Source organism: Eublepharis macularius, chromosome 4, assembly GCF_028583425.1.
Source record: "Eublepharis macularius isolate TG4126 chromosome 4, MPM_Emac_v1.0, whole genome shotgun sequence".
In the NCBI taxonomy this organism is placed as follows: Eukaryota; Metazoa; Chordata; class Lepidosauria; order Squamata; family Eublepharidae; genus Eublepharis; species Eublepharis macularius.
The window spans coordinates 31,300,063-31,372,151 of NC_072793.1; the positions used below are offsets into that span (position 1 = coordinate 31,300,063).

The following is a 72,089-nucleotide window of genomic DNA, read 5'->3' on the forward strand; positions in this document are numbered from 1 at the left end:
CATTCACACTCATGGATAAGAAAAAAATAAAACAAAAATAAAGGAAATTTTTCAGATAACTTCATAGTGCGGAGATCATAAGACCCCAAACAGTGTTTCTCCGTGCATTCACAGTTACATCCTGTATTTGAAAGTCAGGATACTTCCAAAGGCACCACGATACTCAACACTGATAAAAAATTGAGGACTCTCATTACTGACAAATTGAATATGATTGTGTTAGTGGAATTTTTAGAACAAATTGAGTATGATTGTGTTAGGGGAATTTTTTTTATCATTATAAAGTCTTTAACTATAAGCCTCTCTGAGACAAAGCTGAAGTTGGTTCCCAGTTCCCAGTTCCTTATTTGCAGATCAAAACACAAATATTGGGGGGAAATTGAAAAGCTCTGTAACTCAAAATAAAGACTGTAGGAGCACATATCATACATCTGCGTATTCAGCGGACTCTCCCCTCTAAGTGGACATATACTGGGTCCTCCTTACAAAGCCCAGTTCTTGACTTAACAGCTTCAAAGTAGGGTAAGAGATACAAGCTCTCTCTACCAGTCTTTGGATGACCCCAGATCACAGCCCTGCATTCACTAGACTGTCCCCTACAAGAAGACATGAGCTGGTGCCAATCCAAACTCTGGTCTGGAGCTAGGATCTCCTGTTTGGGCTACCTCCCAGAAACTGGTGTTGGGAACAGCTGTGAATAAGGAACTGAAAGCGATACAAGCCCTCTGTATCCTCAATTAATCTTTGGATGACCCCAGATCACACAGCCCTGCACTCACTAAACTGTCTTATTTTAGGGTACAGTGCATTTCCATTTCCCCCAATATTTGTGTTTTGCTCTGCGAATAAGGAACTGGGAATAAGGAACTGGGAACCAACTTCAAATTCGTCTCTCTGAGACTGGTTCTTTTTTCTGACATTGTGTGAATGAGGCTCAGCTGCCTCTTCCCTAAACTGCCCTCTCCCCTACTTTTACTGTTTCTCCCTAGGAATTGCAACGTAGGTAAAAGATAAGTGAAATAAAGAGGTGTTTGGAGTTACAACAGGACATAGCATCCAATAATGTCTGGATGTCATGGTTTTGATGTGCCAGCATTCTCTTATCAAATCACAGATGTGCCCAGCTTAAAGATAACAAGAGATGTTAGATGGGTGCCAAATGGCACCCCCTTAGTTTATATGACCTGCCAACTTTTTAGAAATTACTGACTTAAGCTTGTTTGTCTTTTGTAAACTATCCTGCTCTTATAAACAAATATCTGATGACTTTGTAAGAAAGTATAAGAAAGAGTGATTTCTTTGTGAGATACGCACTTTGTCAGATGTTGTCTGAAGTACATCAGAGTCTTTTCTCTAATAAACTTTCCTTGCTTTTGCCAGTATTTGCTGCTTTGATCTGATTTAAGATCCAATGTCTTGGATACGAATCCCCCCTCTGTTGGGATATTGTGGTCTCCCTTCAGAGATTGAAGGGCAGCTCAAAAAGCTCATGTAACGAAATCCTACTTGCAGGGAAACCCTGCCCATTAAACAACTCAGCTGCTTTCCTTTCAGTAAAAACACTAAGATTTACTTCACAATGAGTAAAAAACACCCATTTTCGCATACACCAAAAGTAACTTGGATCTCTTCATGATTCCACGACGTCTTCTCACTCCTACCCTCTTAACCGCCTCCTAACTAAGGAAGTTTGACTGGGATAGCAGGAAGAGTCAGTTGGGATGCAGTAACGAGCGTCCCCGTCTTACAATTGGCTTTTTCAAGAGCTGGGGCTGGCACACAGGCCAACTTTTCGGTAAAATGGCGCCTCCAGAGTCAGCAGCAGCCTTTCCAGTGCCATCTGTTCCTTGACTGAAGGGCCATTAAAGAAAGAATCATGAAGCCGCGCCGAATAACGGCTGCCGGGCTTGATGATTCATTGCCGCTAATGTCAGAGAACTTTTAAAGCGGGCCGCCGCGCCTCTGCAGACGGGGTAATTTGGGAAATTCATCTAAATTCATTTTTTAACGATTTCATTAAACAAATCACTCCTTTTAAAACGTCTTCCTGCTTCTTCTTCCACTTGCTTTTAAATCACTCCCCCCCCCCCGCCTTCCCTTGGCTCCAAACAGAAACAAGGGGCCTCTTCGCCTCCCTCCTTCGCGGGCAGTAAATAAGCAGGCAACCGGGCAGCCTTGGCCCGCAGGTCGCACAGCGCACACTGCTAGCGGAACCTGACAATTGTTGAGCAGGCAGGAGCCCCAGCCATTTGTTGGGCCGGCTCAGAGCAGCATGTTTACAAACACCATGACAGGCCTTGGCGGCAGCTAATATAACAGGCATCTGCTGAGGAAGGCTGCCGTTTTGGCATCAGGCACTTCGAGGTTTCTGCACGGCGGTCAGGTGTATTTTTCTTCTCGCCCTCCTCCTTTTAAATCCATGTAATGGGGAAATGGGCCGAGCCTGTAGGAAGCAGAGGCAGGGGAAAGATTGTGGAATTTTTCACTATGGTCAGATAAGGGCACTGTTAACAAGGGGTGTGTACATATATCCCTTTTTTCTCTGTTCACAGGGTCTATGAGTAAAAACTGGTATCTGATGAAGTGAGCTGACTCACGAAAGCTCATACCCTACCACAATTTGTCTTATAGGTGCTACTGGACTCTTGCTCTTTTCTATGAGTAAAAACTTTTAAATTTAAGTCGGGTCATTTTTATCCTCTTGTTCCCCCAAGGAACTCAGGATAGCTAGTCTCCCCTCCTCCATTTTACCTTCACAACAGCTCTGTAAGGTTTAATTAGGCTGGGAGAAAGTGATTGGACCAAGGTCACTTGACACTTCATGGCAAAGAGGGGATTTGAACCTGTTTCTCCTCCCAGATCCAGGTCCAATTCTTTACCCACTATACCAAATTGACTCAGCTAGAGGCCGGTGAAAAAAAATGAGTGTTTACATGATAGTGGATGTCTCTATACTGTAAATTCTCCAAGAAGTAATTTGATGTCAAAAACCTGGATTTGCAGACAATCTCACTTATTTAGCACGCGGGGGGTGGGGTGTAGTAATACACTCTCTGAGTTCTAAGATGACGCCTGAAGCCAACTAGACTTTCCAGTCCTCAAAATTGCCAACTCTTACCACAATGTGAGCTTCTATGCTATTATTAATATGCATGAGACCTGGAAATATTTGCGATTCCCCAGCTCAGAAGGTATGACATCTGCTAACATTTCTGCTTTGGTACAGGATGATTAAAAACATAGGAACACCTTTTAGGGGCAGACACTGGCACTTAAGGCAGTTAGGAGCTCCAGCAGGAGAAAGGGGTGAAAGCAAGCTGGTATGAGCCAGTACAGTGAACTGGTAAGATAATAGCCAAAGTGGTACCTCCCATCTTCTGTTTGAACTCCCCTAAAGGAGCGATAGTACCAGTAAGAAATGTAAGTTACTCCCAGGAAAGCTAAACTAGATGCAAGACTGTAAGATCAAAGAACAGATCTTTTCAGGATTTTAAACAAGAAAAATAGCAATCACGTGGGCCACAATCCATATTGGAGACATCGTGCAGGGGAAGAGGTATTCCTGTGCTTGATACCATTAATTGAAACTGACCTTGAGTTATTTGCCCAAGAACTGGGAGAGGGACCCAATTTTAACAAGCACCCTGGATGGCTGCTATTTCGCTTCATGTGGAAGCGCTCCAAGCATCACATCTGAAAAATGCACAAGAGTTCCTGTTTTCATCTATGAAATGCTGTTAACTGTAGGACCTAAGAAAGGCACATATGAAACAGGCTGCAGAGAACCCCTCTGTGAGAAAAGAAGCTTAGCTTACGAGATTCAAGATTCATAAGTGGGCAGAAGCTGGGGGATCTTTTCTCTCATTCGCTTCTACACAACAAAGCTATCAGAGGCTGAAATGTAAGCCAGATGATAAAAGGAGTGAGGGATTAGACACCAGGCTCCTTGTTGGCCTGCTCGAATGTGAAGGAATTGACCCCTGGACTGGGTTTAGTAGGCCACAAGCACCCAATGGGCTCTGATCAACATCTCTAAATTAGAGAGCTAAGTGCAGAGGGAGGAGTTCAGTGCAACTCTCTGTTCATCATTTCAGGCAACTTGGTAGCAAAGATGACAGATGTGGATTTAGATGCTTGCCGTTGCTCTCAAAATGAGCCTGCTTAGGTTGTTTCCAGACCGAAGTTCTTTCAGGTATCCATTGCATTGATTCAGCATGCCCAACACCCATAAATCACTGGTCATTATGCCAGCTCAGGCTTAGCAAAAGCAGAACATTGTTTACAGAAGGGATTCTCTATCAAAAAGTCCTCCCCGCCCATATCTTGGTGCTCCTTTTGTTCAACTACCTTAGTATATTGCAGCAAAACCAAGATGTTTTTGCACACTAGGAAGACTAACAGACTCGTAAGCTTTTGTGAGCTAGATCCGATTTCATCAGGTGCATGAAGTGAACCACTGGAGTTACTGAAACTAGTATAGTGTAGTGTAGTGACTGGGACCAGAGAGACCTGGGTTCAAACCTCCACTCAGCCATAAAACTCATTGGATTACCTTGGGCCAGTCACACTTTCAGCATGATCTACCTTACAGGATTGCTGAGAGGGAACAATCAACAACTTTCCTGGTGGGACAGGTACCACCTCATCAAACCAGAACTACTTTTTCTCTTTTGGGCCTTACCTATGGAAATACCTGCAAAGATACTAAAACAATGGCAAATTACTATCAACAACTTCCTATGGCAGCATAGACACCCAAGAATTGCATTTGCCTCACTTAGGTTAAAGAAAGCTCAAGGAGGATTTTATGTTCCTGACATTAACATCTACGCCAAAACAACTCACGTGGCAAATATCGTGCTGATGTTGCAGGCCAGTGACCAAATTGACTGGATTAAATTACTACAACCTTGACCATTCAAGACCTGCTCTAGAGTAAAGCTAGCTCATGCCCGCCAACGACCATTCACAACCTTCTATTGACTTCCATACTGAAAACTTGGGACATCTACAGAAACAAATTAACTCCCCAAATTTCTCAACTCTCCACCTTAGCGCTGGATGGTTTCCACCGGGCTATATGATTCAACTATTAGAAAAGCCTGGAGACATCACAAAATAACAAGGCTGATAGATATCACAAATGAAAGGGGGCTATTAGAAAAGATAGAACTGGAAAGGAAAATCCAATGCAGTATCCCATGGTATTTCTATCTACAACTCAAACATATGACCTCACGGATACAGATAACTGAAATATTGTTGAAACCTAAAACAGATTTCGAACATCTATTAGATAAATCAGAACCCAACCACAAAGGTGTAATTTCTAAACCATACAACATAATCCTCAGCACTATCAACCATAAACCTCCAACCTACCAAGCAAAATGGCAGCAAGATTGCAAGAATCTTTATCATCTGACCAATGGAAGTCAATATGGTCATCAAACCTCCTCACCTCACCAGTGATCAATACTAAATTACAATCCTACCAAATAATAAATCGCTGGTACTACACCCCCAAGAAACTAGCCATAATTTCTTCATCAAAATCTCCCCTTTGCTGGAAAAAATGTGGAGTCATGCTCGTATCCCCACTGCTAGTAGAAGTGCAAAATGACAGAATTCTGGAAAGAAGTCCTTGACCAGATGTTCCAAATAACCAGCTATATAATCCCTCTAAAACCTGAAATAATCTTCCTGGATCAATGGCAAAACCCAAACATGCCACAAATCAGAAGAGACCTAAGATCCTTCCTAGTGGCAGCCAAAACAGCAATAGCTTCAAAATGGAAATCACGTAAAACACCAACACTAGCAAATTAGTACACAAAGGTATGGGACCACTACATAATAAGGAAAAAATCACAGAAGGCCTTCTCCAAGCTGATACCTACCTCAGATCAACCGACTTTACTGAAAAATGGATCCCCGTCTTTGAACATATAGGCCGTCGTCACACGGGCATCTCTTCCGTTAAATTTACAGCATATAGCGTCCTACCTGTTATCGGCACAGTAACGTTTCTTTGGGTCACCTAACGGCTCTTCGCGCCACCAGCTGTCCACACCGAAGCACTCTGTTCTGTTCTCTCTAACCGCGCAGAAGCAGCTCCTCCCCCCTTTTTTTTATTATTCTGGCATTTAATTCCGCTATAACGGAATAACAGCATATAAACATTCCGTTAGAGCAAAACATTACGACCCTTTTGTTTTTCCAACTTTGAAATTATATAAATAGCCCTTTGCCCACAGAAAACTCCGTTTGACATGATCCCCATCGCTGAAGACTCTGCCATGGCGAATGAGTCATTTTTACTTCAGCAGAAAGTTTGCATTGTGTTATGTCGTTATAAGGACATAATAAAATAAAGGGGAGTCGCAGGAAGAAATGGATTCTGGGATTGAAGGGAGGGCATAGGACGTTGCGAGGCGAAATACATCGATGTGAGGCATTCACACTGAGGTACAAAATAGCGCGACTATCAAGCACAAAGCAAAAGAGAGAAAATCGCTACAGTGTTGGAATAAGGTGGGTGTTTGCCAGGAAATAGCGCCATTTTAGCGCTAAATAAAAGCCCGTGTGACGATGGCCATAAACAAGAATGACATTCAACCACAAAACCAATCATAACTGATGCTTATCCTATAAGTTTTACAAAACTTTGTTCAACGAGACATCTATAATGGAAGTGCACAATATCCATCTGGAAATAATGTGATATTAACCATGACAATAGGGACAATTTTGCTTTTCAACTTCCTGAAAATTCATCAGATACATTGAAGTCCCATGATTTGAGAGTTATATCAACAACCTACACAACCCTCGGAACATGATAAACATCAAAAAATCCATATGATGTTACTAACACTATGAATGTATTTTGAAACAGCTGATTTTACTCCTGTATTTGTATATGATAAAAGCTGAAAAAAATAATTAAAAAAAGGATTGCTGAGAGAATAAAACGGGGAGTGGGTCTCACATCCACAATCCAGTGCAGAAGAAAGTTGGGATGAACAAGTAATAAAACGAAAAGGCCATGAAATACAAGAGGTTCAGTCTGTGCCACTTTTCACTGAGGTTTTACTTCATGCATCTAATGAAATGGGTTCTAGCCCACACGAGCTCGTGCTACTATAAATCTACTAGTCTTTCGGGTGTCACAACTGCAGTGTGTAAAGGGAAGGCATTCACCTAGTCTGAATAACAGGCTTTTCCTTAAAAGGCAGAGCACATCCTAAAGCAGAGACAAAGGCAGCCCAGTATATCTTTAGTATAGGCAGCAGCCTGACATCAGATCCATACCTTGGATAAACTTCAACGATTTTTCACTCCCTGCCAAAAACATTGTTGCTTTTCTGCAGAGGGTGCTTGTAATGGTTACTGGCTTCATAGCACCACCTAACGGGCAGAGCAGACTTGGGCCAAGAAAACTTTGGGAAGTTTGGAAAGGATGGACAAGTTTCTAAGCCAAACTGGGTCTGAGTAACTAGTATGAGGACATCTGTGACTTTATGGAATCTCTACCTAAAGGGCCCTTGTTCACACAAGGTTAAGCCCAAAAGGTAGACTTTCATGGAACTTTGCAAAGGAGGCATTAATTCCAGAGTTCGATCAGAATTCACTGTGAAACCTCCTCTAGTTCTTTCATATCTAGAACACTGCATTGGGCTGGTGACCAAGGCAGCTTTCCGTATCCCTCTCTCCATTTACCAGCAACCCACTTCTTCCCTCTAGGCAAACTCAATGTCCTTGACTGAAGCAAGCCCATTCAAAAATGAAGCAAAGCTGCACACTTCAATTAACTTATTTGATACATGCTGGATGTTTTTTATGGTATTTCTACTTCATGGCTTTTTTGGATCCAGCATTTACATGAGATTTCCTTAACTACCCTTCTCTTTCGTTTGTTAGAGACCATGAACAGCTGCTACTTGTCCACTTGTACCTCCCTAGTGATACTGAATACACAAAGTTCCCCAATCACATAAAGAGTCAGAGATACCATCATACCTAAGCCAAGAGTTTATCCTTGTAGAAGGTGGGACACTCCAAGGAACTTTGGTACCTGAGGCAGAAAATCCAAATGACCCTTTCATTAACACAAAGCATAATTCCAACATGATTTTCTCCCATATAAGCCTCATTTTTGCACAAGAGCATTCATTTCATCAATTTCAATGTTGTTTGCATAGGAGAACCTCTCAACAGTTTGCACCCCTGGATCAGAGCTGCTGTGTTCTCCCTTTATTACTCTTGGCACTTAAAAAAAAATCTGTGAAGAAAAAGCTTCTCTTTATTCTAGAGGCAGGGAAGCAGCCTCTAAGCAGCTAGAGCAAATCAGCCATCCACTGAGATGCAGTTAATCCACCTCTTTTAGGCCAATACTTGCTTGCAGAGTGTATATACACCCAGTGCCACCCAGAGAGATGGTAAGATATCTCAGAGTACAGGAGAGTTTTCACCTGAGATGCAGAAAGCCTTTTTTAAAGGCAACCTCTACAAACAAGGAAAACCTAAGTATAAAGAGCATCCGAGAAAGTAAGCATTATTTGGGGGCCTCTAAAGCATCCCAAAGTACGGGGTGCAGATCAGTTCCAACCCTTCTAAGAACATGCTGCCAAAACCAGCTTAATCACCTTCCTAAATCCAGAGTTGATATAATCCCTAGATCAAAGAAAGTAACACTACAAATGCATCATCCAAAGTGCTTGGATCACGTAAGCAGCTGTTCGACGAGCTTTATTGCTCATTTGCATACAAGTTTCCAGCAGTTGTTGCATTTCCCTAATGAGTCTACAAATGAGATTCCAGTGTACGTATACGCAAATGCATGTGTGTTATCTTCTTCATCCTAGAAACAGGGTCCAAAACACTGGAATTCAAATTGCACCCCTCCAGCAGAAAAATGCTCATAGACTACCAAGAGAACATTATAGGTTGGTTAACAAGTTTTAATTTAACATTAAAAATTTCCGTGGGCTGAGAGAGGCGGTATCATGGTTGTGTGTTCCGCCCTTTGAAGAAAAACAGCAATTCTGTGCAAAGGTAGCAAGGACTGTATGAAATTAAACATATTTGTACATGTCTGCATAATTTATTCTAATCTGCTAAAATGGGGATGGGTCGAGAGCTCAGCAGGCCATTAAAGTCCCACGCTTGCCCAAAGCAAATCCTACTTTGCCTCATTCTGGTACTGGAAATTCCTCTTGGCAATAATGCTTAAAAAAAAACCCTATTTGGTAGCCTTGAGTCTAGAACCTAACATCTTTAGAATAAGCAATGGCTTTGGCTGTAAAGTGGAAAGAACCCCTTAATTTCCCTTGCCTACTGACAATTAGCAATGGATTCGGAAATACCTTTGCTCTGACAGAACAGCAAGTAAGTAAGTAGGCTGTAACAGAAACAAAAGAAAAATTGCAGAAAGCGGTGACATTTTTGCTGAACGAAACTGATGCCAGGATAAATACATAAGTGAGATCTCTCTTATCAGCACAGGTACGGCTGGATTTTTATGGGGAATGCAGCTCCATATTAGTGCTGTGTAGAACCTGAATTTCAATTCCTTTTCAACCATCAGCTACGAATGCAACGACAGAACGGCACAGAAATGTTCTAGTATGGCGGCAATGTTTGTGTTTAACATTTGATTCGTTTTCAGTTGGGCAAAACATATGGCTGCTTGAGGATAAAATTAGATGAGACGGCAGCAGTTCTGCGATGACACAAAAAGAGGCGTAAGTGGGGAGGGATCTTGTCTTAAAACAAAAAGAGGCGCATAGTCGAGGGGACCTGAATGCTCCTATGGCTTTATTCTCTGCTGTTCCTTTCTTTTATTCCAAGCCTCTCCCAGAATCACAGTCCTGGCTGAGAGAAAAGTGCCTAAGGATAAGAGTGAGTGAGAGAGGTAAATTGTAGGGGTGCGTGCCTGCACTCACACACTTCTTTGACCTTAAAAATGAGATTCCCTTTTGCCCAAACCTAAGCAATTCAGGTACTGCCATGTTCAAAACACAGGAGTGCTGACATCTCGTCCATTTGGGGAGGGGCTCAGGTACAGCTGCAAGACCATCCCTTCTGGTGACAAAGAAAAACAAAGACAAATAGCAGAAAGAGAGATACAGAACAGATAGCGCAAATATAATAAAAGAGCAAGAAGAAACACAGATAGCAGGAAAGATCAGAGACACAGTCAAGCTGAAGAATATCTTACTCCTGATAACGGTTATACAAAAGTCTTCATGGAAGGTTAAACCAGAGGCAGCACTGAAGAGAAAATGTCTCCATGCTTTAATCAGCAACTGTGGCTGCTGTGCATACAAATGTGTTCCTGAAATAAACACAAGAAGCACAAAGGCCATTAAAATCTATACACACAGGCCTGGGACCAGCCTCTCTAATGTGAATACATGGGTTTGAAGGACATGTATCAGTTGTTCACCTTTTATAGGTTTGCTACAGGAAACACCAGCATTGCACCCATGTAGTAGCCAAGTCAAGCCACCTGGAGTGGAAAATTCAATCAACGGTCCCTGAATTACCAACAGTTTAGCATTCTATTTGAGCCCTGGTAAGTAAGGAGGAAAGTCAGAGCAATGGCCAAGGTAGGCTTAGCTATCCTTTGCTGAATTCAACCCACTAGAAACTACCTTTTTACATTTTCACTCTCATGGTAGAGTGCCGTCATAATTACAGAAGTCACTAACACGGTCTGTGCTGTCCTGCTGGGTGAGAATAAGGATTACAAATGAGGCTTCATTTAACAGATCGGTCCAAGAGCAATGCTTCATGAACTCAGAGGATTCTAAAATAGACAACCCAAGAATCTACTGATAATGTCAATCAGAGGTTTCTACTGTGGCATACCTCTATAGCAAGCTAATTAATCAGGCATGCATGTTACTTTATCTGCAGCGGTGATCCAACTTCTGTTTGAGATGCCAACAATAAAAGATAACCCATCTGCCATGATTTATTGACAGTGACTGTTCCACTTGAAATTGGTGAGGCTCAGTCAAGTTAGCAAAGAGCTGCCCTGCATTTCCTAGCTCTTTGGATTGCTGTCACAGCAGGTTACCAAACTGGCATTAAGAAAAAGCACACACATACCGGATAAGGTGCTGAATCCAAGGCTGCTTGACCCAAGTCAACCTTCCGTTTGAGGAAGAGCTTTATTTTCAGAAGATTATACAAATGTCTTCCGCTGACATCAAAGTTACAGGAGTCAGGGAGGCGGAAAAATTTTGAGTTTCAGGCTGAAGGAAAAAGACGAGCAACATTCTCTTTGCTGTCTGGCATGTCCCCATGATTATGCATTCCTGTTTAGTTCCTCTCTGAATGTCCTTAACTTTGGTTTTCCTCTCATGTCCACCAAGTCTGAAGCAGGTTAGAAATGGAGTGCTCTGTACATTTGACTGTTCGTTCTATCAACCCAATATAAAAAATTGGAACTAGGCAAAATAACAATAGGAAAAAAACCTGTAGGAGCGATTAAGGCATTGTTTACCTACCCCTGAAAATTAAATTTTTATATACTCAGTGTGCTGCAGAGAAGGAATCTTGTGAATAATTAAAGCAATTATGGAAGAGAGAGAGAAGTGAGGTAACTGCTTGCCTACAATTCTAGAATCTAACTACCATCCACTCAGGCGTAACTTTCGTGGTCAGAGGAGTACAAAGATGGCCAAGACTGTGAACGGGCACTGCTGCCTAGAGAGGTAACAAGCTTTTAACCAATTCACATCATCTAAAAATCCAGAACCAGCCCAGTCTCAGGGCCTTAAGAAGTTCCGTAGGCTCAGGAGTAATACTGTCTTCTGTGGAGACAAAGCATCTTTGAGAGAGGGCCAAGCAGGAACATGGCCAGTTCTGACAGCACAGGTATCCAGCTCAGCGGCCGATCAACTGGAGCATCTCCTGTGGATCCACGATCTTCTCTCGAGGCTTCCCACCTAACTTGCCTCTTGCCATTTCAGCAGCATCAATCTTCTCCCAATCCGAAAAGGAAACTGGACAGATCCCTGTCAGATCATAACAAATGAGAATGGACAGATCAAATCAACCTGCTCCCCAAAGGCACAGAAATTAAATCCCCTCAGGAATCACAAAAGCCCAGCTGCCTTCTACGCAAAGGCCTCTGCAGAATCAAATGCTCAGTCAAAGGTACACTTTGCATGTCAGTTATTAGCCTGACTTAACAGTGTGGCTCAAATGGATTTGGGTTGCATCTTGGAAGACACTTAATGGCACAACTCGAGCTTAGAGGGCGACACTCCTTTAGTTCGCTTAAAAAATGAAGCATTGGTTTAGAGGGAACACCTGCACACAACTCAAGAAAAGCATTTAAATATAATTGCCATAAATTGGGCTCTCTCATGAACACTAGGTAGACTGGAAAAGTATCTCTGTATAAAATGATCCAAACTTTGTCATCTTTCATATACCGACAATTATGCTTCATGCACAAAAAAGCACATAGAGCCAAACTACAAGTGACGCCTGACACAGGTTGGACACTTGTCAGCTTCCCTCAAGTTTTGATGGGAAATGTAGGCAGCCTGGCGGAATGTTGGACAAGTGACAGTTGAAAAGTCCATTGGACAGCAGTTGGAGAGCCAAGCTGCAAGACCAGGATGTCTACATTTCCCTTCAAAACTTAAAGGAAGCTGACAAGTGTCCAACCTGTGCCAGGCGTCACTTGTAGCTTGGCTCATAGTCACACTGTCTTTTCCAGGTTTCATAAACTGAGAAAATACCAAACTCTAGATTCCTCTTAGGATAACATTTTTTTAAAGCTTCAAGTCTCTGGAAAGTGGTAACTAAAACATCACCTCTTCCATAGCTTTACCAACTTGGACCACTTCACCTATGATTAATTTTTACACAGCTATCACTGCCATTTAGCAGTCACGTCACACGTGCAGAAAACACGAGAAGTAGGTCCTGTATCAAATATGGGGGAAGGACCATGACTCAGTGGTCAAGCATCTGGTTTGCATGCAGAAGGTTCCTGGCTGAATCTCTTGTCACCTGCAACTAAAAGCATCAGGTAGTAGATAAACAAGGCTAAGCTAGAGGGACCGATGCTTTGACTCCGTATAACAACCTCACTCTTGCCTGGAAGATTGCTTCTTATCTCGATACGGCCGACCTGGCCACCTGGATCCATGCTATGGTAACATCAAGGCTTGACTATTGTAATGCTCTATACATTGGCCTCCCATCTAAGTTAACTAGGAGGCTCCAATTAGTGCAAAATGCTGCAGCTCGACTGTTATCAGGAGCGAGCAGGAGCAGGAGCATCACTCCCATCCTACAGTCACTCCACTGGCTACCCGTCAATTCCCGTGCTCAATTCAAGGTATTCATTATTACATACAAAGCTCTTCATGGCCTTGGCCCGGCATACCTGCGGGACCGCCTTTCTCCCTATGTTCCTCCACGGCAGCTTCGCTCATCTGAACAAGGTCTTCTGCAGGTGCCAGGCTGCACATGGGTGAAATCAACAGCAGCCCATACATGGGCTTTCTCTGTGGTGGCCCCTACCCTGTGGAATGACCTGCCTGATGAGGTCAGGAGAGCCCCCACTCTCCTGGCTTTCTGCAAATGATGCAAAACTGAATTATTCAAAAAGGCTTTTTACTCAAATGAGAGGGCTGTATTGTAGGGATGGGGGGTCTCAGATGCTTCAGACCTCACCATTATGTTGCCTTACATATTATCTGTTGCTTTAAATATGTTCTCCTATGTAGTACTTGTGCTTTAAGTTGTCTACTGTCAATCCTAGAATGATTATGTTCTGTTTCAGTATTTTCTTCTACTTTGTATTGGATTCTTGCTAAATGCTATGTCTTTTTAAACTTGTATCTATTTACCCTATGGCATTGCTTATGGATACTGTATGGAAATGTACTTGATACGGATTGGACTAATCTCATACTGGGTAATCCACCTTGCATCTCAGTGAGAAAGGTGGACCAAAATAAATAAATAAATATTCAGCTGATTTTCCACCAATAAAAACAGAACAAAGCATGTTGAAGGTGGTGCTGCAAAGCAATTTGCATGTTTAAATAGATGGACAACTGGATTCTATCCATCATCTAGGTAGACTGTGGTTCCTGGGAGAATAGAACTGAGTGCTCATGATGTTTAGGACAAGGAACTCAAGCAAGAACAAAAAAAAACCCAAAAGAAAGTTAATTGTGGATATTCTCAGGGATGCAGAGAGAGATCTGGAGAATGTGACAGGAATTATTATGTGTTGCCTCAATAACACAACATGTAAACTAATTCAGTTAATTAAAAATCACAATCAAGCATCAAAAACAAAGTGACTCACAATCTAACAACGTGTATTTTCAAAGAGCGGTATGAAGACAAATCTAGTTCCCAGGCACCTATAACTGTGTTTTTAAAATTTCAATTTCCAAACCCAAGTTATTTTGGGAGCCTGAATCACGGGGCTGTTTGTTTCTTTCGCCACCTGAGGCTGGCAGTAAGATTGTGCACTTTAGGTAGGCACACTGAACTACAGGACATTTTCTACAGTTTCCAAATTGCACCTATTAAAATACATCAACCAGCCAATTCACTCGGCTCATTACGGGATCAAGATGCGTTTCTTGCACACACTCACCTCGAGACTTAAGTACGCTCCTCACCAGTTCAAAGCCTCCCTTGGCCTTGGAAACATCCAGAGCACCAGACTGCAGGTCTTCCAGCACAGACTGGGCAGTGTCAAAGCTGTCATTCATTGTCGTGATGATTACACCCACAGGCCCCCGTTTGACCCAGCCACTGCAGTAGAGACCTGCAAAGTGTTACAGGCCATCAGGCAATCCAGCCAATGAAATCCCAAGTCTGTGTGTACAGAGGACATCCACTGAACTCATCTCAATACAATCCTTTAGCTTGAACAGAGCCAAGCGACAGCCGGGACCCTACAGTGCTTTCTACAAGACCTTGATAACCTTGGCATGCCTGTTACAGACCTGAGAAAAAGCTTCACTCCATGACAAATATCATAGCGGAATCAGCACTCACACAACTGGCCCCAAACAACTTTAAATTTTAGCAGCAGAGTAACTAGCTTGTGCATCTCTCACGAATCATCCATTTCAGTCTCAATCTTCCCGGCCGTCCATTCTTATTTATCCATTACATTTTTACTCCAACCCTTCTTCCAATGAGCTCAGGACTGGCACACATGATACTGCCCTCCCCATTTCATCCTTGCAAAAACCCTGCCAGGTAGGTTAGACTTGAGCGCACAAGGCCATCCCAAGATCAGCCTGCCAGACTCAGGGCAGGAGGAGATTCGAATTCAGGCTTTCCCAATCCAAGCCCAGCACTCCCGGCCACTACGTAACACTGGATCTCCCTGCAATTTGCTGGAGCGCGCCCTCCTCGCCACATATCACTGTTCCAGAATGTGGCCCTAGCTATACCAACCGGGGGCGCCAAGGACTCTGCCCGAACTGTTTGGAATAATCCCTTGCTTGGAGTCAAAGGGTACAGCAGGGTCAACTGGGAGGCTCCTGTAACCAATGCTGCTGAGGATCAGGCCACACAGCACGTCCTCAACTTCTCCAGTGGGAACTGCCTTGGCTGTTTCTCCTGAACCCTGCGCAGGCCAGGAACACAAAGAAAAGAGAAAGACAAGTTAGGAAAGACGTGTGGTAATTGCCAACACAGTCCGCTGGCACCTCTGCCGAAGAATGGTAGCTCTGTGGACTCTGAACACACATGGATCCTTCATTAGGGCCTGGACGGGAGACCGCACGCCCTGGGAGCCCCGTGCAAGCTGCTCTGAGCGTTCTAAAGGACGAGCGGCTACAACTACGGAAAAGAAATAGTGAAAGATCACAACGGCAGAAGCAGCATCGCCTTCATTTTTAGCTCCTGCATTTTCATGGCAATCCCATCACCAGCACATGCTGGTGTCCCTCTTAGCACAGCTATCAATACCAATAGAAGGCAGGGTTTTTTTCCCCTCACACCATTATGCAGGAAGTGGCTCCTTGGGGAGACATAGTGCTGGCTTGCTGAGAAGCTACCATTTCAGCTCACAGACAGAAGGCACTTACGCCGGTGGTTCTAATTAGACTGGGAGAATAAAGCTGTCTTTAGCTTAATGCCGAAGGGCTCCTGGGGGGGAATCTCCAAAATTGAAAGGTTTAAGAAAGCCAGAAAGAAGAGGAAAGGGGATGGAATAAAAGCCTTTTAGCATGGAGGCAACTTAGGAGCTCCTACTTCCAACCTGGTGACAGCCATTCGGATCGCTCTCGCACGCTTTCCATCGGTGGCAGGCAACACTTCCAGAGGACTGCGCAAGAACTTCAGGCTCCATTCTCTGGATGCTGAAGCCCAACGGCCGGCCACTTCTTCTCCAGGTTCTTCTAAGGCTGTCTTGACCATCAGCTCAGTCAGCCGTCTCCGAGGTCTGGGAACATCTGAAAATGAAAAGAGCGCTGCAGAAGAATGCAATGGCCCCGCCAGATCACAATTCAACAATCTTATTTGGGATGGGAGGTTATAGAGAGGGGAAGAAAGACAACCTAGGCTGACGCGCACCACGAATGCTGAAGAATTTTGTTGGGATTCTGAAACTCATCTGCATATGAGGAATTCTCAGCATATGAGTAATTTAAAAATCAGAAACCAATGGTACTGAAAGCCAGTGAGAAGTCCAGAAGGTAACGATTTTCTCATATGCATGAGTATCTTTTGGCCCTCAACCAATGCATCCCTCCTTGGATTCTGTTTCTGACTTCTGTGAAGCTAGACATTCCTGCCATTCTCAGACACCCTCTACACCAGAGCCTTAGTACATTGTATACATCAGGATGAGTTAGAAGACTCATCTAATCAACACACAGCCATACAACGGTGATACTCCATTGTTTCATGCTCCTCTCCAAGGTTGTTCTTTTCTAGACTCCCTTTGTGGCCTGTCTAGTTATGGGACTGGGCTAGCCCTGTTTCTGTGTGCAAAGGAATCTTCTATGACTTTTATGGTCATATACAACAACTGTTCTATAATTTTAGCTATATCCATGACATGGTGCAGATGTATCCTTTAGCTACCAATTAGAAACTGATCCAATATAGGCTGCTAAGACCCTCTTTATTGGGGGTGCGGCCATGGCACAGTGGCAGAATACCTGGTCTGCATGCAGGAGGTCTCAAGTTCAATCCCCAGCATCTCCAATTAGTAGATCAGGTGGTACATTGTGTGGAAGATCTCTTCCTGAGACCTTGGAGAGTCACTTGGGAGGTCGGATGGTAGTTTTCCACAGGCTGGTTTGGCTAGGGATCCTGGAGGTGCTTCGCTATCTTCTGGGCATGGAACAGGGGTCACTGGGTCAGTTGGCGGGAGTATTTGTGAATTCCCTGCATTGTGCATGGGGGTTGGACTAGATGACCCTAGAGGTCCCTTCCAACTCTATAACTCTATGCCAATCAGCACAGACAATACTGACCTTGACAGACCAATGACTTGAATCAGTATAAGGCAGCTTCTCGTGTTTCCTGAAACTATTCATAATTTTAAGAAGTGGGAAAATCCTGAAAACTTTTATTCTGCTGTCAGTTAAGGCCCTGCACAGTGTGTTTTTTTAAAGTCTGAAATTACCCCAAGTCATGTGAGAGCAGCTGTATCTAAGTTTTTTTTTTTTTAAAAAAAGCTGAGGTTATGGCAGTCTAAACATAGTATTCCTTTATTTCCCCCCCAGAATGGTTAACCTTGCAGTCTCTTCCACTTAACGTCATAAAAACCCACCTCTGAGCACACTGCAACTCGGCTGCCGGAAATGCCTCTGCCGCTCTCTCCTTTTTTTTTGAATTTCCGCACTGTGCAATCAGGATATGCAAACCGCAGCCCCCAGGAAAGGGCACCCACTCTCCTGCTGTCTGGAGCAGCCTCTGCCAGTCTCTGGCCCTCGGCCATCTCAAGGTTGGACAGCTGCTGCTGCAGCTCACTGCCCCGTGGAGCACCACAGTTCGGCCCAACCGCGTGCATCAAGCCAGTCAGGTTATTACCAGAGACTGTCCACCAGAAACGAAGGCGCAGTACGGAGGGATGTTTAGCTGGTTAATAAACACCGTGAACCAAACCTCTTCCCATGCCAGTCCCATCTGCATTAAGGCCAATTCCAGCACCATTTGGCAATTGGGGCGGGGGAGAGGACTGGCACAAGCTCTCTTGGGAATCTCAAAATGCTTTCCATCAGCTTTAATTACAGGCTATCAAAAAAAAAAACCCACCTGGTCAACAAGGTGCTAAGCACCCGACAACGTTAAGTATCAACCAGCCTCTGCCATCGGAAGTCAGGAGGAGAGCCCCCATGATGCAAAACAGAATGATTCAAAAAGGCTTCTTACTCAGATAGGAGGGCTGTATTGTAGGGATGAAGTCTCAGATGCTTTACTAAGGAGTTAGGGACCACAGACTTCACCATGCTGCCTTACATACTATCTGTACATATGTACTCCTATGCACTACCATGCTTCATGCTGTCAAATGTTAGTCCTAGAACTGATTCTGTTCTGTTACAGCTTCATGCTGTCTAATGTCAGTCCTAGAATTCATTCTGTTCTGTTTCAGCATTTCTTCTACTCTGCATTGGATCCCTGCTAATGCTATGTCTTTGTAAACTTGTTTATATTTACCCTTTGGCATTGTTTATGGAAATGTCCTTGACACTGTATGAAAATGTACTTGATATACTGTATGGAAATGTACTTAATACTGATTGTACTAAGCTCATACTGTGTAATCCGCCTTGAGTCTCAGTGAGAAAGGTGGACTATAAATGACATAAATAAATAAATGTAAACCAATGATGTAGCCCTGTATTTTCACTGGGACCAAGTTTCTCCCCATTTCCTGGAATCCAAAACCCTGGTCCCTCTCTTGTGCTAGCTTCTCTGACAACCTGATAGGAGGAAGCAGCTCAAGTCAAGGGAGCACATGCCACCACCAGCCTGAGAAAATACTGCTGTTTATGTTGTTCGGTTTTCTGTATCTTTTTGTTTTAATATTTTAAAATTGTGCACCAAACTTGAGTGCAGTTATGCATCACACAGGAAAAAGTCAATCAATCTGATCCTTTGGCTACTGATCACACATTTATTCTCTCTTATGGCCTACTTGATTAAGCCATCAGTTGCCTGACCAATTTGTCATGCAGCTATCCCACACTCATGCTCCATCTGGCCTCTGATACAAACTGCTCCTGATTTCATGAACACAACGGAGGGAAATGTTTTCTCCAATACACGTTAAGCTGATCCCATGGCCGCAACCCTCGCCTGTCTTCTAGAACATGCCTCTGAGCATACGCAGAGGGTTTTCCAGAGTGCATTCCCCTTATCACTTAGTAAATGCAACCAGCTATCACATTCCTATGAGCAGGAAAAGGGCTTTGAGGTTAGGGCACAGCTTTGCTAAGGGTTGAAACCCAGGAACCTCCCTTTTTAGAAATCAGCCACTGGTTGATCCTCACCTCTGATAGCATCTCCAAGGCCTTTGAAGTCTGCAGGATCTAGGAGAGGTCTGACACTAGGAAGATTGATCATCTCCCGCAGCTCCTGAGGTTTTCAGAAAGGGAGACATTACACTTTCACACACATGTATTTCAGAAATGTACGCAATGCTGGGAGGTTGTTCTTTTAACAGCCAGGGTGAGATATACTGCTTGGGCTAGACTTGGGAGAACCCAGGTACAAATACCCCAAAAGGGTTTTATGAGAATTAAGGGAGATAACCCAACAAATGTCGTTCAGAATTATGGCACATCCAGATATCAGGTTTCCCATGCTCTCCATTTGGCACTGGTCTACAAAACTGAAAGGCAGTCTTTTCTACAAACGCATCGCACAAATGTATCACATCAGCCCCACAGATGAAAGGGCCTAGGGGGAATACTTTCAGTTACAAAGAAGGCTAAGCCTATCAACACACTGCTTTGTACCTTTATGGTGAAAGCCGCTTGGAGGGGACCCCTCCTCCCTATAAGGCGTACCCGCTTCACTTTGCTGCGGGCCAAGACTGCCAGCGAATCCTCAGTGATATCAGTTTTCTAGGGAAAGAAAACGACAATAAGACAAGGGATATGAGCCGGGAAGGGAGACAGAAGTTCGTATCGTAATCATCACTCCTGCTCATATTAACCTTCCTTGACAACAAAGTGCTTTATTTTTATTTATTTATTTCAGATTTCTATTTCACCCTCCCTGCGAGCGGGCTCAGGGCGGATAACAACCTATTAAAAATACAATTAAAAAATTCATGTACATTAAAAACAACACATTTAAAACAGGATGGTGGACAGCCTTCACAGGGAGGGTTAAGATTTTATACACCCTGTTTTTTCAGGCCGGCGGAGGCCCAGCCTCAGCCATATGCCTGGCGGAACAACTCTGTCTTGCAGGCCCGGCGAAAAGATAGGTCCTGCCGAGCCCTAATTTCAGCAGACAGCGTCCCACCAGGTGGGAGCCAGGACCGAAAAGGCCCTGGCTGTAGTCGAGGCTAGTTGGGCCTCCTTGGGGCCAGGGACCACCAACAGCCGTTTGTCCCCTTTACACAGCTAATGCTTTAGCACTGCATTTATTGAAGATTTCTACACATCTTTTGGACAAAGATAACTCATTTTTGTATTGCCATTTCTTGGTTCATTTTTATTCAGTGCAGTCCTATGCAGAAAATAGTGCAAGAAGCTCTGTCTGGAGTTGGAACATAGACTCATCAGTTACATTTTGTACACAGAAACCAAATCCCACAAAAATACCTTTCCATGGCTCTGTGGCATGCCCACATGTAAGCTATGGCTTTTATTTGCAAAGTAATCACAATGCAGAACAGTTCCTTTCCTGATGGCCAACCATAAGCATTTTGCAAGGAAAAAGATCTCCCATTCATACTTGCATGCATAACCCAGAAACAACAACATTTGATTTATATACTGCCCTTCAGGACAACTTAATGCCCACTCAGAGCGGTTTACAAAGTATGTTATTATTATCCCCACAACAACAAACACTCTGTGAGGTGGGTGGGGCTGTGAGAACTCCTAAAAGCTGTGACTGACCCAAGGTCACCCAGCTGGCTTCAAGTGAATGAGTGGGGAATCAAACCCGGTTCTCCAGATTAGAGTCCCGTGCTCTTAACCACTACACCAAACTGGATCTCAATGCTATCCATGTCCCGCGCTGACATTCAATATGTGAAACACGAACTAGCTTTCAGGGGGAAAAAAAGATTTTGTAGTGTCTAAGATTCGTATAGTTCATTACAGATTACCATCCCATTCTCTGAATTCCCTGCACATCGACAACCTGCACGGTATTAAAACCAAGTCCTGTGACTTCTGAAAGTTAGAACTTGACGCGAAGGGGGGGAGGGAAGGAAGGATCCCGGCAGGCAGCACCTCTAGGACTTCCAATTCAGATTATCTCAAGATAATTCTTTCCTTTTATGGCACTGTAAGGCAGTTTCTATGAGACACAGAGCAGGCCTATTGCCAGTCTCTGCCATTTCACTGTTTACCAATCGCAGAATGGATACATAACTGTCTCTTATCCCTGGTTGAACAAACTACATTTTAATCAGTGCCTCATTGCTTGATTTAGTCCAGACCGTTGGTAAGAAAGGCCGACAACTGCAGCTGCTGGGAGTAGCCAAAACTCAAAGCGCCTATTCATTTTCCCAACAAGTATACAGGAAAAAAATAATGGCTACTGCCCCCTTGTGTTTAGAGAACACGCGTCCGTAACAACGTTGAGAGTTGTTCCCACGTCCTACCCAATCTAAATGCCCCCTCTAAAGTGGTCAAGCCACATTTTTTATTCTTCACCTCCTCCAGTGAGCACATTCCCTTTTTTTTGTTTTTTTCCAAATGGGTCTTTCCCCAGTTCCTACAGGAGGGAACACTGATAAGTTCCAGATTCACCAGCAATTTGGTGCTCTATGAGAAGATGCCCAGCTACCCAACAGGGACCAAGTGAGGGAAAGAAAACAGCTCCATAAATGCAGACTGCTCTGCCCTTGCTAAGGGGGAAAAGGAAGTAGAAGAAAAGTCCCTTTCTCTAAGGAGAACCACAGGTTAAGACTTTTATCTTCAGGAGCTGCCGGCTGATAAAAGCAAGAAATTCGAGTATTTTGAGTGTTTAAAACACAGCTGAATGTGAAGCAAAAGTTATCTCTTTTGACAGTGATGATATGTCAGTCCTAGTACTGTGGATTTAAGGAGAATGCTTTGCTTGTAGCAGACAGTCTCAGAAAATGAGAGGAAGGATTTTCTCACATCCCGTTTCTTGCCCCTTCTGTAAAGCAGGAACTCATATTAAACACACTGATATGATGCCCTGATCCTATCTGCTCCTTTAATGACTGTCCGACCCACTCTCAACCCAAACCCTTTAGGAGGCTGACGCTGGATTACAACCTCCCCACAGAGCTAAGCAGCAGGAGAGCTCTTATCTGTGAGGCGAGAAGCTGAGACGTTGGCTGCAGTCATGTAGCTGCTTTAATTAGAGATTCTATCCATCTCTACCTCTGTGTGAGAGTCCATCGTTAATCTAAAGGGGATTTCGGATAGTTTTACATAATACCTCACACGGCCTTCTGTTTTACTGGCAGTTTGTTCTTGACTCACCCTTAGAATTTCAAGAGGCGACAGGAGAATTCGCGCAACGTCCAGGGCCACGTTCCCATGTCCAAGGATCACAGCTGTCTCACTGCTCAGGTCCGGTTTCAGCTACAAAGGTAGAGAGATCCTTCACAACCGCCACTTCAGCTATCCCCCAGCCTACTGTGGAGGATCTTTAATATCAGATTTTTTAAAGAGGTTTTCATGCTCACGGCCACTTTGTGCAAGACTATTTTCCCCACTGCATGTCACTTTAGTACAGGAAAATCAAACGCATGTGATAAATGCAAACACTTGCTCTGTCACACAGACAGGTAGCAAAATGTGGACAGGTCATACTTCACAGGATATGCATGGCTTTCCTATGAAGGAGCAACATCCATGCAGAAGTCATCTCATGTGATGCATCTTTCAGTGATGCTCACGGCCAAGCTCTAATTTAACATACACCATGGGGCCTCAATGTCAAAGATAGAGTGCCATGTGATTTCACATAAAAAGCTCCCATTTTGGAACCACCACTTTTGTAGTGTAGGCAATATATATTACACACCATGAGAAAGTGTTATTTCCCCACACAGCAGCCTCAGAAACTACTTTACATCTTTGCCCTTGTCTACCCACAGCAGTGTGGACACCGGAAGGGGGTGATGATTAGACATGGGCACGAACCCAAAAAATTTAATGAGTCTGAGGTTCGTGGTTCGGTGCCAACAACGATCCTGAAGTCGCGAACTGCAATGAACATTTTGTTGCCGAACTGGTTTGCGGTTCATGGTGCGTAGAACGGCCCCCGTTGCACTTAGACAGCCCATGTTCCCGGGGAGTGTTTTGCAGGCTCTCCTACAGCCATCACCCAAGTTTGGACAAGATTGCAAAAGGGATCTTGGAGTTATACCCTCTCCAATCCAAGGCCCCCAGGAAACTCCCACTCGATACAATTAGAGCCACTGGTTGACATTGGCCCAGTGTACAGAAGGTGGGTGCCGGCAGCAGCCCTGGCACCAGAGGGAGGGAGGGACTAGAGCCCTAGCCCACCACTCCCACAGACCTGAACAGATCAGGCACTGATCAATAATAATCAATGTGAGCCCTCAGCCGAGGTGCCCACTGAGCTTGGCCCCAGAGCTAGGCAGTAGCCCTGGAACCAGAAGAGATAGATGCCTATCCCCAAAATCCAAGCTCAATTAAACTCTCTCTGTCTCTCTCCCAAAAGGCTAGCAAGTAGCAAGCAACAGTTCTGTCCCACTCCACTGCTCGCTGAAAGTGAAACCAGAACTGGGAGCGCAGTGCTTTTCTATAAGCTGAGGTCTCATTGAGCAACGCTGGAGGTCTGTGTTTGGCCATCAGAGCTGCCTATCAGGGTTTGCAGGGATGAGATTGGAGTGCCCATGGCTACAGAACACCCCCTCCCCCTCCCTCCCCCAGGTGTCTTCTCCCAACTTGTAACCGCTTTGCAGTTCCATGGTTGGAAGAAAGACCTGCCAATCAAGGTAAGCTGGGCTTCCATTCCGGTTTCCAGGGCGACAGAAGGAGCGCAGACAGAGTTCAGGCATTCCCCCGGCTCCGTTTCCACGGGAATTGATTGATGGCACCTGACTGTCTGGCTTCCCGAACCGCGGCCAAACGCACCGAGCCAGGCTTCTTCTGAATGCTGGTTCGTTGGCCGTGGACAATCACGAACTGCTAGGTTGCAATCGCGTGCTCGCCAATTTTGTGGGTTTTTGAAGTTCGTAATGCGGTTCGTGCCCATCTCTAGTGATGATATTCCTTCCTTGTTGAAGACAATATGGGGTGGGGCCATGGCTCAGTGGCAGGACATCTGTTTTGCATGCAGAATGTCACAGTTTCTATTCCTGGATCTCCAGCTAAAGGAATCAGGGAATAGGTAATGTGGAAGGTCTCCATCAGAGACCTGGAGAGCTGCTGTCAGTTAGAATAGACTATGCCGATCTTGGTAGATCGGTATACGGAAGCTTCATGTGTATGTGTGTGTGGAAGGAGCTGGTATTTATCAGCCCTGAGGGAAAAACTGGTTCTCAACTGAACCTGGAAACCATCTCTGCCTTCAGAGTGAGGGCAAAAGAGAGTGAATTCTTACTGTCTCTTCCCCAACACCCTCTGTGTGTGTGTGTGCGCGTGCGTGCACGCGCGCACACACGCATACATCCATGCACACAGGCCCAACTGAAGAATAAGCTTCTGTCCAGCTGTAGGCAAATAAGGCCAATAAGGAGCTGAACTTGTTATCTTATGAGAAACTACACCCACTTTGTACAAATATTTTTACTATCATATACAGCAACCCAAGTAATACAGTGTACGCAGATCCCATCCGTCTCACAAGCCAAAGAAGTTTGTGAAATAGCACTCTTCTGCCTCTCATAATCATTCAGAATTTCCTATGCTTCTTGGTGCCTTCTGCTTTCAGGACCAGCCATCTGAAGGCCAGTTTGAATTCTCCCTCAGCAGCCAATCACATGGCAGCCTTAGGAAAAGCACCATATGGACAGCACATGAAGCTGCCTTACAGCGAGTCAGACCATTGGAGCAACTAACCCAGTATTGTCTATGTCAACGGGTGACAGTTTCCGGGGTCTTGAGCACAGAGAGGCGTGTGATTCTTTAACTGGTAATGCCATCTTTTGCATACAAGGCAGGTACTCTACCACTTAGTTACAGCCACCAGGTCCTCTGCTACTCCCTCCACAATACTGGGATACTACTACTTCAGAGGCATTGTAAGAATTATTGAGATGTAAGCAAAATGTGTTGAATATTTTAAAGTCACTATGTAAAAAGTTATTGGTACTTTGCATAGAATTCTTTCTAAAAAATCAACAGAGAAAACTCATATATGAGTCTATTTTAGTTTGTGCACATATATGGAAGCTTTTCCACACGTAACAGATTACTTTAAAAAAAACACCTACATCTCAATGGTAAAATATCATGTGTGAAGCAGCGAGGCCATTCTCTCATCCCCAAAGGCATAAGCGACAGCGTCCATTCCAGTTTTCGTCATGGCACCTCTAAAAGAGGGAGATGGCTAATCCCCTTTTACGGATGTGCAAATTGTTCACATTTGTAAATCTGAGGAGGATTTAATTTGACGTCTGCTAATCTTTTCCAATTGCAGGCCTTTCAGCCAACCACTAATCTGAAGCCGGATGGTTTAGTCTGAACATGTAGAAAGTCTGGTGAGGCGGGGGTGGGGGATGGGAAAAGAGAAGTGACATCCTTACATCTCTGTTTTCAGGTAGGCCATTGTACCAACCCACGAACGCTCTGGCTGTATAAACTCCTGCAAGATCCTCCCCTGGAATTCCAAGAGTACGATTGTCCTCAGCCCCATAGCTCTGTACAAAAAGAACAAAAAAGTCACACACATTTTCCAGGAAGCAAATTCTTTCACATAAATATATAGATAGCTGACATGCCTTCCGTGGCAGCAGAACACATTCTGAAAAGTGTTTCTCTAAAGTTCATAATCGATTAGGTTTTATAGGAAAGCTTGGTGAGCAACAACTGGCGAGCCACATTTCTTCCAGATTTCTTTCTACAAAACCCACGTGGATTTTGTGTTCCCTCATGAAGTTTTTCAAAGGTACTGCTCTGTGAAAAGAAAATTACTTTGTCACAGAGGTTCTGTCCCTGAATCAGTACGTGATGGCATGGATGTGCGTTCTTTATGAAAACTTTTAGCAGCTGCAAAAAAAAGGCATGCACCCCACACACAAACGCTTCCTGCAATCTGGGGAGGGGTGCTGCAAGAGAGGACAAACATGTTTGCTCACTTTCCTGGGGCAGCAACTGCCCTGCAGAGAGTGGTGGGGATGGTAATTGTCCAGTTACTGGCAGCAAAGATATAGGATATAGAGACCCACAGCACAGTAGGCCGGAAAACACCAGCCCAGTTTTTACGCTATGACAGCTGACAAGCAATGGAATGACTACAGAGTGGCAAGACAGGAAGCATCGATCTGGTGGTCCTATTTGTTTAGAGAATTTGTATGCCACCTCTCCAGAACTCTGCTTGAGGCAGCTCACAACTAAAACAAGACAAAAGGCCAACAAAAACCAACAAAACAAGTCAATAAATATGACACAAGCCAATAAAAACAAGCCAGAGAAAAAAAGCAACATAAAACAAATAAATTAAAATGGGTAGCCATGTTAGTCTGTCTGTAGCAGTAGAAAAGAGCAAGAGTCCAGTAGCACCCAGGGCTTTTTTTCAGCTGGAACGTGGTGGAATGGAGTTCCGGAACCTCTTGAAAATGGTCACATGGCTGGTGGCCCCGCCCCCTGATCTCCAGACAGAGGGGAGTGTAGACTGCCCTCTGCACCGCTAGAGTGGCGTGGAGGGCAATCTAAACTCCCCTCTGTTTGGAGATCAGGGGGTGGGGCCACCAGCCATGTGACCATTTTCACTGAGGGTGATTTAAACTTTTAAAAATTCCCCTCTTGTTCCAGCTGACCCAAAGTGACATCATTGGCCCTGGGAGCATGCGTGCACTTTGCGCACACACATGTGGTACCAGGGGCACTACCTCCCACCAAGTGTTGCACCCTGTGCTGGCAACCCACTGAGTTCCACCACCTCTTTTCCCAGAAAAAAAGCCCTGGTAGCACCTATAAAACTGACACAATTTGTGGTATGGTATGAACTTAAATGAGCCGCAGCTCACTTCAGATACCTTATAGGTACCACTGGACTCTTCATAAAACCAACAGAACAGTCTAAAATGATACCGATAAAGCAGTCCTCAAACTCTGGGCAGACAATGAAAAAATGATTACCCAGCTTTTATGTAAGAGACGTTAAGATAAACATTTTGGCTTGATGCCTAAAAGAAGGTAAGGAAAACACCAGGTGGGCCATAAGGGGACAACATTCCAAAGGCAAGTTGCCACCACTAAAAAAGTCCTGTCCTCCGACTGCCACCCACCTCAATTCTGAAAGTGGGTGAAGAGAAAGCAGAGCTTATTAGGCATATTTTATCCATCAGGCTGAACAATATGGGAAGAGACATTCCTTGGTATTAGGTGTAACTTTTCCCTTCTCTCTGGCTGAACCTTTATCTAGTAGACCAGGTAACTGCATCCCCGCCTCCATCTCCCCAGCACCCACTCCGTCTAAGCAATACAATGACGGCTTCATTCTCAATCAGCTCAATTTTACCTCAGTGACACAGTCATGTAGGCAAATCTGCCTGGCTGTGGAGCCTTGGGAGATATATGTTTCGAGTTCTTAAAAATGCCACCAAAACAGCAACCAAGAGGGACAGTAAACTGAGACAGGTAGGCACCAAAAAAGTAAACATTTGGGGCAAACGGGAAAATCCCCTCTGAAAGGCCTAAAACCAAAATGGGCTATCATTCTGCACAGCTTTGATCATCAATACAAATTTCCAGACGTGATTCTCCCTTTTGTATTTGTTATGTACGTTACAGCAAAGGAGTTTAATTCAAACAGAAGCCAATGAAAATGTTTAGGGATGAGAGAGCATTTCCCAATATATTATCAAATTATTCATACCCAAATGAGTTGGGATGGTGTAATTAGTTCTTTTTAAATTGCAAAGTTGAGAACAAAAAAGGGCTGTTACTACAGCATTCAATTAGTCTTCCATGCCCTCATGTCTGTTTTCTGATTCAGAGAATAGGGTTATGAGGGGTGGGGGGAGGCATCCAGACCCCAACAGTCAGAACTATTTGAAAGCAAACTAACACTCAATGTTGCCAGGTGTATATTTTAATCTCCTACTCCAAGTGTGCCCTGACCTGGATAGCCCAGGTGAGCCTGATCTCGTCAGATCTCAGAAGCTAAACAGAGTCAGCCTTGGTTAGTAACTGGATGGGAGACCTCCAATGAAGACCAGGGTTGCAGAGGCAGGCAATGGCAAACCATCTCTGTTTGTCTTGCCATGAAAATCCCGCCAGGAGCTGCCATAAGTCAGCTATGACTTGAGGGCACTCTCTACCACCACTCCATTGCCTTCATGGGCCCTGTTGCACACAGAAGAGTTGCAACACGGTACTGGATGCTGTGCATGGCATGCGTGATTCGACAAGCTTCATTTACATATATCGTATGGATGGACTAAATGTTTGATTGGACTTGACATCTCCCCCATTTTTTCTTTCTCTTCCACATGACAAAACATAGACAAGTGAACTCACCAAGATCACAGCATGATAAGCTTTCTGCAGTTCCTTCACAGTGATATCCTTCCCCACAGTCACGTTCCCATAATAGGAACAACGATCAGAGCGTGCGGTCTGAGTAAACGTGTTGATCACATTCTGTTGGGAGAGGCCAAAAGAAGCCCCATCTGAAAAGCAATTTGTCTCTTCCCACAGTACCCAGCGAGGAAGCAAGCGACGGCTGCAAGGTCTGAATATGATAAAAGAGCCTCAATGACCTTGTGGCATCTAAGCCAGCCTCTCACTCTCTGATTCATGCTGCTGCTTCCAAGACTCTTATCTGCCAACTAATAAGAACATCTCATTTTAAAGTAACATTGTTATCCATGACCTGGCTCCAGGCCAGTCTAAACAAAATGTATACTTCCATTTTTCCCCCCACACACAAGGCAGGGGGAGGGAGAATCTACTGCCAGTAGCATTTCAATCGCTTTACGACGTCAGATTTACCTCATGGAAAAAAAGTCTGGCGTTACCCCCATTCATGAAGGGACTTTTGTCCACAAGATACAGTGACGGCCTTGTTCAGATACTAGACTTACCCCTCCAAAATCTAGCAACACATATTATTGGTTAGTTACCTTTGAAAAGTTATAAAGTCCTTTTGAAATCAAAAGGCCAGGTGTGAAGAAAAAACTAAGCCTATAAAAATAAACTAAGTGCTGTGCTTGTGAAGGCACAGGTGTGTTCACAATACAGTTTCTAGCTAACGCTTCCTCAGAACTTCAGGTGTTTTTTCCCTTTTCCACACACAATGGCCTTTGTTACTTCCTCTGGGACAGAGGAAGAGGGGGAAGCTGTGGTATTGGTATATTCTGCTGATTCTTAGGGAGGACCCAGATAATGAGAGACTGCTCAGGAAGGAGAACTATGTTACTATCACCCAAGGGCTTCAAGCGCCGAAGCCAGGCCTAAATGGCTTAACAAGGGGACTGCTTTCCTTGGCTTCATTTAAAAATACCCCTCAAGGCAAGACCACTTATCCTGTTTCAGCAATGAATTGCTCCTGCTGTGTGCTACCTACTCATTTATTTTCTTTGTATTCATTCTTCCTTTGAGGAGCACAGAGCTGCATTTTGGCCTGACCACAACTCTGTATGGTAAAAAAGGCTGAGATCGGGACCTGGCCAATGTCGCCCACCCACAGCCAAGCAAGGATCTGGTTCCTGACAAGCAAACCCTCAAGTTCTAGCCCATGTGCAACACTGGCTCATATGCCAAGGCTTAAACGTTCCCCTTATGTATTGTTTCACAGTAGAATGGAACAAAAATTCTGGTGGCCGTAAGAAGCATTTCCAAATCTCTGGTCTCCTTATGCTGGGCCCTATCCTTCACTGACCTGAATTCAGTACTGACCTTGACTTCTGGATGGTCTGGAGCCACTCCGAAACGTACAAGGCCAAAGGGAACTGGCAACTTCTCATAAATATCCACCTCAGCCAGTCTGTGGTGCTGGGGAAGAAGAAGTTCACATTCATTAGAGCATACAACAGATACGATGACAAGACACAAACAAAAGCCAAATTGGTGCTCAAGGAGGTTATTATACATTTATGTGTTGGTTTGACGCAACTCCTATTTCCCTTTTCAATCTGACAATTTGGAAGCCGAACGGCACATCAACTTTTGCCAACACCAGTCATGCAAATATACACAGGTTGTTATGACTATGCACTGTATCTTTAAGAAAAAAACCACATCCTCTAGTAGATTACATCTGAACCTGAATGGTTCCCAAGATGGTCAAAGCATCCAGATTTAAAGTCAGCACAAACACAATTCTGGAATCCCAAAGATCAGTAACATTACTTGATGTGGAGTTCAAATAAACCCAGCGTCCAAAGATAGTGGCCTGTATCTAGTCACGTAATGAAAACTTAAATGGCACATGGGATTTCTGAAGGGGGGACACAGCGATTTCCAACTCCTCTCCTACTACGGACATTTTTCTCCTATGCTGTTCTTGCGAAGATCTACTGATTGACATGAACAAAACTCCTGAGGGCTCATTGGGCAGCAACAGGAGAGGTAAATTGACAGAAACAACCATTCACTCTTCGGAAAACAGAAGTGTCCTTAAGGCTTTGGATACAGGATACAAGCTTGGATACAGGGTGTAAAATATATGGAATTCATACACTGCTTACCCAAACACATTCCAGAAAACTGTGTTGCAGCCACAGGTGATATCCGAACTAGACTACCTGCTGAACAAGTAAGCAGAGCAGAAAACTAGAGGACAGAGATCATGTTTAGTTGCAAAGAGAGAGGTATTGCCAGGTCTAATAACATAACAACAACAATAGCAGCAGCAGCAACAATAGATTTATATACCACCCTTCAGGGCAACTTAACACCTACTCAGAGCAGTTTACAAAGCATATTATTATCCCCACAATAATAATCATCCTGTGAGGTGGGTGGGACTGAGAGAGCTCTGAGAGAGCTGTGACTGACCCAAGGTCACCCAGCTGGCTTCAAGTGGAGGAGTGGGGAATCAGACCTAGTTCTCCAGATTAGAGTCTCACTGCTCTTAACCACTACACCAAACTGGGTCTCCAGTTTTGATACCTCTAGACCCCTGCCTCTAGAACTGTCCCATATAATACAACACAATGTGAGATTTGGAAAGTATATAATACTTCCTCTTCCATTACCAAGGTATGCCTGATCTAGCATTTCCAGTTGATGGAAAGATCCCTTTGAATAACCCTTTATACTCTGCCTTTCTTCCCATCAGGGACCCAAAGCGACTTGCATTGTTCGCCTCTCCTCCATTTTATAGCAGCCAATTCCCAAGCAACAGAAATGCCAATCAGCCCTCGGACAAGGTGACTGTCTATATGACCCTCTCGCCGAGCCAAACGGACTCTTCTGAGCATAGGCAATTTAATCCAGGGAAGTATTTCCTCATCACATTCCAGTGATCCTTAAGAAGAATATGAACCAGAAAGACACCCATATTACCTACAGACTCCGTCCGCAGCCACAGCATATATACAAGAACTCACCTTTGAATTGTAATTGATTTTACTGTTGAGAAAAGCAAGTGGGGCAGGCGTACAATAGGGACAAGGGATTGTTATCCAAGAACGCCCCCCCCCCCACGTTAAACTACTTTGTTCTCCTAGATAATCATCTTAATAAAAGCAAGGTGACACTTTCAGTAACGGGAAAACAGAATGGCATTGGGGCACCAAGCTAGAAGGTTGATTCTAGCATGATTAGAGAGGCAAAGAAAAATCAAAAAGTGGAAGGAAGTATTCCAGATTCAGCAAACGTTGAGAGAAAAAAGGCAACTACAATAAATCCTAATTAACTGCCAGGTTCCTGTGAACCTGCTAAATAGGCCACAGATGGGGGAGCTTTAACACGGTGCTGATAAATATTTACTATGTTGAAAGGCTGATCGTAGTGGCGAGATTCTAATCTGGAAAAAAACAAGGTCGCCTATTAAGGGGGACACAGACTAGTGCAGGGACAAGACTTTAACTCAAATATAAAGGCAAATAAGGTTCTAATAGGTGTGACTTTATTTTTTCCCCAGGGAGACTTCCCTTATAAGAATTTATTAGCTGCCCATCTACCTTCATCCAGACAACAAAGTGTGTGTGTTAGCTTAAAGCACAAGCAAGCAAAAAGCTTTACATTTCATTTAACCCGGTTTTGGGTCCAGTAGCACCTTTAGAGACCAACTAGATTTCCAGGGTATGAGCTTTCGAGAGTCAAAGCTCCCATCTAATTGGTCTCTAAGGTGCTACTGGACCCAAATCTTGCTCTTTTACTGCAGATCAACACAGCTATCCACCTAAAATTAACTCAGTTTGAAACACAGGTGATACTTCCAACTGAGAAAATCCCGGGAAAGGAAAGGATTAAGACTAGGGATGGCTAACCAACAAGTTGCAGATTCCCACAAAACATAATTTTCATTATTTCAGGCAAAAGCCACAACACTTAAACAGGCTTCACATCACTTTACATTTGTAATATGTGTATCTGTGAAAAATAATGAAAAATGAAAAAGCAAATGGAAGAACTGACATTACTTAATATTTGTTACACTGGTTCCAGACTGTCCTGTTTAGACAGTTCAGACTCCTGGTGAAGGACAGTCAACAGGGAATAAAATGACAGCTACTCTTTCGAATGAGCAGGTTAAAAAGACCCTGCCACAGAAGAGATTTTTCCTGAGTGGTGGGAGCGCTGTGGAAAGAATGGCCAATCACTGATGGTTTGAGGAGGTCTTTCTATACAAGCAGCAGCTCTTCTCAGTTACTCTACCTGTGTTAGTACCATTCTCACAAACATGATGTGTTCATAAGATCTTACGCTTTACAGATTGTAAAGCTATTATACAACTGACCTGTGCATGAGAGAAAATGTCATTGATTTACTCTTTTTTCTAGTGTATGGTTTTCTTTCATTTGCTTTCTTTTCAGTTTTATCTCTAGCACAAGTCTGTGAATTCTGTACTCTGCCTGCGGATATGTTACAGTGCAATCCTACAAACAGTAACTCCTCTCTAAACCCACGGATCTTCCATAGGGTCATTGTCTTGTGTGTTGCACCGATTATATGCTGTAAGTACAAATATTCAGTCCTTATGCATTATTTGTACTATAATAACATAACAATAACAGTGTGCTTATATACTGGCTTGCTGAACAGATTTGTGCTCACTCAGAGTGGTGAACAAAGTCGGTGCTGTTATTATCCCCACAATGCCGCTGGGCTGAGAGGAGTGGCTTGCCCAAGGCCACCTCCTGAGCCCATGACCGTAGTGGGATTCGAACCAGCTGAGTGCTGACTCGCGGCACTTAACCACTACGCTACAGCACATATTAATGGTTCTGTTTGTCTGTCTACATGTGGATCACTCATTGCAGTGCATGCACATTAAAGCAATTTCCACCAAGCATTGTGATTCCTATGTCTGTTCCCCTGCCAGCATTCACATTTACTTCCAGAACAATGCAGGCCCCGTTCCCACTGTTACTTGACTTACTTGAAGTGCCAAGTGCCTTCCTCTACCTTCTCTGTGCCAAGTGCAAGCCTCTGTGCCTGCTGTACAACCATGTCTGCCTTGTTTTGGGCACCAAATGCCTCTCCGTGCCTGCAATGTAACACTGCCCACTTTCTGGGGGTACTGAATGTTTCTCTGCTCTCTCCGTAAGTAATAATTTTAATTGCCTACCAAACTGGTACCCTTACTCCAGTCCACCTGATATTTGGAAGGAAGGGTCCTTTGGATATGGGTGTGTGTGTGTGTGTGTGTGTTAAGTGCTGTCAAGTCGCCTCCGATCTATGACGACTCTATGAAGGAAAGACCTCCAAAACATCCTATCATTAACAGACTTGCTCAGATCCTGCAAATTGGAGGATGTGGCTTCTTTTATTGAGTTAAGCCATCTTGTTTTAGGTCTTCCTCTTTTCCTACTGCCTTCCACTTTTCCCAGCATTATTGACTTTTCCAGAAGGATCCCCAAGAACTTGATCCCTATTTAATGAAAAACAAAGAAGTTACAGCTAGAAACGTATCTCCTGCTGAAACCAATAGAATAATAATCTTTTGAAATGAAACTGAACGAAAATTAAAACAAGAATTTTTGTACACCCCTAGGCATGTCCTCAGCTTGCAAGAATTTAACCTGTCCCTTCTACAAACTACATCTGATCTATAAGTCCTTTGCAAGCCTTTACCCATGCTACCCAAATGGTGACTAGTTCCAGCACTGGAAAACTGAACAAAGGAGCTTTACGAAAGCTAGAGGTGCCATTGGACGGGCCCACACAGTTCTACCGGTGTTTACAACAATGTCATGACAATGACTTGCCACCGGCAGATAGTGATGCCCTTGAACATCTGTAGGAGGATGACAACATTCATTTCCTTCCTCCATATCAGTTGATTATGCCCTTCAGGGTTACCCTTCACAGTAAACTGCAGAGCAGCAGCGACGGTAATATCATTTCTCCCCATTTACAACCAACAAAGAGCTCTGAAGAACAAAAAGATCAGAAAAAAAGGAGATTCCAATTTAACAGCATCCTATCCACTAGAAAACGCAAGCAGTGATACGTTTTATTCTCAATTACATTATCTTCCAAATTTGATCTTCAACTTTCTTGCTCGAGATTTCCATTCCTCCAAACCCTCTGATGTGCTAGTTAACCGACTTGACCCAGCTATTTGCAAGCACAGACCCCTCCCATTTTGTTCAAACCATTCTCTCTTGAAGAAGAGCTTGCTTTGTCTTTAAAAGTTTATTTATTTATTAATTATATTTTTAACCCGCCCTCCCCACAAGCGGGCTCAGGACAAGATACAACATTGGTTAAAATACAACGTAACATCCATAATCACAGCAAGTAATAAAAACCATCCCAAGACAGGCAATCCTGCACTCCTGCCTGTCAACATACAAAAAAGGGAGTCGCAGCGGACAGATAGAATACTGTACCCCTTTACGAGACAGCCAGCAGTGGACTCTCCATAACCCCTCTCAGAGGGAGACCGGTAGAAGGCTCGGCAATGATGGACTAAAATTAGCCTCGACCATATGCCTGGTGGAACATCTCTGTCTTACAGGCCGGCATAAAAGATAGAAGATCCTGGCGGGCCCGAGTGTCCTAAGACAGAGAGTTCCACCAAGTTGGGGCCAGGACCAAAAAGGCCCTGGCCCTGCTAAGAGGCCAGCCGAGCCTCCCTAGGGCCAGGGACCACCAGCAGATGTTTTCCAGTCGAACGATGCGTTCTCTAGGGCACATACGGGGAGAGACAGTCCCTTAGGTATGTTGGTCCCAGTCCATTTAGGGCTTTGTAGGTCAAAACCAGCAAGAACAAACTGGTTCGCCCATAAAAACTTTAAACTCTTCCGAGGATTAAGATTAATCTCTGCTAAGAAACCCAGGCTACTGCTAGGAACATTCTTCTCCTGCTCAACTGCTCTGACACTGACCTCACCAGAGAAAGGACTTCACACCGCAAGCATTGAGGTAGACTGTTTGTATTCTGAGCCCTTCTTTCTTTGCAGAGATTAGCAATGTGATTCATCATCAGTATATTAATGTATAAAGCAGTGTTGTGGGTTTCCCAGGACAAGATGAATTGGAAATGTTTCCTATTCAAATGTAAATAAATAATATAAATAAAGTCAGCAAAAGGAGGCAAATACACTGTGCGCATGCCCTGGGATTTGTCCATACTTCAAGTACAAGTTTCATACCCTTCATTCAGCCCACTCTAACATGATTGATTTGCAGCACAACAACCTCGACAACTATAGTTGAAAATACTATATTTACATATGCAGGATGGAAAATTTTCCATGTTAAAAATACACTAGCAAAAATTTTCCACCCCACATCACTGATACATAGTATTAAAGGTTCCACTAGGGCCTGCTGAAGAACCTCATGTTAGCAGTTAGCGCTTGTAAGGTGCTCCACTTGACCAGTTAACTATCGATTCTTGTATTATTATACACATGGGTCCACACTCACGTACAAGGACAAATCTCTTTTGTAACATGGGAATGGCCATTTCAGTTTACTTTCATTCAGAAATGTGGATGTTTCAGGAAGACATTTCTTGCCACTGCTCCACACACAAGTATCAAATGTTTCAATATATAAATATCAAAACAAGAAAAGGACATTGGTGCCATGAGAATGGGAGAGAGGGAAGACAAGCTAAGCCCTAATCGCCAGTGATATCACAGGCACTATTCAATACGTGCCCAGGAATAGCAGCTGCAGAAAGAGGTAGAGGAAGAAAGCTTTAGTTATCACTGTTCCTGGAATGTCTCCATGCTCCTGTTAAAGGAAAGAACTGGTGAGATCTAGAGCTGCGGGTCAACAGCCTGGTCTGGGCGAGTAAGCCTTCCCACCTTCTGAGGGGTGATAACAGAACAGCTTCTGCAGTCAGGCTGAGGAGTGGATTCCAATGGAATGGAATGGAAAAAGAAGAAAGGGAGAATCCTGCTATTATATTCTGCTCCCTGCTTCTAACACATCCACCATAGATGAACGTCATCTCTCTAGAATGGACAAAGAGTCTCTCTCTCTCTCTCTCTCTCTCTCTCTCATACACATATTACTTCAATGGCAAACACTGCTGCCGTTATTTATATTGTTATGGATTTGAATAGTAAGTCAATCCAGCTGAAAAGCTGAGTATAAATAAACTTATTACACTGAATTGATTGTGCAACCAAAGAGTAAAGCCTGCAAATCTGTTTAGATCAGGAAACAATAAACATGGCCGATGACAGCTCTACAATATTACCTCCAAGTTTCTGCAAAGTTATCGTCTGTTTACCACTGTCTGGTTACTAGTTTGCTTTTTAGAAAATGGTGCCTTGCAGCTGTAGGTTAAAAAGGATAGGTACTAGGGGTGTGAACCCAAAAAAGCTTCGGGTTTACCCAAAGCGGGAAAAAGCTTCGGAAAAACCCAAAATACGGGTTTCTAAGTCACTTCAGTATGCTCTGTAAAGATTTGGAGCACACTGAAGTGCCAGGGGAGGGGGGAGATCCCCCCACCCTTTAACCCCATCCTCCATCTCCCACCCCACTTACCTGGTCAGGTGGAAGGCTGGAAGCAACGCCGTGCTGGCCAGCTGGCCGGCAGAGAGGGGCTTCCCTGCCGCCGCCACTGCGCAACTGTGGCCGGCGCAGATGGCCAGCAGACAGGCCTTCCCTGTTGCCATCGCGCAGCCACGAAATACTGAAGCTTTCCAAATCGGGCCCGATTCGGGTATTTTACCCGAATCTGATACCCGAAGCGCACACCCCTAATAGGTACCCATGAGGTTTTTCCAGAGGCATGAAGGAACTGGTTCAGGATTAAGTGGGATCAAGATGAAAAAAGGTAGAGGCATTTGATTACCACTGACTTCTTTACAACAGGGCTACTGAACTGCCAAAGCTACCCAAGAACAGGCTGCAAGTGTCTCCCCTCTCGCCATTCCCTCTCCCAATTGCAATCAAGCTTTGTTGATTGACTTTCCTGGGAGTAGGGCATATCCGAGGGCTGAGCTCGGCAGTGTTCAGACCTGGAACTTATTCTGAATGCCAGTGCTCAAGATAGCAAATAAGAGCAAAATAGCCACTACTGACATATGCAGTGTATTCATGGTTAGCAGGCACGCTGCTGGGACTAAGGATATGTCCAAAGCCATGGTTTCCAGATAGGTGACAACCATGTTATTGTATCTCACTAGAGAAACATCACTGGTTACACTTGGGAGTGGGAATGGTGGGAGGGGAGACGTTTTATTTATTTTATTCGATTTATATTCCGCCTTCCCCGCATCAGCAGGCTCAGGGCAGATTACAACTTATACAATAATATAAAATACATGTACCTTTAAGAACCAATAAAACTAATTAAATATTTAAAAACACACAAGCAATACAGCAGCAGATTTTAAAAAGACATATAGCAGCAGATTTCTCCAGCAACCTCCGGCTTCCAGTTCTCAGGTGGTTTTGACAGTTCAGTCAGTAGCCCAGCTGTAAAGTGTTCAATGGTAACCAGATGCCTGTACCTTTTTTTTTAAGCCATCATCTCTCACTTGAGAAACATTTCTACACTAGAAGGAAAGGCAAAACCAGAATACACCAAGAGCAACAGTCTTCCTCTGGCTAGAGCACTCAGGTTTCTGGGTCTTAGATCCAGAAAATTTGGCAAAATGTGGACAAAATAATTGCTCTTATTGCTCTGTGCTTATGTACATGTGTACATGCGCTTATGAACATGTGTGCATGCACTTCTGGCTGCTGCCAGAAGGAAAAATCAGTTGGCACCCCTAACATACACACACACAGAGCCCCAGAGCCCCACTCCAATTGCAATTCTGTACATTTCAGTGGAAATCCTGGAGGTCTTTTCCCCCATTAAATCCCCGTGCAGAAGTTTGTGAGGCATGTATTAAATGACTTCTATCTTTCAGACCTCCTCAAAGCCCCCAAATACCTCCAGCAGCTGTACAGTTCCATACTTTTGATTGTTACCTTCAGGAGATGCTGGGCCGTGTAAAACCCAGCAGGACCACTGCCGACAATACATATGCGAGGACCGAGTTCATCTGTGGAAAGAAGCCTCTTGATGCCTGAGAACAAAACCACACCAATCAGCCGTGTTAGTCTGTAGCTGCAACATAGTAAAGAGTCCAGTGGCACCTTAAAGACTGACCAACTTGATTGTAGCGTAAGCTTTCGAGAACCAAAACTCACATGCATCTGACAAAGAGAGCTGTGGTTCTCAAAAGCTTACGCTACCATCAAGTTGGTTAGTCTTAAAGAGGCTACTGGACTCTTTGCTATTTTACATCAAAACGGAGAAGTCACATAGGAGAAGCAGTGCTGTTCTCTGGTGGTCTTCATGCCAGATTCAGCAGCAGATTTCTGCAACTTTCCCATGATGTGCCAAGTAAGGAAGTGGCATACACACACTTTCTTTCCCCACGCCCCATGCCAATCTCTGTTGGCAACACTGAGATAAGAGCTTATCTGATGTCTGGCAATAAGACTCAGACTCCTGACTGCCAAGCAACCAAAGATTTGATGCCCAAGTGTGAAACATTTGACAGAATGGTTTCCTAAGAATTTGAATCTGATGCCTAGGGATTGTTTTGCAGCTCTGTTTGATAGAAGAGCCTATCAGCCGTCTTTTTCCCATCCTCAAGCATTAATGAAATGATAGCATTGGCACCAGCATTCCTATTAGTATGTATGTAGTACAGCCTGGAAACTGGAATACCATGCAAGGGAGCCGGAAAAGATCCCACCTCTTTTGTTTATATTTAACACAGAATCTTAATGCATAAGGTTAAATTTATTTTTGAGGGTTACATGATTTTAGAGGGGGAAGTAACATTCCTAAACTTAAATTAATGTTAACTAGTGAACAGTATCGCCACCCAACATTTGGGTTCACAAACTCTATCCTGATGTTGGTCATATCACTGTACAGCTTTGCGTGGTTATCGAGCACAGCTGTCCTTGGTAACTTGCTATTTATGTCAGCGACTACGTCTGTAATCTTGGTCCCATTTGCTTCACAGCGACCCTTGCAGCAACGCGAGTTTGAAATCTTTCATTCCTGACAGCACTAAGAGGCAGAGGCCAGAGATCACTGATAGTCTCAGTTAACACGGCTGAGTTAATCAAAGGAGTGAAGGTCTAGAGGTGACTGCCAAGGCCTTGTTGATCTGAAAACAGGCTGTCATTGAGAAGTTTTACACTTCAAAGTACAAAATGAGCGACAAGCTGGGGAATGACAAGATGACATGCTGAAGCCTAAGGTTTTACTCAACTATCTCTGATCACAAGCAGCGCTTGACTTGATTAGATCAATGGCCTGTCTAGCCTGGTACCCTATTTCCAGAATGGCCAATAATAGATGCCTTAGAAAAGAATGCCAAACGGCAGAAGAGCAATGGGAAGAATCCATCCATCAGACACTCTCAGCTTCTAGCATTAAAAAGTTTTTAGACTCCGGGCATTTTTGAATCCTTTTCTGTTCTTTTCTTTTTGAAGCCAATTAAACTGAGGATTCTAGTATCCAGTTGCAATCCGCTAACTCTACACAGTCTGAAAAAGATACTATATGCTAAGGACCGGCAGCCTGGAAATTCAATCCAGCAGTGGTTTTTTTTTTGTCTTGCTGTAGAATTTCCTCCCCTTATATACCCCCGGCCACTTTTTTTCCCCAACCAAGGTTCTTTAATCCTCTCCCTCTTTGGCATAGTTCCCTCAGCAACCCTGTTTGACTTAACGACCAAAAGGAAACAGCACTTGGGTGATAAAGAGGGAATAACAGCTCATCAAGCACGGAAGAGGGGGTCAAACAGCTTTCGGGCAATGGGCCTATCCATATTACAGTTTTAAACCGCTTTCATCACCATTCTGCTTCTTGTGGAAACTTGGGAGTCGCAGGTTTGTGATGAGAGGTATAGGGATCTCTAACAGAATTTTCAGCACCTCGTTTGGAAATCAGAATAGATAAAAGTGGCACAAAACCTCGTTAAAATGGTAGGGTAAATGGAGAAAATTGAGTAGGAGTGCATAAGTGCAAGATGTTAAGCTTTTAAAATTCTTTTTATTGTTGATATTTTAGTAAGATCAATATGCTTTTTACCAATAAATAATTGTACATTATGTTTCAAATACATAAAATCAACATATAGTTTATCTGTCTGATACAGATTCCCCTGATGAAGAGCGGTCTTATCTGTCTTATCTGTGTTCTTGAATAAATCTGTGCACCTCTCTACAGGTTGTTCTTGTACTGTACGCACTGGGCATATTGAAATGGATGACACAGAATGGCCACTGAAATGAATTGGCTATTTCTCCATGGCCACAGGAATACATGATTTCCAAGTGGCCACTGGAATTCATTCAGGCAAGGCAAGTGGTTCCTTACAGAATGCTCCTTAGGGGCTATTCCTAAATGGTTAAACAAAAGAAGTACTGCCCTTTCAATAGGCCACTGAGAAGGGTGAAGGAGACGGAACTGTATGAAACATCCAAAGTCCTGCAGTCACTCACGGATATACAAAAGAGTATGAAGTGCTTCAGTGCTACAGCCTACATCCACCCTCTCTAGAGAGAGAGAGAGAGACTGTCTTTCTCAATCATCTTTATTGAAATCCATTCAAATAGATTATGGGAACACCAGGAAATCTAGTAAGAGTCACAGGTACGCACACAGATGACCTCCCAAGAACTCTGAGATGTTTATAAACCCTTCTCCCCTTTCTTTTGTCACAATATAGGTATCACTTAGCATTCAGGCAGTGGCCTACCCAGGCATTCTCTCAAAAGCGTCATATGGCTTTATTCTATGTTCTGTAGAGCAGCATACAGTGTCACAATATACTCCGGTGAATTCTCTCCGAGACTAGTTCTTGCATGGACTTATGCTGAGAAAGCGATTCCTACGACGCACAGTAGGCATGGCCTATGGTATGCAAACCACAAGAGTGTGAATGCAAAGTAGAATCTTGCTACTTACTACAATAACATCTGAGGGTCTTTAGAGGTGACCTTTGACTGAGAGAAGGCTCCTGAGGTTTCACACAGGTCGTCCAGATGCACTGCAGTGGCCTTTTGGAAATCCAGCGAATTTACATGGCAGATACCAGAGCCTGTAGGCAATTTAGTAGGATCCTATCTATGGTAATGCATTGTAATGGCCACTGAAAAGGGCAATATTTTTCTGTTCGGGACACATCCACAAGACCAAGAAGTGCAATTTGAAAAATCCTCTGTATTCTAATGGACTTTCAAAAGGAACCAATGATGCACCCTAAAGGCCACTTGGTGTCATAACTTGGCTACATCTAATTAAACTATGCATTACCCAATTCTTGGATTTTTCCTTCTACACATTAAAAAGCATGCCTCTATTTGTGCTCCAGTTATGCAGGAGATATATGTGCAGCACAAAAATTTCACCTGTTTAAACAGGCTTAAGAGAATAGGGTACCTGACCTACTTCAGCAGCACTATGCACAATTATGACAACTCTAAGCCAAACTCCAGACTACAGGTCAAGCATTACTAAAAGAACACAATGCGCATACCAAACTGTATAAATGTACAAGGTGCAAACCTATATAGTTCATCTGCATGGAAACTTCCTGTATTTCTACGTCAGCACTTTAACGCTAAAGTAGAAGAAATGGGGAGGAGATTGGCCTCTCCTCCCCCTAACCAGCATGAAGCACCTTTTTCAGACTACACAGGCCCTACCGGACTCCCTACAGAAGTGGTTCTCAGACTTTTTAAAGGTAGGGCTTGAGTAAGATGGGTAGCTGTGTTAGTCTGTCTGTAGCAGTAGAAAAGAGCAAGAATCCAGTAGCACCTATAAGACTAACAACATTTGTGGTAGGGCATGAGCTTTCGTGAGTCACAGCTCACTTCTTCAGATACTGCTAGAAACAGATACAGGGGGAGGGGATTGACCTCTCTTACCCCTGCCCGGCATGAAGCACTCTTTTCAGATACATCTTTTCTAAAAGTAGGGTTCAACTCTAAACTTTGGGGGATCCACTTGCAAAGTAACACCATACGACTTTCACTCTCTCCCATATAAAGCACACAATAATAATCCTGAACAAGTTCACATCAGTTTTTTTTTTTTCATTTTTAGCATGGTACATAGAAGTAGACTGGGGTGTTTTTTTAAAAAAAAGTTGGATCTTTCTTTAAACTGGCCTCTGCTTCACAACATCTCCCCTGCCGTCTCTCTGCTGCGAACCTATAAGCATTAATCTACGACTGATCATCAGCGAGCTCTGACTCCTGAAAGCCAACGAGAGAATACTTTCTGGTGCCACTGGACTCTTGTTTTGTTCTGCTGCAACAGATGAACGCGGACAGTGACATATCTAGAATTATATGCGGCTTGTGCGATTGGTATATCCTCTTCTACCCACGGGCTTCTTCCCGCACAGCCTGCAAACCTTCACTCTCCCGTCTCAAATTTGCCTATTCACCCCAATATCTGTCTACCCAACTGCCTGTGCCCCCCAAGCCCGCCTCTCCCACCCACCGATAAGAGACCTCCCGTCAGTCAAACCAGCCCATCTCCTCCCAGTCTCTCGGTTTTCCTGGAGCTGCCACAGGCCCCCACCCCCGCCGGGTCGCTTCTTAACTCGGCCCGCGAGCAGAAGGAGAGACCCGCGCTTACCGGTGGGGGAACCACTGGACACCAAGAAGCGGAAGGCAGAGGCGCGTTTCCAGCACAGGATTCCCCCACCGCGACCCATCCTGAGAGCGGCGCAAGAAAAGCGAAATCCAGAGACCATGCCGCTTTACTCGCTTTGCGCCAGAACGCGACATGTCCAATCACAGAACGAGTGGCGTCTTTTATTAGCATAGGCCCGCCCACGCGCCGCCGGTGGACTCGCTTCCCAAACTTGCCCCACGGTTGTGCATGGATTTGTTCGGCCTTTGCCCAACCCGGAAGCCAGGCTGTGGAGGAGGGGGGAGGAAACACGTGACGGATTGCCTCTCGTAGCCCCGGCGTGGTTTTGAACTCTATGGTATATCCTCCACTGATTTAAAGCGAGAAGACAGTGCTAATCTTGCCAAGTATTGATTTAGAGCTGAACTGTTCTAGAAGCAGTAATGAAGAAAGGGCACCTCAGTTAGCTTGTAGATCCAGAGGAGTTAGCCATGTTAGTCTGTAGTAGCAAAATAGTAAAGAGTCCAGTAGCACCTTTAAGACTAACCAACTTTACTGTATCATAAGCTTTCGAGAATTACAGTTCTCTTCGTCAGATGCATGGAGAACTGTGGTTCTGGAAAGCTTATGCTGCAGTAAAGTTGGTTTGTCTTAAAGGTGCTACTGGACTCTTTACTATTCAGTTAGGTGGGTGCTGGTCATTTTCAAGATCCCAGATTTCCTCTGTATTTCATCCTACTAGGGACAATAAATAAATCCTGAGTGCCTACGAACAGCTGTAAGGCTTCACTGTCCCAGGTTTAGCCTTCTATACAGATTGTAATACATTTGTACAAAGAGCCAGGGGATTTGCAAACAAAATGCATATCTTCATTATACAGGAACAAAACAGGCTTGTTTTAAATAATTAATGTATTTAATATTCATGCCCTTCCTCCAAAGAGTTCAGGGTGATGTCTGTGGGTCCTTCTCATTTTTATCCTCATGCAGCCCTGTGAGGTTGGCAAGCAGCATGAGGATTTAAATTTGAACCCGAGTCTCCTGTCCTTTTCTGACACTCTTAATCCTACCAGTTCTCAATATAGTAAGAAAGGGTCCCCATCCTCCAGGTGGTGGCTAGAGATCTCTTGGAATTACAACTGATCTCCAGGCCAGAGGGGACAGTTCCCATGGAGAAAATGGCTGCCTTGGAAGGTAGACTTTATGGCATTATACCCTGTTGGGGTCCCTCCCCTCTCAAATCCTGCCCTTCCCAGGCTCCATCTCCCAAATCTCCAGGGATTTCCCAGCCTGCAGCTGGCAACCGTAAATATTGGGTGTATATAATTAGATAGAAGAGCAAGATTCAGGTCCAGTAGCACCTTAAAGACCAACTAAATTTCCAGGATATGCGTTTTCGAGAGTCAAAGCTCTCTTTGTCAGAAATCTAGTTGGTCTTTAAGGTGCTATTGGACCTGAATCTTGCTCTTCTATCTAATTATATACACCCAATATTTACGGTTGCCATACCAACATGGCTTCCCACCTGAACTATCTAATTGGATAGAGTATGATATGTAAATATGGGGTGCTGCCGTGCAAGCCTGCTTTCTTGGTGTCCTTGTTACACTGGTGAGCTGAGGGTGAAGAAACAAGCAGAAATACCACAAGGCATGCTCATGACCATCTGACCAAATGCAAGTGAGGGAATGTTGTTGAGTTTACATGGTGCTGGCAGTGAAATGTTCCTACTTGTCCAGATAAACCCTCCAGCCCAACTGTTCTGAGTCCTGACTCCTGAGGAAGTTTTTGATATTGACCTCTGATGTTTCTTTGGAATCTCCACTATCTCACTGTGATAAATTTGCCACAGAGAATGTTCACAGAGAACATGGCTCATAGCTGACTTAGATTCTGCTGTTGTGATAGCTCAGTCTCAGGAGGTTTCTGGAACACAACATGGTCAAGTTTTACCAGAGCCTTTTAGGCGGTGAAATTGCTGAGGCTACAGACATGGACAAGGTTTTATGGTTCAGTGGTCGATGATTAGCTTGATCCTTCAAGGCAGTATAGCCCTAAGATCATAGAGTTATATCAGTATTTTGGACTTTCTCCCCTCGCCCTCGCACAACTCCATTTACTGGACCACTGACCTCAATGTACAATGGTCCTGTTCGACTTGCAAATTTAGTCAACATATGACTGTGGAGACCTGGGTCGAATCCACATTACTCATTCTAAGTCGCATGTTCCCCACATTCCCCACGCAATCCCGAGTGCCGGTCACATTACCTCATTAAACAGACGCATTTCATTCGCATTTCTCCCGAATATGTGGTCACAGGTTTTCAACGGGAGTTTCACGGTGGCCATGAACGGGCCAATGCGCAATTTACGTGGTTTTTTTAAAAACCACCCCCTTCCTGTCTCTCTGGCCGTTCCAAGAGTTCCTATTGGCTGATTCAACTTGCAAGTGCTCCGTAGTCTGCAAAAGACTGTTTTTGACTTCATAGCATTGGATTTATTGTTTATGCTGTTTCTGAATCAAATCTGGTAGTTTGAAAAATCATTTTGGGGTGAATCCATCCTCAGAACGGACTCGTGAAACTTCCTTTTTAACTGTTTTTTATTTTTTTTATTTTATATTACTGTAATATCGAAATTACGAAATATCGAAATAATGACACTCCAAGGAAGTGAAACTTCAGTAAAACTCAGGCACTGAACTGTCCTGCATAGGAAATGCCCACGAAAGCTTCCCACATGCTTCCAAATTTCCAAAAAAGAAACGGGAGAGAGCCATCAGTGCTGTCAGTGGGGGAAAGAGAGGCATCATTATCTTCAGTGATGTTTCTTTATAAAGCAAGATTGAAATAACGGAAAAGTGCGCTAAAAAAAATAAAATAAAATGGGCGGGGAAAAAAGGTCCCGCCCAAAAAAGCGGTTTTCGAGCGGCCATGTGACTGGAGGGACGCGCAAGAAAGACGGATTAGAAGCAGGAATGTGAACGAAGAGGAAAAAATCGCGGATTGGAGGCAAACGGAAGATATCCGATAAACATGCGGGTAATGGGTGAATGTGGATTCGACCCTGGCTTCAAATCCTTACTTTATGGCCTTACCAGAATTATGCCCTTCTAGCGTCGTTGGTCAATGGGTTTGGAAAGGTGTTACTTTGCTTAGGATGGCATTCTTTTTCAACCTAGCTTATTCCAGAGGATGGTTTTGAGAACAAAATGGAGGAATGAAGAACCATGTACACTGCCCCAAGCTACCTAGGAATGGAGGATAAGATGTAATAAAAATAATTTAAAAATAGCAAACAGCAGTCTGTTGAACTGTGTGCAAAATGTCAAGGCTGGGTGAGTCCATAAGCTGCTGAAGGATTTTAAACATCATAGCTCTGTGTGGGGAGAGTAGGGAATATAATGTGTCGGCTCCAGTCGTGCTCATCATATAATTCTCAGGATGGAGGATACCGAGGTGGGACTGGGAAAGAAAAGGCATTTACTCACCATTCGTTTCAGCTGCTATTGCTTTAGATTTGTCTTTACCAGTCTCAGGAGCCTCTTCAAGCAGAAGTCCCATTGATGTTGCTTTTAGGCAAAACATTTAGAACTGCAGCTAATGTTGCCAGGTTCAGGCTGGGAAATTCCTGGAGATTTGGGGGGCAGAGCCTGAAGAGGGTGGGGTTTGGGGAGGGGCCTCAGTGGGATATAATCCATCGAGTTCACCCTTCAAAGCAGCCATTTTCTCCAAGGGAACTGATCTCTGTCACCTGGAGATCAGTTGTAATATCGGGAGATCGCCAGCTATCACCTGGAGGCTGGCAAGCCTAACGGCAGCTCTGTGTCAGAAATTAGTTACAAAGTCATGTGTCTGCTCGAGTCTGTACATGTTTACTTGGAAAAAAATTCCTGTGGTTATTCTGCAAGACTTTACAAAAATGTACAGGATTGCCGCTTGACTTTTGAATGCGCGTAGGATCATAGCCTTAAGTTTATTCTTTCTGAAGACTGTGAATATTCCATTTGGCATAGTTTCTACATTTCTTGGCTTGTTCATTGGTAAATGTTTCTTAAGAATATAGGGGACGGGGAGGCTCTTCTCACGCCTTCATCTGCTTTCTGGACATGCCTTCAGAAGTCTATTTTTATTAAAGACCTTGAGGCTAAGAATACATACTTCCTAAAAGGTCTGCTAGATAAGACCCACAAAGAGAAATATAAAGCAAGGCCAGAAACTTTATCTGATTGTAATATATTGTGTATTTGGCCTTCTGTGGTAGGCTTTTGTTGACCCAAGTGTTGCCAGTATTCAGGATTTCAGCATGCAAAATGTGCCGCAGCACAAGAGATCCTGACATTGTCAAGTTTCAATTAATTGAGTAGCAGAGAAAACTATGATTTTTTAAAAATTAAAAGTCAAAGGCAGTACTAAGTCCCTTAATGGTGGTGATCTGAGGCTTTATCTAGCCTGCCTAATGAGCTTAAATTCTTTCTGCCCAACAAGGATTATGAAACACTCCGGTGCTGATTTGTACAGACAGACTGGCATGTTGAAAATACGGGTTGAAGGAATCTAGCAGACTGTTGGTACTTTGGGGTTCTTAGTGGTATACCCACCACCACATAACTCAATCCATATTTACTACACATCATTTTAAAGTTAACACTTCTGCCAGTTTTGTACAGGCTATGTTTTGCAGCAGGCTCTTTAAATCAGAATACTTAGTATAAAGTATTCTGATTTAAAGCCTGCTAACTTTTAGCAGCATTTACAGCTCTGTGATTCAACAATATATTCACTGCTTTCAGGCAGAAGCTGTTGTTGATACAACTCAAGGATTCAATAATTATCTAGGTCCAAAGTCAACTGAAACATGTTTGATTGTACTAATCTAAGTTTTTCTCTGGATTTTCTAGATAGTTTTGTACATTCCTAGTTAAGCCTAGGGCTTATTTTCAGATTATTTTCTGTTGTTCCCCTAATGCAATAATAGCGGTCTGCCATGGACTTAACAAATCTTAAGTACCACTTTCTTAAGGGGCTGTGATTTCCACCAGTTCCTCCCTTCTGTGGTATCCCCTTGGATACCACAGGAACAACATATTGGTGATCTGTAGAACAAAAATCTCTGTCCGTTTTAAAGAAAACGTAAGCTTAAATTTTGAAATATCATTGGATACAGGTCAATAAGTGTGGGTAAACTGGGTGCATAGTGGTACAGTCACACATCAACATCTATTTTACTGTTTGCTGAAGTGTTAGTACCAATTTTAGTAATTTGAACTGCACAAATTGGAGTAAGTATGCCTGTCCTAATATCTGTGGGTTTTGTCAGGCTGAAATCCAATTTAACACAGTATGCATGTGGAAGACCAACTGTAATTTCAATCTGGTTTAGCTTTCCTGTTTAGGAACACAAGAACTGCTCTGTCAGATCAGAGCAAGGTAGGGTTGCCAACTCCACATTGGGAAATTTCTAGAGATTTGGGGGGTGGAGCCTAGAGAGGGTGGAGTTTGGGGAGGGGAAGGACCGCAGCAGAGTATCATGCCATACAGTCCAACCTCCAAAGCAGCCATTTTCTCCAGGGAAATGTGGAAATTGTCGCTCTGCAACCAGGGATCAGTCCCCTAGTTGCTGTTGGTTCGCTGCTTGGGTTTGCCTCTTACCATAGGCATGTAAAGAGTGCAACCTCACTTGATCTTTCCCTAGTACTAAATTGATGTCTCTGCTGAGAATAATGTGTCAGCAGTGAGAAGGTCTTATGCGAGACTGGAAGTTCTTTATTTGTAAAGACATAATAATAATAATAAAAAAAAACAGTTGGGCAAGGCACCAGACTTGGGCCTAGCCTACTGACTACTAAAGCACTATGAAGATAGATACAGAATACAAGTTAGCATGCACAATACAACAACATCATAAGATAACTACAGAAAAGAAAACTTCCCTCCCCCCATTCCAGAGCTCTGGGACCCCTCCGTTGCACAACCACAAGCTCAAGCTGGCCTTTGTGTGTTGGCAAGTGAGGGGTACCGAGCTCTTGTTTTGTCCCTCTTTTATAGGGAAATATCAAAGACTTGCTTCATTACCATCTTAATCAATCACATTGTTTTCCTTCTTGAAAGACAGTTCCGTTGAGAGTCTTTCAGATAAACACAAGTCCACACATCCTTTACCTCTGTGATAGACTGCATCCTTGATATGCATTTGTAATTTGCAAGGGAATGTTCACACCACACCAGTGGTGTTAGGATATCCTGTTCTTCCTAGAGATAATCTGTTTGTTGTTTACCCTAGCCCTCATTACCTCTGATCTTTTGGTGATTTATACCAAAGGACTAAAAAAAAGGTCTCACACAATTAACTTTTATAGCCTTACCTATTCTCTGGTGAGATCTTCCCAGGGAATGCAACTTTATTCTGCAGGGACGGAGAGAGTTTTTGGAAGATTTCTTTTTCCCAACCTATAGCTGGTTTTCTATTTCTAACATAGGCCAAAAAGGCCTGGTTCCGACCCACTAACAAAATTCTGACGACAGGAAACTGATCTCTATGGCCTGGAGATCAGTTGAAATTCCAGGAGATCTCCAGCCACCACCTGGAGGCTGGCAACTCTAGAGCAAGGTCTGTCTAAGTCCAACAGCAGTCAATAAATGGAGGTCACTACTATGCCATGACGATTGTGGCACCTCCAAAGCATAGTGGTGGTTAAATGGTTGGGCTGCAGATCAGCACTTTGCAGGTTCAAATCCCACTATTGCCATGAGCTCAGCAGGTGGCCTTAGGTAAGCCACTCCTCTCAGCCCCAGCTCTCCAGCTGTATTGAGGGGTTATAACACTGCCTTTGTTCACCGTTCTAAGTGGGGCATTAATCTGTCTTGAAGACTGGTATATAAGCTTAGTTGTTGTTATTTTGGTCCCTGTACCTACTGTTCAAAGGTATACTGGCTCTGAAAATGGCTATTCACCACTGAGACATCTATCAGATTCATATATCTAATAGCCAAGTGGCCCTGACATGCAGATACTTTGAGGATTCTTGGTCACAAATCTGAAACCCTGGAAAAATACACTGAGGGGGTTCACCACCACCACCACCACCCCCCAAAACAAGAGAGCACGGTCTGTCCTTGCTCGGATTATGCACTCACCTCCTCCTCTGTCAGACAGATCACTGAGGTGGAGGGGCCATGGGATGGCCAGCAGGCCAAGCATGTTGCTGCTGTCCCTGAAAAGCTGCAAACAGGCTGGGGAAGTTGTTGGTAGCTGGGAGAGTGTGGCCCAGGGCAGCTTCCTACCTTGCCACCGGATAGAGTTAAAGGGCTTGGAGGGAGGCAGGTGGGCAGAGTGCCAGGGATGGGGGGAGGGAAGGCAACTAGGCCACAACCACCTTGTTCTACATCTCTGGCAGCCCAAATGACGGGGGCAACTGGGAGCGACTATGGCTTACTTAGTGGCAGTGGTGGTGGCCTGGGGTTGCCTGGGCACCCTTCCTGTGGCATTTCCCAAGACCACTGGGCCTGGAAGACACCTTGCCTTGGAGTCCACTGGAGTGTAGTGGCATTGTTACAGACTGGGCTGGGGCAGCACAGGCCACACCACCACAGCATGCGACCAGTACGGCCCAGGCACCAACTCAAGCAGCGTAGTCAAGGTCAAAGCACAGAGGCAAGAGCCATCAGTCATCTAGACCCAGGAGCAGGCTGCATAGCGAGGTCTGGAGATCCAAGAGTCATCCATGGGCAGGTTCAGGGCCAGCACAAAGGCAGAGTCAAGGAATGGTCTGGAGAGTCACAGGAACAAGGTAGGCTCCAATGCAATAGTAACAGCATCAAAGAGATTCCAGCTGGTTGCTTCCACACCTAACAGTCTCCCTTGGCTGGTTTTTATAGCCATGTGCAGTTTGGGAGTTATCTTGCAGCTACTCATCCTTGCTATCAGCAAGCAGTTGGCATCGGGCCAGAAGGCGTTCACTCTGTCTTCTCTCCTTATAGCTCCATTCTTAGCCTCCGCAGGCCAGCACTCCAAGTAAGGATCCAGTTCCCATGGTGGGGGTGGGGGTGGGCATGCCCTGTTCCCACCTTTTGGCCCCCGCCATTGCTTACCTGGCCAGTGGGGGGAAAGGTGGGGAACAGAGGTGCACTCCCAGGACTGGTGCAACAACATCACTGACGTCATTGTGCTGTCCCGAGAGCATGCCTGGGTCAATTTGGGTCCCTAATGGGCCGAATTGGCCCAGAAGTGATGTCATCATGCCGGTGTGGTGCTGCACGTGTGCAAAGGAGCCAGCACGATGACATCACTGACGTCATCGTGCTGTTCTGAGAGTGCACCCGCACTTTGCAGTGGCTTGCTGTGAAGCGTGCATGCACTCCCCAGCCTTGCACGATGATGTCACTTCCCTAAAGTGACATCATCGCACTGGTGCAGGGCTTTGCACACAAGGTAAGCACTGGGTCCTCCCCAGGAGGGTAAGGGGACCTGGCAACCTTAGCTCCAAGGGTGTGAGTGACATTGGAGGGCTGGAAACAACTGACTGGGTTTCACCTGTTGCATTGGGCTGGAGGGTGTCTGTGGCTCTGCATCAGCTCCTGTCTGTGAACCCTGACAAGCCTGCAGCTCATCTTCCTGCTTGCTGGCTTCTGATTCAGAGGTGGCTACACAGGGCTCCTCATGCCAATCATGGGTGGATTGGAGAGGGTGGACTGGGGCGGAGCCACCACTGCGACGAAGCCCGGGGAAGAATGGGAGGCAGAAAAGTGGGACAGGGCAGAAAAGCCGGTGGGGAGGAAGTAGGGTTGCCACCTCCAGTTTGGGAAATTCCTGGAGAGGTGGAGCCTGGAGAGACTGGGGTCTGGGGAGGGAAGGGACCTCAGCAGGGTATAATGCCATAGAGACCACCCTCCAAAACAGCCATTTTCTCCAGGTGAACTGATCTCTCGGGTCTGGAGATTCGTTGAAATTCCAGGAGCTCGCCAGCCACAACCTGGAGATTGGCAAGCCTAGGAGGAAGCCCGGCATGGCTCTGTACAAACCCTGCCCCTCCCCATGATTCTTGCAGGGCTCTCCCTAGTCCTTTATAAGTTTTTAAATCACATTTAATCTGGATGCCATCCTCACGTGTTATAGAAGTAAATCCCATAAGTGATTTATGCATTGTGTGAAGAACTATGTCCTTTTGGTGAGCTGTGGATTTATTGCTGTCAGCTTTATTGCATGACCTCAAATTCTAATGCTGTAGAGGAGAACCTTTTTATATGTATCCACTTTCTCCACCCTGTCAATAATTTTGTAAATCATCCTGTGCTGGTAGGTCAGCACCGTAAGCAAGCCTCTCATTTCAGTCCCGGAGCGTCAATTTCATTCAACCTGCAGACATATATGGAGTACTGTAGATATAGGCCCTTTTCACACTGCTTACCTGCTCCCAGGACTTTGCGAAATATTGTGCAAAAAACATGGAAGATAGTGTCTTCTCACGAGAGTTTTGTGCGACATCGTGCAAAACTCTTGCAAGAAGACACTATCTTCTGCGGTTTTTGCGCGTTATTTCGCAACGTCCCGGGAGCAGGTAAGCAGTGTGAAAAGGGCCATTGGCACCAATTTCAAGTCCTAACTGCACCTGAAACTGAGCCTGTTTCCGGGGAGGGCAGGTTAAAAATTGAATTAATTAAATCAATTTAAAAAAATGTAATGTGCTGCAAATATGATATTACTGTAGCTTTTATTCTGCATAGAAGAAACATTTTTTCAACATACTCATTTCCAAATGAAGCTGTAGTTTTATCAGCAGCATTTAGCACTGGGATCAACCTCTTCACACAATCTGAAATGGTATCTGAAGCTCAGAGCCAAGCTACAAGTGACGCCTGACACAGTTTGGACACTTGTCAGCTTCCCTCAAGTTTTGATGGGAAATATAGGCATCCTGGTCTTACAGCTTGGCACTCCATTTAATTGAAGTTTACAGAACCCCCCCCCCCCACAAACACACACAGCGGAGGGGAAGGGGGGTGCCCAGCAAGAGCCCAATGCCTGCACTCCCCTCCCAACTGCATGTTCTCCATCCCATAAACTGCTGCTCTGTAAACTTCAATTAAATGGAGAGCCAAGCTGCAACACCAGGACGCCTACATTTCCCTTCAAAACTTGAGGGAAGCTGACAAGTGTCCAACCTGTGTCAGGCGTCACTTGTAGCTTGGCTCTCAGTTAAATCCCCCCACCCGCCAATGCCTTGCTTTGGCTGCCACCGGATTGGGTAACACCGCTTTGTAAATCACAGAAGAAATTCATCATCATGATTAAATCAAGCTTTTTGAAAGAATTCATTGTCTAGGATTATTTCGTATGCAGCATGTATTTCCAATCAGAAATTATAAACTCATAATTTTAGCGAATGGTTATCAAATCGGAAATGGAAATAAAATATGCTTGTTTAAGCTTGTGAACAAGAGTTTCCCAAAAATGTATATGAAATGGCGTTGTTGGTGTATACTGTTTCATTTACCTTGATTCATTTGCTGGTTGACAGTGATAAATCTCACCAGGTTTAAATCAGACATCGTACCGAACCACTGCTTGTGTTGGCCAAAGTTTATTGTCCTTGTGCCCCTCTGTGGTTGTTTGCGGGCAACACCACCGAGGTCAGGATGGACCACATCACATTCACACTGCAGAGCCGACCATGTGCTGAATTTACAACACTACTAACAGCGGCAGTGGCCAATGTGCGCTTAGCAGTTCTGCTGCGAGGTTGCCACCATCTCTATAGTTCTAACCCGGTTCCTACAGCATTGCAAGCTGCTTAACAGAGTTAACAGAGAGTTGTCTTTTCTCATAGGCATGCAGGGATAGGGACAACTGTACCTGTGAGTCTACCGTCTGCCAGCTCTGGTCTGTAAGATTCAGGTCCAGTTGCACTTCCAAAAACTCAAGAAGAAAATTGGCAGCCCCATTCATCTACCTTGCATGGGTGGTTTTCCCCAGGGAGTTACTGAGAAGATGAAAGGGATGCCTTCCGTGAATGTGCACTTGTGTCCTCTTGGATGCTTTCCTAACATTTATGTCTTCTTTGCTATGCCAAAAAAACCCAAAACAACCCTGCTCCTTTGAGCAGTTTTCCTGCCCTGGGATCTGAGAGCCAAGCTACAAGTGATGCCTTACACAGGTTGGACACTTGTCAGCTTCCCTCAAGTTTTGATGGGAAATGTAGGCATCCTGGTTTTACAGCTTGGCTCTCCATTACAGCTGCAAGACCAGGATGCCTACATTTCCCATCAAAACTTGAGGGAAGCTGACAAGTGTCCAACCTGTGTCAGGCGTCACTTGTAGCTTAGCTCTGAGTGAGCTGCGGAGGTGTCTGGGTAGATATAGTTGGGAGTGGCCCTACTCCCGTCACTGGCCACCTGTCAAAGGACAATAAGTTGGTAGGAGGGAATTTGAACCCCACTCTCTGAAGCTCCCAAGAATTACAGAAATCCTGCTAGGCAGGGCTTTTTTCAGCTGGAATGTGGTGGAATGGAGTTCCAGAACCTCTTGAAAATGGCAACCCCCACTGAGTTCCAGCACCTCTTTTCCCAGAAAAAAGCCCTGCTGCTGGGTATGCCACAGGCCTCCCTACGATGAAGGGCCTAGCTACAAGTGACGAATGACACTTGAACGGCAAGTGAACAGACTCAGGGCCAAGCTACAAGTGATGAATGACACTTGAATGGCAAGTGAACAGACTCACGTGTATTCCTCCCTGTTCACTTGCCCTCCTCATAGTGATCAAGTGGAGGGCAAGTGAACAGACTCCCATGTATTCCTCCCTGTTGCACTCCTCCTTGATCACTATGTGATCAAGTGGAGTGCAAGTGGAGCACAAGTGAACAGGGAGGAATACATGGGAGTCTGTTCACTTGCTGTTCAAGTGTCATTCGTCACTTGTAGCTTGGCCCAAAGAGTGCGGTGCTTCCTTTATTCCTTCTCTTGTTACATTCTATATGTGGATGAGGGTGGGAGGATATCAGAGAAGCAGGCCAGCAGAGCTGTGCGTTAGTTGGCTGCTTTCATGTATTACTGATATGGGGACATTGTCAGCATGTCACTCTGTCATTGGTGGATATGGGCTGGGTCACTCTGGATTCCATTGCTAAGAGAGCATAGGTTCTGACTACTTATCACTGGCAGCAATGTGTTGGCATCTGGGGCTGAAGATTGCTGCCCACTGTGGTCTGATTTATCCATCTCCCTTCTCTTCCTAGCTTTAAATACGATTTCAAGGTCACTGGTTTCTGTCCCAGCATCAACCATGATTTTGTGTTATATGCACACCAATGCAAACCATGGTTGACACACCTATGATTTCAATCCCTGGTCTATTAGGGAAGCGTTTTAGCCATGGTTTGTGTTAATGCACATATAATGGTTAACGTCACAAAGGAGGGCAAGAGGAAATTGTTCTGGAGCGGGAAGGCAGAGGAGGGCGCATGAGAGCCCACTTTCTCTGCTTACTCATGGTTAAGAAACCAGCAACACGATGCATTGATTGACTCCCTTTCTTTGTTAACCTAACGACAATAAGAATCTCAAAGGGAAACAAAAAACACACTTGTTTGTGTCGTCTTTTGTTATTTCAGGTCGGGGACTGATGTTGTCAAGAAAAATGGCTACGATTATACATCGTTTCTGAACAATAAGGCACCGTGTCATAATATTTTTGCACAATTTAGAGAGCAAGGTAAGAGATGTGATTCTTACGTGCAGACAAATTTAGGACTTCGATACAAGATTTTATACTCCAGAAAATGAATTTAGATTACAGGTCAGTCCATCCACTCTGAGCCTTTATTTACTTACCACCACAAACCGGAGTTAGAATTACATTTCCAGTCTTCACTGGCAACTGCTCTGTTGGTGGCCTCGTTGACCCAGTGGCAGAGCAGGTCACAAAGGGCCATTGATGCCCTGGCTCAAAAGCATCCTCTCCTGGTTTACGGAGGAGTTGAAGCAGAAGGAGGAGGCAAGCGGATTACTGTGGTTCAAGTGGTTTTGTATTTGTACAGAAGCCGATAGATTGTGCCCCAGCAGTGAGAGCAGCAAAGATGCATTTCTTTTCTAGAGTATGAGAGCTCTAGAGATTTCCCCCCCTCTGCTATGGATTCTCACATTAGTAAGCCATAGCCTTCCCTACTGATGCGCGGAGGGAAGAAAAACCACCAAGCCCCACATAGTTCTTTATATGTTTTACACTGTACAAGTGTTTTCCTATGTGAAAAAATACCCCATATGAAACAGCCCTTATAATTTCCTCCCCATGATTGCAAAGTAGCAGAACAGAAGGAACACATCGAGTGTGTTGTTGTGCAAAGTTAAAACAGAGCAGTGAAAATATACAAGCGGTTGAAATTCTCTTTTGATGCTATTGTATTGGAGCTACCAATTTGCCCTTCAAACCGTCATGGAGCAGTTGGAGTTTCTTATCATTGGGTTGTTTCTAGATTCATATTTCCGCTTGTTCAACTGGAAGACATTCAAGGCATGCTGGTTTTCTCCTTAATTGCTGGATCGAGTCCTAAATTGGGTTCTAAATTCCTTGATCCTGGGACGACAAGGGCTTGCCTTGTGGCTATTCTTGTTTTGCACCCCAAAGTTGCCCTCACTGAATCCCAACAAGTTCGGTAATAGGTGGTGCGTGGACCATTAGTTCTTCATATTTGTTGACAAACAGCTTAAAACGGGACAGATAAGAATCTTCATTATACGGCAGTTCCTTTTCTTTTAAGTACTGAGAAACAACTGGCTTGATCTAGAAAGGAAAAGCAACAGTAGCATATTATAGTATGTAATCACTAACATTTACTGCTACAATTTTGGTCAGCCCCTGGATCTGTTTTAGCCTGGCTCCCTGTAAGCTAACTGCAGAGGCAAAAGAGGATAAGCCGCATTGGGACAACAGGAGGAACTTGCCAGCCAGCCACTAGAGGGGGGCGATATCAATGGCTTTGGCTAAGTCCCTGTATCTCTCTGAAAGCAGTCTCAGCTCCAAAATTATAATACTTTTCCGCTGTATGGATATGATTCTCTTGACTTCACACGAATGTGCATCGTTGTTAATCCAGCATGTATCCTTCTCCCTAAGTGTACATGAATGTCCCCCCAATCCCCTTTCTAAAGAGCCACATCGCCAGTCAGCCTCGCACCTTCAGGCACATGTTATCAGAAAGTGTTGGGAAGAGGTGATGTTCCACATGGCAGCTGATGAGCGAGTGGCCAAAGGTCCAGTCCAAGAGGGCATTTCGAGGCAAGTTCAGAACGCCATAGCTCATCATGTGAATCCGTTTTGGCTTCTTCTCGGGAGCAAACATTGGGAGGCCAATATGCTGCAAGCAAAAAAACCACCAAAACCTGACAAAGTTGCTGCTTTGAATCTTTGTTAGAAAGTCATAGGGCAGAATTCCAGGATAGGAAGAATAGCAGTCAAGAAGGAAGCAGGAAATACCATCAGACTGCCCAGTTCCCGAATCCTTTGCAGGTACTGATCATACTCTTCAAGGTGAAAACAGTGATCTACACAAACAAAACAGGCTAAACCATTGCGGAAAATGCTCCTAATTATTCACTGTTTACTTCAAGGATCAGAAATCTGATTCAATTCATTCAAACGTATGCCGATATATCATCATGTGCCCTGGGTGTGTGTGTGGGGGGGGGGACGGACGCTACCCTTGCAACTCTGTCCCTCCTACCTCAGCAGGCTTTTAAAACATTATTTCAAGTGTCTGACATTGATCCATTTAAATGATCAATGCCTTTGTTGTTGTTTTTCAAAGCAAATATATTTCTTTTTTTAAAAAAAACCTAAAACACCGTTCTGGGATGTGGGTATGGAATTGCTCAACTGTAATTGTAACTGTAATTGTAATTGCTCAAAGGTCCAGCCAATCAGGACTATTCACAGCTAGCTGGGAACAGAAAGGGGGTGGGGAATGGCTTCATGATTGTCACAAAAGCCAACCAATCAACAATTCTAGCAGCTGGAAACAGGAAGAATTGTATGCAGCCTTACCTGGAAGATGTTAACATGGATGTAAGGATGGGCAAGGAGAGATCGAGTGACCAGCATACAGCTGAGAGCAGACCACACAGACTGGAACCCTGAGACATTGAGCAGCAGCCAGTAATGGGAGTAGAGGCCAAGGAAGATGCAGCAGAGGGTTCTGATGGCTGTTTTCAATTCAACTTCTTTAAGCAAACCTATGGAAACAACAGGTGCAGAATTATAACTTTGCTGGTGTCAAGGCCAGGATTGAGCCAGTAGACCAAAACAGCTGGGGACAGAAATACGAGCCACACACCATCATGTGTACCATGTGAAGAACAAGCTATGGGTCAGATTCATCTCGACTACTGAGGGGTCTTGCCATCCTTCTACGCCTTTCAGCATGTGTGCAAGGAGCAGCAGGAAGTTTGGTGCACTTGCTGTCTACGCATGCACACTACTAGCCTCAGGTTTTGCCCAAACCCAACAAAAATGGTGGCTGTGTAAGCATTTGTGGCCCAGCAGGGTGGAGTTTTGTGGCCAACCTGAGAGTGCCAACTCGGGAATTGAAGGACACTGCCTTAGAAGATAACATTTTGAAAAAGTTTCCATTGACCAATAAGGATAGAAACTTATTTTACAGCAAATGTCAAGGTTATTCATATTTACTTTAGACGAAAGGATGATGTTGTGAACCTGAAAATCTGAAAGCTAAAGAAAGCTGTGAATTTTTTTTTAAAAAAACCTTAATTTAAACCCTAATACAAAATGGTCATTAAAATGTTTTGCTTGAAAATCAGAAGATAATAGCATTAAGTTATTTTGCAATAAAACTGCCTTAGGTAGGGTGCAAGGAACAAGTTTTGCTTTGCATGACTCCTGAAAGATCATCGTATTTAAATTCGGGAAGGAATTTTCCCACAGGTGGGATTGGCTAGCAATCCCATGTGCTTTTCCTCTGCTCTCGTGTTATGGATAGGTCTAGAGCTATGCTTTGGGAGTACCTCTGTTTTTTACACACAGCTGCCTGATTTGAGTAAGTGGGAGGGATTGATGGGTGGATGAATCTTGCCTTGTGACAGTTGGATTAGATAACCTTTGGTTATCTCTGAGCTAAACTACAAGAGACGGATGCACACGTGAAGGGAGTTGCAATGTTAGCCAGGAAGCCGAGTTTTAAAAGACAGATTGGAGGGCTTTGTCAATTTCTCCTCTCTACAGAGCCAGCAAAGATTGCCCCTCAGAGGGTTTGTTAATTTCCTCTTCAATTCTCAAAGGCTCTGTCAGTTTCACCTCCCCTTCTAGGAGGCAAAGAAGAAATAAACTCTCTGAGGAGCCATCTTTGTGGCTGTGTAGAGAGGGGAAACTGACAGAGCCTTCCGATCTGTCTTCTAAAACTTCCCGGATAACACTGCGATGCCTTTCACGCAAGTGTCCTCGTGTAATTCGTCTCTTGTAGTTTAGCTCGTTTCATTTTTCCAAACAAAAAAACAAAGAATGGTGTACACAATGAATTATGATGACGAAACATAAACTTAATGAATTAAGAAAATAATAGTCTTCTGCATTTAGGTTCTTAGCATTGCTCAGGACCTAGTCGGTTTGCAAAAGTTATATCAATATATAATAGACGTCAGAGGAAAGCAACATACCAATTGCCACTAAAGGGGTGATAACAGGTACTGATAAGGGTGCAATGAACATGTAGACATAACGATTCAGGAAAGGAAGCTTCCATGTACTAGAATCCCCCAAACCAATGACATTTGTGTAACCATGGTGCATCTTCACATGGTTGTAGGACCCCTGTTCTGCTGTGAATGCTGAGCAAACCTGGGACAGAGAAAAAGGTAAAATAAAGAGACAGTGCCAGGACATTTATACAGAATATGTATGCAGGATTCACAGAAATGAAAATAATACAGACAGTGATTGGAAGTACTCTGAATACTCTTTGAGCTCTCTTGTTAGTATACATGTGGCTGTAGCTCATCAATGAATATGATGCCGGTATCTCCTGCAGTTGCTGGCCACCCTCACCATTGTGCCCACCCTCCTGTTGGGGAGTGAAGCACCTTGCGGCGACTGCCTGCAATGGCCTCTTCCATCTCAGGCTCTTGGCTGCAAAGCACTTTGAGCCAAGCTACACGTGACGCCTGACACAGGTTGGACGCTTGTCAGCTTCCCTCAAGTTCTGATGGGAAATGTAGGCGTCCTGGCCTTGCAGCTGTAATGGAGAGCCAAGCTGTAAAACCAGGACGCCTACGTTTCCCATCAAAACTTGAGGGAAGCTGACAAGTGTCCAACCTGTGTCAGGCGCCACTTGTAGCTTGGCTCTTTCTCTCCCAGTAGCAGCAGGCGAAGAAGGCAACAGGAGAGTGAATGAAAGGGCAAGCAAGCAAGCAGAGAAAGGGAGGACCCCGCAGACAAGCACTTTCTTTCCCCGCATGCTTGCCTGCCAGGAACACAAGCATCCCACAGCCAAGTGCTTTCATTCTCTGCCAGCTCCCTTGTTCCCTTGGTACTGCAATTACTGCCGCCGTCTCCCGGGAAAGAAAGCTCTTGGCTGAGGGCCTGAAATGCAAGTGGTGCAGTCTTCTTCCCTCTCAAGTAACCAGCTGTCACACATTTCATTTTCCAACAAAAGGAGGAGGAAGAAGGAGGTGGCAATGACGGAGTGGCTAGCCTGTGGTTGTAGCGTACGCTAATGTTTGATTTGCTGATAGATTACAAACATACATACATTTTTTTTTTAAAGCTCAAAATGTGTACAGCAAGCCTCTTTTAAAACTCTGCTTGTTTCTTCCTCTCGGGACTTCCCCCATGACAGTGACCCTAAATATATTTACTTGGGAGTAAATGCAACTGAAAAAAAATGAGGCTGGTTATGAGGTAGGTCTAGAATAGTGCCCTCGACTGTAAAGCCTCAATTTGTTTAATCCAGAGCAGTCTCTCTGACCCAGATGGGACTATGGGCCAAGCTAGAAGTGACGAATGACACTTGAATGGCGAGTGAAAAGACTCACGTGTATTCCTCCCTGTTCACCTGTGCTCTGCTTGCACTTCACTTGATCACTATGTGATTGAGTGGAGTGCAAGTGGAGCGCAAGTGAGCAGGGAGGAATACACGCGAGTCTGTTCACTCGCCATTCAAGTGTCATTCGTCACTTCTAGCTCGGCCCTGTGTTAACGTGAGTATTTGGACAACTGTCACTTGAGAAGCACCATAACATACCAAGGGAGATGTTTTGTTAGTTTGTACCACTTAAAAGTCAGACAATACTTTACATGCAAGTAACCATAGCCTCCGTTCTTTTGAAACCTGGGAGGAGAGGTGCAGCAGGAAGGAGTGCCTAACCCTTACTTTATCTACATTCCCTACTCCAAGTTGTCCTGCAGGTTGGTTTATGTGGTAAGTCCTGAATCAGATCGCTCTGGTGCTAATAACAGCCTTAACATTGCATCCACACATAACTTAGTAGTTTTGGAAATAAATCATGAACGCTCAGATTAATCTTGGCATGTGCTTGTACTGTTTTGACTGGAAACATCTGCTTCAGATCTGATATAAAGAAGCACTCCAGAGCTCTCAATGGATGACTGAGGGCCAAGCTAGAAGTGACGAATGACACTTGAATGGCAAGTGAACAGACTAACGTGTATTCCTCCCTGTTCGCTTGCACTCCACTTGCGCTCCACTCGAGCGCAAGTGGAGCACAAGTGAACAGGGAGGAATACACGTTAGTCTGTTCACTTGCCATTCAAGTGTCATTCATCACTTCTAGCTCGGCCCTTAGCCATATGAATGTTCAGACAGGCCTACATTCATCACCTCGCAATATACGAATTACAAAGGAAGTTTTACTCCCATGCCGCTCTCCTGACCAGTAATAGTCCTGGGGTTGTTCTAGTTTTCCCATTTGGGGAAAGCCATGGCCCTGTGGACCATTTCAGATCAGGGAAATAGTGCAGGGAAGAAGGTTGAAGCCTGTTCTCTGGGCATGCCATAGTTGTGGTCTGAAGAATCCTCCACTATGGGGGGGACGGGACGGGACTGAAGAATCTGCAACTAGTGTGATTGTTACAGAGACCACAGGGGGACTCTGGTTTTTTTCCCCTTTAAGTTATCTGATCTAAAGAATAGATCAAATTATTGAAGAGGGGGGCAGCACTATGAATAGGGGTCCCAGACCCCCAGTGGGGGCAGGGGATCTCCCACCCCTGTTCCACACCCCCACCCCCACTTACCTGAGCAGTGGGGGGCGCACACCTTTCTTGCGCACTCCCCTGCCATGCGGCGTGCTCCCGTGCGCCACAGCCACCGGGATCGGGCCCTGATTGGCGCCACTGCGGAACGCAGGAGCGCTCCTGTGCTCCGCAACGCTCAAAATGGGCCCGATCCACAGCAAATTGGGCCTGTTTTCAGCAGCTGCGGGGTGCTCCGCAGCACAAAAACCAGGCCTGTTCTGCCGCGGATCAGGCCTGTTTTTGAGGCGCTGTGGAGCGCAGGAACACTCCTGTACTCCGCAGCGTGCAAAACAAGCCTGTTCTGCCACGGATCAGGCCCATTTTGAGGCGCTGCGGAGCACAGGAACACTCCTGTGCTCCGCAGCGCCTCAAAACTGGGCCCGATCCGCGGCAGAATGGCCCGTTTCGGGCGCATTCTGCAGTGACCCGCTGCGCGATGACGTCACCCCAAAGTGACGTCATCGTGCCTGTGGGGGCACGTGTGCACTCTGCATGCGTGCACCCCCCTCTCCCAAAAGGTAAGTGCCAAGCCCCTGTCCCCCCGCCGGGAGATTGAGGGGGCCTGGCAACCCTAACTATGAACAGGAAATGTATAAAAGGAGCAGAGGATCACAACGGCCGCCCATTCATCAAGGTGAAACCAAAGCAAAATTAAATTTGTGAAGATCAAAAGAATGGCAATGAAGGGTCAGTGCTCCAAACACACCAATGGATTCACATGTATAGGAAAACAGTAAAGAGTCCAGTAGCACCTTTAAGACTAACCAACTTTATAACAGCATAAGCTTTAGAGAACCACAGTACAGGAAAGAAGTTCAGCACAGGGTGCTATTTTGCTGATGAAGCAACAGGACACCCCCACCAGCCATGTGCTATAAGCAGGAAGGAGAAGAGGCGTGAAATAAACATGCGGCCAAACTCAAGATTGAAACTGATTTTTGTACCAGATTTTGTGCTTCTGGCAAAATGGATTTCGGCTCAGGTTCTGTGTAATCTGAAATGGGTCCAGACTGGTGCTCTTCAGAGGCTGTAGACCCTGACCCATAGGAACTATGCTAGTACTGGGCACCAGGGCCTACCATTCTAAAGTGTATCACACAGTATGCATTAGGCCTACCTGCCCCCTCCCCCAATTCCTGTAACTTATCAAAGTTGGAAGAGACAGCTGCAAGGAACCAACAGACACCATAAAAGTTTTAGGATTTGTGGAAATCCTTCATGCTCCTTTGTGTGTGGGCGTGCACAGATGTGCATGTGCACATGTGCATGTGCACATGCATGTTCCCCAGCTCCCCTGGATACATCACACAAGTGTGGGAACATTGAAAACTTCTTTGAATCCTGTGGCATCCATATCCAAAACTGGATTAATCCATGAGTTTTCAACCTTTCCAGACCTGGGAACCACCTTTAACTCCATATGTAGTTGCCACTTAGCTGCTGCCAGCGGGAGATCTCCTCCTCCTTCCCCTGCCATCACTTGATGAAGCAGCTGGGGGGAAATGGGAAGAAGATGTCACGATGCACATCACTTCCAGAGGAAGACCGGAGATTTATGGGATTCCTAGAGTGGCGTCATCATGACACGGTGTTGGCACTTCTGGGTCTTTGCACAAAAGTGACATTAGGTGATCATGTCCCACCCCCCAAAACCCCTGAGGGTTGCTGGCAAAGGCCCAGTAACCCTAACCTCAGAAACAAGCATGGACCAGTGGCGCTGCAAGCCCATAGCTAAAAGTCACATGTCACCTCAGTCATGTGACAGATAGGTAGCGATGCAAGTATCTGAACCTGCCTGTGCATAAAAGTAATCCTTTTGCAACCAAGGCAAAGCCTCACTGTTCTGCTCCTCCTCTCAGCAAGGCTAAGGGTTCCCAGGTGCCTGCCAGTGACAGGTAAACTTCCGGGGATTTGCCCCCTCGCCCACCAATTGCCCAGCGATTGGCAGGAGGTAGCAAGCCCCCTGGAGGTTGCCCGCCACTGGCAGGCACCCAGAGAACATGTGCCATGCATGCATTCCTTGGGGGAGCGGCGACATCACTTTCAGAAATGATGTCATTATGCCGGCTCCAGGAGCGTTCCCGTGCTTCATTTGGGACCAATTTGGGCCCCAAACAGGCCAAATCGGCCCCATGCAGAGTGCAGGAGAGCTCACACGGCCGGCACAGTGACATGTCACCACATCAGCTCTGGGGTACACATGAAGAATACCCGACACGAGGTAAGTGCCAGGTTCCCAAGGGACCTGGCAACTCTAGCAGGGCTGCACGGAGAGGCAGGAGGTAGCATCCTTCACCTCTATGTATGTGCACCAGAAGCAGGTACTTACCAGGCACAGAAAAACAGTAATTCAAACATTAATGAAGGCAAGAAGATTTGATCTCTGTATTGTGACTGCACAGTGTTTATGTTCTCAACAAACGGTAGCTTTTATACATTGCAATGCACCTGGCATCATCCTTTACTACAGTCCTATTGCAAAATCCCTGACAAGATTATCAGGATGGGCTGTATAAGATTTGGGAACTTATGACAGTGGATTTCTAAGCAACAAAATGTCTGACGTTCCACAGCCTGGGGTAGAGTTTGTCAAATTTCTGTTTTACACATGCCTGTTGGATCCTGTGCATAACAAACTCTGTCTCTTACTTTAGGTCTCACAGATGTGGATTTCTGAAACTCACCTCTACAAAGAATATGGTCAATACCTTCCCCCACGACTTGGACTCCACCAGACAATTGTGGCTGGCCAGGTGGCTCCCCTTCACGGTTATCGTGTAATTTGCCATACCCAAGACAGTGATGCCCAACAGGAAAGAAAAAACACTGTCTGAACGCAGAAGCAAGAACCCTGGAAAAGGAGAGTAAACTTTATCTTATTCTACAGAACCTTTATCTTTTTGTCCACAACCAAAAACATTCAAAGAACACAGCAGATGCAGAACTATAATTTTCTATTCTGTTCTGCTAACAAAACCCTCAGATTTATTTGGTTTCAGTCAAAGCTAGAAAGGAGACTGATCTTAAATAGAATAAGAGCACAGTGGCACTAGGTTGTGTTTCCTTTTGGAATCTAATTAAGCTTTCCTAATTTGCATTTTTTACATTGAGTAGACTGGAAGTCTTTAAGGATCTAGCTAGACAGTGCAATGGGATACATGGATTGCCATTTAGGGTCTTTTTTTGTGGCTTCTAGTTTGAACACTTGATATGCTGTGCTCATGCCATGAATTACTCCACCACATATTGTTAGCTGTTAGTGGCAGGAGAGGAGCAACAAAGAGAATGATAAGGAGACCACCTACTCCTATATGAAAACACCCAACCACTACGGTCATCTTTTAGGTACTCCTGACATTGGAGGACAGACAGGGCCAGCGCACCCATTGAGGCCGAGCTGGCAACCACTTCCAGCGCTAAGGCGCCAAGGGGGGTGCCGGAGGGGGCGCCGGGGATGGGGGCATGCTCCAGGGAGCTCAATTGCCCTGTGCTGCTGTGCCCGGCCAGGAGCTCTGTGCTGCTGCCACTGCCGCCACTGCTGCCACCAGTGGCACACAGCTGCGGGCCAGGCATGGCAGGTGGCCAGGGCGGCGCGCAGAGCAACTGAGCTGGAGGGAGGATGTGCGTGCGCCGCCCCGGCCACCTGCCGTGCCTGGCCCGCAGCTGCTGCACCTGGCCAGAAGCGTGTGCTGGCAGTGGCAGCATGGGGCAGCTGAGCGGGCAGCCTCCCAGCCCTCTTGCTCAGTTGCTCTGTGCTGCTGCCACCACTGCCAGCACACAGCTGTGGGCCAGGCGCAGAAGGCGGCCACTGTGGCGTGGGGCAACTGAACAGGAGGGCTGGGAGGCCGCCCATGCACCGCCCTGACCCGCATGATGACGTCACATGCAGTGACGTCATCACGCAGTACGAGTGCGTGCGCAAAGCACGCATGCACCAACACCCCTGAAGCTGCCTCAGGCGTCAGAAATGCTGGCACCAGCCCTGAGGATAGATGAGTGGTAACCCAGGAAACAGCCTTCTCAGACGTGGCATCATAATTATGGGATTTCTTCCCCAAAGTTCTTAACATATGTATAGGACAACATTTTACCTGCTTTGGGCCCCAATCTTTAGGAAGTGAAATGCAATGTTTTTGACCTAATCTGTCGAAACACCAAAATAGGTTCAGGGATAAGTTCATAACCATGGACATCTCCCTCCTTCAAGGTTTATCACCTGAAACAAACAAACCCAACCTGGCCACAATACAATTGCATTATGATGCCAAAAGGCATCAGGCGACACAATATGTTTGTATGTTTGAGTGCCAGTTTGGTGTAGTGGTTAATAGCATGGGACTCTAATCTAGAGAACCGGGTTTGATTCCCCACTCCTCCACTTGAAGCCAGCTGGGTGACCTTGGGTCAGTCACAGCTCTCTGGAGCGCTCTCAGCCCCACCCACCTCACAGGGTGTTTTGTTGTGGGGATAATAATGACATACTTTGTAAACTGCTCTGAGTAGGTGTTAAGTCATCCTGAAGGGCGGTATATAAATTTAATGTTGTTGTTGTTGTTGTATCACAGTTATCTTGCCATTACAATGTTGTTCAAGTATAGTATTGCCAGGCAATATCCCAATTACACCCCAACTGTTTTTAGGCCATCAGTACAGATGTCATAATGTGTGGGATTGGATAAGTCTAATATGACAGGAGGAATCCATAAATAGGATGAGCAAAGACTCACAGTCTATAGGGCACTGTCTGCAACTTTATACATTCTGGATAAAAGATACTACGGAGGACATGACAGGACATGGCATAGTATTATCATATCCACAGGTAAGCATTTGCTTATATATACACACAGTGTTGTTGAGTGATCTTATGCATCACACATGAAGAACCAGTTCTGCTCCACACCTTAAAGGATTTGATGAAACATGTAATATACTTTGCCATGGTGATATCTCTAATTCCATAGATGGGTATCTCGCTGTTTAAATAATATTTATTATACTCCATCATTTCATTCACGAAGAAAATTAAGTTGTATTTTTAAAGTGTTGTAACAGGTGTATTTTGTGCTTTAAATACCACACCTTGGTTTTGTTCATAAGCAGTGAGGAAACCAATGAATTCTATATACAAACTGTATTGGTGTTTCATGCATATGGATGGAAAGCAAAAACCACAGTGACTATTTGCCTCTGGAGGAAAATGTTCAGACAGCGTTTTTATCCCTTACAGTGCAATTCTAAGCAGAGTTACTCCAGTCTAAGCCCATTGACTTCAATGGGCTTAGACTGGAGTAACTCTGTTTAGTATTGCACTCTAACAGTGCAATCCTAAGAACAGTTACTCCAGTCTAAACCCACTGAAATCAATGGCCTTAGACTGGAGTAATTCTTCTTTGGATTGCACTGTTAGTGTCTCACTCCTCCATGGATGCCCTGGTACATGAATTAATTTGTATTATAAAGCCTGACTATCCGTGAGAAGATCAGATTTTGCAGCGCAGTAAACTTCACTGCTGTCTGAAGAACAAAGTGGCTCCTTAAAATACAGGTGCTGACCACCCCCATCTTACCTAAAACTCACCTAACTGAAGGAAGACGCTCCAAAGCACTGCATTCCTTTAATGTCAATGCTGGTGCGTTTTTTTAAATTATTAAAATGCAACAATACATAATCAGAAGCAGTATTCAGAGCAAACAACACATCAGGTTCACAAATTAAAAACAATAAAAGAAGAGAGTGTACACAGTTATAGTTATTCCTTTCTTATCCATTCATTTCTTAAGGTTTTTTTTAAAAAATCTAATTGCTAATTGATAGCAACGCTGTTCTTTTTTTAACCATTGCAGTAAGGTTTGCCCAAGACAAACTGCTCAGTGCGGTTTACCACATACCCATTGCAGCTAAACTTGACTACCCTTAGAGACTTTTTTTAGAGTTGCCAACCTCCACCTGGTGGATGGAGAGCTCCCAGAATTACAACTCATCTCCAGGCCGTAGAAATCAGTTCCCCTGGAGAAAATGGCTGCTTCAGAGGGTACACTCTATGGTGTTATACTCCGCTGAGGTTCCTCCCCTTCCCAAACCCACCCTTTCCAGGCTTCATCCCCCAAATCTCCAGGAATTTCCCAACCTGGAGCTGGCATCCCTACTTCTTCTGCTCATATAAGTCTGTAAGAACCACAACACTCTGGTTATCATACAGTGCTGTAATTGATCATTTGTCAGTATGGGTACTGGCCATTTTTCATTGATGGCATATTGGAAAATGTAACCATACTGCAAAAGGGAAGTTGTTGCCTTTACTAATCAACATACAAACCCAAGAACAATTGCCATGCCAAGGTCAGACCAAAGCTCCATCTTTCAGCAACCGGCATTGTCGGGTAAAATGTGATAGCCGTCCCCTGTATTTATGTATTTATTGTAATTATTAGCCACCCTTCCTTTGAAGTACCGGGCAATCAAATATAATAATCCCACACAGTTTTCAAGATCAATAAAGCAGAAGGCCTAACAACTAGGGTTGCCAGCCTCCAGGTAGTGCCTGGAGATCTCCCGGAATTACAATTGGTCTCCAGGCCACAGAGATCAGTTCACCTGGAGAAAATGGCTACTTTGAGGGGAGGGGCTCTATGGAATTAGGCCATGCCAAGGTCCTTTCCCTCCCCAAACCCCACTTTCTCCAGATTTCTCCATGTTTCACCCCCTAAATCTCCAGGAATTTCCCAACTTGGAGCTGGCAACCCTACTAACAACAGATACCCTATTAATACAGAGTGAGAAAAGCAGACAGGAATCACGGAGCCCCTTCCCATTCTACAGAGTACTAAAATATCCTAGGAATTCTCCTTACCTACTGAGAGCATGAGAAAGTTCAGAGCAATGATAGTGTCATCGACGCCATGCCTCTCCCACCAGCTGCTTTTCTTCACCATATCCTGCACCATCTCGGAGAGTTCCCCCATCAAGGAATCCTCATACTTCCTCTCTCCAGATGGCGACATCTCCTCCTCCTTCACTGGCCTTTTTAATATGACCATCTCTTCTCCTCGAGAACTGGAACTTCCATCTTTGTCTAGGCCTGAGTAATTTTGGGAGGGCCTCAGGCCTGGTTCTTTTGGAGCCTCGTCCTTAGGACCTTCTCTTTTGAAACTATTGGGCAGCTGTATTGTGGCCTCTGCAGTCTCTTGGCTTGGAGTGTCCCCTTGTCCTAATCTCTCACATCCTTCCTCAAAACCATTTCTCCCTGAGGGTGCACCTTCTCCCCCAGAGCGCTTCTCTTCCCTTCTTTCTGGAGGCCATTCCTGGTCCATCAGCATCTCCTCCTGCCTTGGCTCCATCTCCTTGCAGAGCTCAGGACACTGCAGAGTGAGCCAATGTCCTAATGCTTCTGCAGGATCAAATAACAAACGAGGCTGTCCCTGGAAGGGCAAAACCAGCAGAGAAATATGTAGGTGGCCTTCTTGGCAGCAGTGCTACAGCCTGCAGTCAGAAATGCTCACTGGGCTACAAGCTCATATTGCTTAGCTCTAGCCCTGAGAAGCTGGCTCTGGTCCCATCCCTAGGCTCTGCCCCTTTTACCGCCCTCGCCTTTGATTGCTTCCTCCATTCCTTGTCTGCTTGCATTTCTATCCCGGTGCGGCTGGGTTTCTTGCCCTTGGCTTTCCCTATATTATTAAGAACAGCTTGTGCAGGCAAGAATTGTGCAGCTGCTCTCACCGCAGCCAAAGGACATGGGAAGGGCAGCAGTGATGTAAAAAGGAGCACGGAGCTCTGCTGGAGGCAAGTAGGAAAAAGACACAGAGAAAAAGCGCAGGAAGCTGCAGGGAGAACCAGGTCTTAAAGAGCCGTCCCAGTGTTGGAAGGAAAACAGTGACAGATTTTTCTCTTTCTATCGCCATAAACATCCCTGGCTCACAATGTTAAAGGGTATTTTAATATTCTGCTGCTGTATTTCTTCTGTATATCTTTGGTTATCAGCAGGGCTTTTTTTCTGGGAAAAGAGGTGGTGGAACTCAGTGGGTTGCCCTCGGAGAAAATGGTCACATGGCTGGTGGCCCCGCCCCCTGATCTCCAGACAGAGGGGAGTTGAGATTGCCCTCCCTGCCGCGGAAATGGCCATGTGACCATTTTCAGGAGGTTCCGGAACTCCGTTCCACCGAGTTCCAGCTGAAAAAAAGCCCTGGTTATCAGATATCAGATAAAGGGAGGTTTGTAAATTAGGGTAAAGTAGGAAGTTATGAATTAGGTTTACTATTGGTTTTTTGGGAGGGTTGGATTCAGTAGACTCCTTATTATGCAAGCCTATTTTTAAAAATTCACTATTTCTTCCTCTTTTTTTAAAATACAAACTGATGTTAATATAAATGGCCTTTTCATCTGTCTTCTTAGGACAAGACTTTGACACAATGGGAGTTTCATGTAACCTGCCGCCAGTGCCAAACTTTTCGAATTCCTGAGTCTCTGAGAATCATGCGACTTTTAAAAATGTTCCTAATACATCTTTGGAAATGAATCGAGCCCCATACAAACAGAATGTGCAGAAATTTTTTAAATGCATGTTTAAAATTAGCTAGTACAATAAAGATGAGTGCTGAAACTTTTAATGTAGGTCTCCTGGACATTGGCCATACTAACAGAGATTTTCTCTATGTTTTTAAACCTTTACTGCACAACCAAAAATACTTTTTTAAAAAAGCAATTGAATTTGTCATAAGGAAAGCCTAACACCACAATTTGAGGTGTGGGGAGAGGAGCATAAGCTGGCAAAAAAAGATCACAGCTATAGAGATACAGCTGTTTTGTGCGCATAAATATAGCAGAACATAGTGCAAGAGGAAAAATTTACCCACGACACTAATTTATTTTATTTACAACATTTGTATGCTATTTTTCTGCTCAATAAGGTCCACCATTTCTTCATTCAAGTTGCTCAAAAAGACAGAAGCAGTTAAACCTCTGGAAACCCTAATTATAAAACGTATCTGGCAAAATTAAATAAGTTGGGTGAGAAAAGAGTTGGAGGGGAGAGAATGACAAAAGAGGGGAAGAATAGTAAAAAGCCAGAGACAGGCAGCAGAAATAGCAAAGAAGAAATGGCCAAAGGAAAACACAAGCTATGTATTTAGGCCACATAGAGAGCAACAAAATAGAGTGTACGTACAATGGGCAGATACTGAAACTATCAAAACTGGTTTGGGGAAAAGAGGCAGGAGCTGGCAGAAGTACCCGGTTGTTGCAATGTTGTGACACAGTAAGATG

The 72,089-nt window shown here is 44.7% G+C and overlaps 2 protein-coding genes across 2 annotated transcripts; both read right to left on the reverse strand.

Moving 5' to 3' along the window:
- Nucleotides 1-11,127: 11,127 nt before the first annotated feature.
- On the reverse strand, nt 11,128-43,832 carry FDXR (ferredoxin reductase). Its single transcript, XM_054976932.1, has 12 exons — nt 43,573-43,832; nt 38,886-38,983; nt 30,225-30,320; nt 28,845-28,967; nt 25,907-26,020; nt 22,668-22,769; nt 19,986-20,093; nt 19,518-19,602; nt 16,264-16,463; nt 15,463-15,634; nt 14,648-14,821; nt 11,128-12,029 (listed from the first exon to the last, which is right to left on the reverse strand). Exons 1-12 carry the CDS (start codon nt 43,688-43,690, stop codon nt 11,899-11,901), a joined length of 1,521 nt encoding a protein of 506 aa, XP_054832907.1. The 5' UTR covers nt 43,691-43,832; the 3' UTR covers nt 11,128-11,898.
- Nucleotides 43,833-56,367: 12,535 nt separating this feature from the next.
- Nucleotides 56,368-70,314, reverse strand: FADS6 (fatty acid desaturase 6). The gene is made up of 6 exons (XM_054976933.1): nt 69,682-70,314; nt 65,512-65,678; nt 60,232-60,412; nt 58,607-58,794; nt 57,741-57,920; nt 56,368-57,346 (listed from the first exon to the last, which is right to left on the reverse strand). The coding sequence occupies exons 1-6, from the start codon at nt 70,166-70,168 to the stop codon at nt 57,197-57,199; spliced, it is 1,353 nt and encodes a 450-aa protein (XP_054832908.1). The 5' UTR covers nt 70,169-70,314; the 3' UTR covers nt 56,368-57,196.
- Between the last annotated feature and the right edge of the window lie 1,775 nt (nt 70,315-72,089).

Bases quoted from the DNA above. Each gene is read 5' to 3' on its own strand.
- FDXR (XM_054976932.1), bottom strand. From the start codon at position 43,690: ATGGTCTCTGGATTTCGCTTTTCTTGCGCCGCTCTCAGGATGGGTCGC. The intron at 28,968-30,224 runs GTCAGTACTGAA...CTCTCCCAACAG, and splicing joins CAGACCATCCAGAAGTCAAG to AATGTGATCAACACGTTTAC. The intron at 15,635-16,263 runs GTAGGAGCTCCT...TGGCCTGCGCAG, and splicing joins TGGCTGTCACCAGGTTGGAA to GGTTCAGGAGAAACAGCCAA.
- FADS6 (XM_054976933.1), bottom strand. From the start codon at position 70,168: ATGGAGCCAAGGCAGGAGGAGATGCTGATGGACCAGGAATGGCCTCCA. The intron at 65,679-69,681 runs GTAAGGAGAATT...CTCCTTTTCCAG, and splicing joins CTTTCTCATGCTCTCAGTAG to GGTTCTTGCTTCTGCGTTCA. The intron at 57,921-58,606 runs GTAAGGCTGCAT...TTTTGCTTGCAG, and splicing joins TCCATGTTAACATCTTCCAG to CATATTGGCCTCCCAATGTT.